Source organism: Gossypium hirsutum, chromosome A09 (genome assembly GCF_007990345.1).
Source record: "Gossypium hirsutum isolate 1008001.06 chromosome A09, Gossypium_hirsutum_v2.1, whole genome shotgun sequence".
Taxonomy (NCBI): Eukaryota; Viridiplantae; Streptophyta; class Magnoliopsida; order Malvales; family Malvaceae; genus Gossypium; species Gossypium hirsutum.
In genome coordinates, this window is record NC_053432.1 from 70,293,591 (window position 1) to 70,365,679 (window position 72,089).

At 33.2% G+C, this 72,089-nt stretch overlaps 4 protein-coding genes and 1 long non-coding RNA gene across 6 annotated transcripts; 2 read left to right on the forward strand and 3 right to left on the reverse strand.

Annotated features, from left to right (window-relative positions):
• The first annotated feature begins 1,076 nt into the window (after positions 1-1,076).
• On the forward strand, positions 1,077-2,072 carry LOC107889426 (uncharacterized). Its single transcript, XR_001681746.2, has 2 exons — positions 1,077-1,469; positions 1,738-2,072. It is a non-coding gene; the product is annotated as an uncharacterized lncRNA (long non-coding RNA).
• Positions 2,073-13,407: 11,335 nt separating this feature from the next.
• Positions 13,408-15,912, forward strand: LOC107890320 (protein IQ-DOMAIN 14). The gene is made up of 6 exons (XM_041076573.1): positions 13,408-13,634; positions 13,792-13,886; positions 13,962-14,249; positions 14,384-14,614; positions 14,786-14,923; positions 15,073-15,912. Exons 2-6 carry the CDS (start codon positions 13,812-13,814, stop codon positions 15,568-15,570), a joined length of 1,230 nt encoding a protein of 409 aa, XP_040932507.1. The 5' UTR covers positions 13,408-13,634; positions 13,792-13,811; the 3' UTR covers positions 15,571-15,912.
• An 11,730-nt stretch (positions 15,913-27,642) lies between these two features.
• Positions 27,643-29,094, reverse strand: LOC107889425 (glucan endo-1,3-beta-glucosidase, acidic). Its single transcript, XM_016813839.2, has 2 exons — positions 28,937-29,094; positions 27,643-28,800 (listed from the first exon to the last, which is right to left on the reverse strand). The coding sequence occupies exons 1-2, from the start codon at positions 29,025-29,027 to the stop codon at positions 27,848-27,850; spliced, it is 1,044 nt and encodes a 347-aa protein (XP_016669328.1). The 5' UTR covers positions 29,028-29,094; the 3' UTR covers positions 27,643-27,847.
• A 13,767-nt stretch (positions 29,095-42,861) lies between these two features.
• LOC121206034 (uncharacterized) lies at positions 42,862-50,524 on the reverse strand. The gene is made up of 4 exons (XM_041076201.1): positions 50,073-50,524; positions 49,359-49,987; positions 48,887-49,277; positions 42,862-43,018 (listed from the first exon to the last, which is right to left on the reverse strand). Exons 1-4 carry the CDS (start codon positions 50,522-50,524, stop codon positions 42,862-42,864), a joined length of 1,629 nt encoding a protein of 542 aa, XP_040932135.1.
• Positions 50,525-65,201: 14,677 nt separating this feature from the next.
• On the reverse strand, positions 65,202-66,894 carry LOC107889424 (glucan endo-1,3-beta-glucosidase). Of its 2 annotated transcripts, XM_016813838.2 has the most exons (3): positions 66,574-66,894; positions 66,435-66,500; positions 65,202-66,275 (listed from the first exon to the last, which is right to left on the reverse strand). In XM_016813838.2, exons 2-3 carry the CDS (start codon positions 66,487-66,489, stop codon positions 65,323-65,325), a joined length of 1,008 nt encoding a protein of 335 aa, XP_016669327.1. In that variant the 5' UTR covers positions 66,490-66,500; positions 66,574-66,894; the 3' UTR covers positions 65,202-65,322. The 2 variants fall into 2 exon arrangements, with proteins under 2 accessions (XP_016669327.1, XP_016669326.1); XM_016813837.2 differs by having other exon boundaries at positions 66,435-66,574.
• Between the last annotated feature and the right edge of the window lie 5,195 nt (positions 66,895-72,089).

Here is a 72,089-nt window from a genome sequence, read left to right on the forward strand (position 1 = left end):
TAGAAATTAGAAGCAAATGTGATATAAGATAATTTTAAAATAATGATGAATTGATGAACACATAATATACATAATATATGAATTGATGAATTTGAAATAATTTGCATAAAAAACTAGGGATATATATATAATCATTAAAATATATGTTATAGAATGAAGACATTTGAATCAAATAATATGCAAAATATTTTTTAAAAAATAAAACATTTATTTAAAGTTGACAATATACATACAATAAAAGATAATTTAAATAATACATAAAATATGAAACGATAGCAAGGGTATAAAATATGAAATTAAATATATATACGTAAATAGATTTTAGAAGCAATTATATGTAAAAATAACATGGAATTAAATATGTATATGGGATCAAGTTAATTTTACCATGAATTATATATGTACAAATATATAAAAACATTTGAGCAAAATATTACATAAAATATTAAAATAATTTGATATAAAAAAGAACTTTAAAATAATGATATTATAAAAACACAGTAAAGTTATTAAAATTGCTCAACACATATATAAAAAATATTAAGTGAATTGTAAAATAATAAGTATTACAAATAGAAAACTCAATTAAAGTAATATATGTACAAATGTATATAAAAACATTTAAACAAAATATTATATAAAGTGTTAAAATAATACGGTATAAAAACTTTACAATAGTGGTTTTAAATAACAAATTAATATCATCAAAGTAGCTCAAAGTGTCAAAATAAGTAAACAAGAATTAAAAAAAAAATTGAACATTAAGTGGATCTTTAAAAATAATAACGAATTATACAAAAAAAATCAATCAAAACAAAAATGAAATGAAAGGGATAATTTATAAATAACATAAACTTTTGAAATTAAAATAGGGACCAACGTGCAACATTTGAAAATGTACAGGGACCAAAGCTGGAAATATTCCAGGTCTCAAAACACTGCGTTGAGGCGTGGACCAAATTGACAACATGCACAAATTATAGGGATAAATTTTAAAAAATCAATGTAAAGCAAATAATGTACAATTGAACAACAACACGAAAGGGAGGACTAAACGCACAATTAACCCTCAAGTACCAAGTGCGCGGATCTCAACCTTGCACGGGTCGGGTCATCGGGTTTGTGGCTCCCAGACAGTGCAGTTTCAAAGCCATTGAGATTGGCTCAAAACGACGTCGCTCCATACACTTTAAAAGATAAAAATAAAACCCTAAATGAAGCACATACTCCATTTCCGTCCTTTTCTAAAGAAATCAGAGTAAAAGAAAACCTAAAGCCTATCACCGCTATTTGGCTGACCCCAAAAACTCGAGCAGATCAATCACCACCATTGCAATTGGTGGATATCGACATGCGCGTATCTCGTCTGGAGCCTTGGCTCAAGGATTGCCAATTTCAGACCTAGAAATCTCATCTCGAACTTCCATTTCGGCGAAGGAGATAAGGATTCTGATGGCCTATTCGTGAAGGTAAACACTCCCCTTCTTTTATTTTCTTATATTCAAACCACATGCAAACTCAAAGAAGAAAAACGCATAAATAATAAGATCGAGAATCACCTTTTCAATAATTTTCAATTTGATTTTGTTGTATTCAATATGCATCCCCTTTTAAAAGTACAAACGATGGCTTTTTATAGCCAGATTTACAGAATAAATAAAAGGAAAAAAATAAAAAATCTATTTTCTTGCTGTCATTTGCTGGCTTTTTTTTCTGTTATTGGTGCTATTCTCGCAGGTTCTATGGAGAAACGGCCGTACGGAGGAAGCCGCTCGTGGAGGTCGTGCGTGGGAAACCCCTCGTGAAAGCCCAATTGCAGTACTAGCATGTTTTAGAAATATCTAAGTTTCTGGTATTTTCAAGCTGTTGGGCCTTTTTTGGGTCATTTTGGGTCTCGGGTTTAGACCATTGTAATTAGGTCTAGGTTTTGGGCTGGGATTTGTGTTGTTTGTTAATTGGGTTAGTCTTAGTAACTGGGCTGGGTGGTTTGGGTTTAATGGTTAGGTTGGGTTTTATTATTTGTAGAAGGACTTGGACATTTAATTTACTTAGTTCATGGTTTTATTTTTTTATTATTTTTTTGTTTTTGGTTTTGGTATCGGCCCGGGCGAAATGGGCATATTACAATGTGCAATGCACTCATATACTTTGGTGTGTTTTGTATGGATGCACCGTTGGTAAAATTGGCGTGTTTAGTTGAATATGATTTTGTATATCTAGCTTATATCCACCAACAATTTACTAAGGGGCTATTATCAAAAATTAATTTGAACATGAATCTAAGTTGTTAATAAAAGAGATAAAAAAATTGTTATAGATATGTACGTAATATGTAATTTCCATGAGTCATTTATAAACTAAGTGAGATTGTTTATTAATTTTATGATATTACTAAGGGGTTTAATGTTTTAATTTATGAGATTTATATATGAATTGGGAAGTGGTAAATTATGAGAATTCAATTGAGTACTTATCAAGTATTTTGTATGCTTAGCACATTTGTTGTTTTTTTATGCGTAAGTTGAAGATTGAATTGAGAAGATAGTAATCATTTTGCTGCAATTTCCAGATCATAACACATCACTTAAGCGCTAGCAAGTTAATTTGCCGCAATTTAGTGTGACAAATTAAGCCCTTTTCATTACTTAAAAAGCTTGTATTCAAGTAATTTTATGTCATTTATGTTTATTTCTAGAATTATTTAGTTTTAATTTAGATTGAACAAATTGAGTTTTTAGTGTTGCTTTATGACCTTTAAGGCCGATCCAGGCCTAAGGAAGAACTAATTAGATGACTGAGTGCGTAGAACGATATTTTAGGTCGAGCAGTCGGTGGGCTATCCCGGATGTCGTAACATTTAGAGGGGGTGTTGCGAAAATGAACTTCGAACCAAGAGGGGGAAATACAACCACCGATGTCAACAACAAACTTCGAACCAATAGGGGGGAGCATTCGACGTGCAATGTAGAGACAACAGCTATAGGTGTTGCGACACTGGTCCGACAAGGCCCAAAATTAATGCAAGGTGTTTTTATCCGTACAATCATATTTAAGTAGTTAATTAGTCTATAATTGATCTAATTAAGTCATTCTACACAACTACTATATATATCAGCTCAAAACAATAGATTAGGGGACTTTTCGATAGATTTCTTTATACAAATTTCAGTTTTGCTTCCAGTAAATTAGGGTTTTTGCTTTTATGTTTTCTTAGCCGGAAGATTTCTATTCTGAAGTTGAGACGATTGCAAGCGGAGAATGTTTCAAATTTGTGCTGTTAAATTGATTCATCAATGAACATTCTCTTTCCCTATTCTTTTATTTATATCTCTTTTCTTAATTTCATTAATTGAATGTTTGTATAAATATTGAAATATAACTTCTGCTTTATACATATGTGGCATGAATCGATTGTTTAACCGATTAATTGATTAAGTAAATAATTATCTAAAATTGGGTATTTATTTAAGTTTTCTAAAGAACTTAGTATACTAGGATTGACGACCCTAGTAAAATATTGAGACAGGGGAGACTGAAAGAATATCCTATTGGGTAAGCCTTTAGTAGACTTGTGCTAAATGGTGAGACCGAAAGGGTCAGTGTGCCTAGGTGAGACCGAAAGGGTATATTAGGAAGTAACTCTTAGCGAAAATGAGACCGAAAGGAAATTCCTAGTTAAGAGTGGTAAATAACTCAATTAAGGGCAGTTGTCGGCTTAGTTAATAATTAGTAATTCAATAGATTCTAGGCTATATAGCTCGCATCGTTGAAACTAAGAATAGGAAATTCGACAGTTTAACCTAGGTTTAGTCTAATCTAATTTGTTTTATTACTATCTTAATTTAAAATTCGCACTACTAAATTGTGGCTCGACTAGATTAGTAATTATTTTCAGGTAATTAATTTAGTAATAATCTTCTCTAATATAACAATCCCTTGGGTATAATCCTTGAAATACTTTCCAAGTGTTTTGTTGTAAACAAAATCTATATTACAATTTGACTTGTTTGCTTGCATATACCTCACTTCAATTCTTTATCTAAATTGCATAACTAAAAGCCCTGACACACATACGTCAAGGTGCAATCAAGTTGTTGACATCGTTGTTGGGACTTAATTTGTCATTGTAGTATAATGATGAATGCCTGTTATGCGGGCGACCCGGGTGTAATCCTTGGCAAACAATTCGAGAGAGAGAGATAGATTTATTTTTGTGAACATCATAAAAGGCACAGTAGATTAATGTACATAAATGATGGTATTGGAATGCTTTATGTTCCAAGTGCATGCATTGCTCTTTCCGCAACCTTTATTTTAGTTTTGGTTTACATGATCGTAATAGCTGCATTATGAGCATTTTAAAGTTATAATATTTTGGTCTTTTCTCCTAAATTGTTGTATATCATTCCACAAAACCAATATAATAATTATGACACTCCATCAAGGGATTTTTTAATTATGAAAAATATATTTTGTTAGTTAATTATTTATACTATTATAATGCGTTTTGGTTAAATGTGGTAAAACCAAAATTTGTTTATAGCAAACTTATCAATTAAGGACAAATATGACATTTACTAAAAAAGACTATCTATTTCATCCATACAAATAAATAATTAACCATATTCACTTATAATATATATGTTCAATTTTAATTATTTTTCACTCTGAATGTGATGAATTTTAGTATTTATTAATCATATCCTATTTGTCTTATAATGTTGTATATTCAAAAGAGTTTTAAATATGATTGATTGATCCATGTTGATGCCATGATTTCTTTCTTGGACTGCTTTGTTTGATAATTTAGAAAAAGAGATGAATGATTGCGATGGGTTAGCCTTTGACTGCTCACTTCTACCTTATTTTTATGCCACATTCAATATCTAAATGTTAAACTAAACTAGTTATGAAATGAGAATGGTAATCATGTCTACCAATGTTTGATCCAAATCTAAAGTTTAAGCCAAGTGTTGGCAATATTTGAACAGCTCAAAAGCTACTTTTTTCCATGTGTATAATTACGACAAAACCACCATTAGCTGCTGAATTAGGCATAACAAGTTTTTCAACTTTTTGATGGTCATTCTACTACTCCCGTGCTTCAATGCTTTTTCTTTTCTAGGATTACTTTGGTATTTTATGTAAATGCAAGAATTATTGACGATTTTTCTCTCTCATTGATTCAGAAAAGTGGTCAAAGTTGAGTTGTCAGGCAGCCTTGTTTGACTTCAACCCACTGCAATTTCACTTGGGGAAGTGAGGGGGCATGAAACATAACCAGGGTTTGGTACAATGTTGTGTACATCCTAAACACTCGCTTCCACTACCCTTCCCATCTAACCTTAATTTCACTACAAAATAAACTTCACACCATCATTATCAAAAACAAAACCAAATATCTGCTTCCATAACCTTAGAAATGTCTATTGTTAAAAATTTAAGTGTCTCATCACTTGTCAATCCATGATTTATATGAGAAAATTTCACCCCAAAAATTCACAAGACATAGATTAATTAAATTATATTTTTAAAAATAAAAATAAGCATTATTTAATAGATTTGTAACAGAAAAATTAATTAATTGTCATCATTTTTTTAGTTAAGGATATATATAAGTAAAAACTTTACAAATTAGTAAATACTTACAAATTTTTAAAATGCACAAATATTTAATTTATTTGTAAAAATAGAAGCTTAGCTTAAAAAGAATTATTGCTATGTTAAGAATAAAGATAAAATAAAAAAAATAGTCGAAATTTTGAATTATTTCTTTTTGATACACAATATTTGTTAGTGCGGAATTTCAGTGAGAAAAATCTCGAACACACGGATGAGACACGAGTAACAAATCAAACAAAAAAAAACTATGCAATAGAACAAGGCTCTAAGGCGCGTATCAATACACAATATTTTAGGTTCCATTCACCTTCACTTCTACTCGGTGTGCAAATGAGTTTCAAGCAAATGAACCTTAATGATACAATGAAGCCCAGTGACTATTTCAGTTTTGTACTGACGGAAATAGTACACTAAGCACTGAGCAAAATATAAAAAAAAATCAATTTCTATAAAAAAATATGCAACAATTCTTTATAGAATAATCTAATGATAGTAGAAGATGAAGCAATGATAAAAAAAAATTGAGAAGTTTTTGGTATGTTTTCCGAATGAATCTCATTTTCTTATGTCTCTTCGTAGAGACATAACTTTCAATAAGTGTCTTTTCTAAATAATCAGTCTTTAAAAGAGACATAATTATTCAACTAATACACCATAACTTTTCAAGTAATATTGCTTGAATAATTATAATTCTTTGTCAAAAATCAAGTCATATAACTCTTGATTAATAATCAAAAGATATAACTTTTGACTAATTACATCCTTTTATTTATAGTTATTAGAATATTATAAATATTTAAAAATGTTTCAACAATATTATAGGTAGGGGATAGGGATAACACAGTTCAAATCCATGTCAAATAAGCGTCTGACAAAAACTTTGACCATCATTCCATACAAGTCAAAATATTAAATTATTATATTTCTCTTATAACATAGATCTCATTATATTAACTTCTAACCTGGAAAAGCTGACTAAACAATATGTTGAAGGGGTAAAGGACTTATGTTGGAATATTTACTTACATCAATATTAAATTTATTTATTTTAGATAATTTCTACTTTTTATCCTTATAATAATGATAATAATACTCATCCTTATACACAAACATCCAGTCTCCATATCACATCTTAATGGAGTCATACCTCTATAACCACCCTATATACAATAGGCCATCGTTCTAGTGAGACCTATGTTAAAACTCTCCCTCCATTAGAAAAGCCTTTTTCACCACAAGAAGAAAAGGCCTAAGAGGCCTACCAAAACTCTACCGAATCACTGGCAAGAAACCCTTTAAGCTCATAAGAACCCCTGAAATCATCATTCCTAGTGGCTCTCTGCACATTTCATGGTGTGAACCAACCTTGTTCTAGTGGCTCTTTGTACCCCTTATGGTGTGGACCGTCGTAGATACCCACTTCTAACTTTTGTGCTGTAAAAATTGATGCCGTTTGTGGAAATTAAGAAAAGGTCATGTCTTTTCCTAAGTGAGAATCCATAACTCAATCCCCTCAAGCTTTTTTTTTTATCCTTTTTTCTATTTTAGGGTCTTCTAAGTTTTTTCAATATTTGAGTTTAGGAGCTTTCAACTTTGAGGGAAGGGGGAGCAAATATGTTTCCATCAAATATGTCAATAGAAGTACTCCTTCCACCCTCAAGTAGCGATCAAAAAGGGGCCAACAGGGAGCTTACTCTAGCAAACCAAGGGGGCTTTGCTAGCACATCAAGGGGGAGCCTTATTTGTACACGAGAGGACCTTTTGCTAGTACCGCAAGGGGGTTCTTTGCCCATACACTAAAAGGCCCTTTGTCAGCACACCAAGGGAGTCTTTTGTTGGAAAAACATTTAGAAAATATGTGAGAATTGACATTGTGGAATTTTAAAAATATTAGTGTTTCGATATTTCGGGAGATAGTCTATATCACAAACGACCTTGGGAAGGTGTCTGAATTTTTCAATAAACTCGAATTGAAGTTCAACTTCTTCAAGCTTTCAACCCATTGATCTTATCTATTATTCCTGAGCTCTCAATTGCTATAGAAGTGAGCTCTAACTCAAAATACGGAACACTATATAAACAGAGATTCTTAGGGGTGGAAATCAAACTCTTTTATGGAGACCCCAAAACCAAAGAATCAACTTTTATATTTGAATTGTAATCGCTAGACGATTTTAATTATAGTTATTCTTAATCTAGAATCCAAACTCATGAAAAATAGAATTTATTTGCGTACTAAAAGTGTAATAGGCCCAATTTACCTGGCCCGCAACAAACCCAGAAAAATAAGTTAAAAACCAAAATAAAAAAATACAAATAAAAGATCCAAATTTAAAGGTCCAATGTCCATTTACAAATTTTTTTGGCCTGAACCAAACTAAACTCAAACATTAAAATCAAACCCCAACTTAATCCCAGGCCCAACAAAACCCATTACACCCAAAATGGACCTAACCAAGGCCCAATACCCGAGTGAAAGAAATCAAGCCCGATAGGCCCGAATTTTTTCCAATTTTTGGAAACCCTAGGGTTTCCTATCGGTTCTGCACCGCAGCTGTAGTCACCAGTAGCCCCAACGAGCGTCCCTCTATCCACGCCCACGAACGGTTTTTCCACGCCATGCACATCTGCAACAGAAAACAACCACAAGCAGCAATTGACAGCAGATTACAGCAAATTACAGCAAGGAAAATTTGTATTATTTTATTTTATCCTTATTTTTCGGTTATAAAACCGAATGAAGATGGATGTAAAGGGGATCTTTTTTTTCCTCCTTTTTATGAAGAGAATAGCAGAGAAATACACACAGATACTAAAAAATCAATTTGAAATTAGTTTTAAGGTGATTTTAGATCATGTTCTTCCTTGATTTTCGTTTCATTTCATCATTCTTTATCTATTGCATGAAAATAAATCTATAAGGAGAAAATGAGACTTATTTATTGTTGAAGGAGGCTTCGAAATCCTTATTTGCTTCGTCGTAATCGAAGTTAAGGCGAAGATTTTGAAGCCTGTGAGCAAGGCTCTCGGATTTGTGGTCGAACAGGACCAGACTTGGCCTTTGCTTGATGGCCATCAGCCGAACATGGAGGCAAAGCGGTAGGGGAAAGGTGCCTTAGGTTCGGCCGAGTAAATGGGGAATAGGTCTTAGGTTTTTTTTTTTTTTTTAAATTTGCTTTTAAGTGGCTGAATATTGGATTTTAGGTTTTTAGGTTTGATTTTGTGCAGAATTCAAAACGGTGCAATGTAAATGGGGAGAGATCCGCGCGCGCAAACCTGATCCATAGGCTGGATTAGCGCTTTGGCGCTTCAAATGATTAATTTGTGCGGATAGTCCTTTGCCTTCGCGCTAACTTTTTAATTAGTCCTTATTCACATTTTATTTGTTTTAAATTTCTCCTTAGAATTTACGTGGCATTTCAGTTTAGCCCGCACCTAAATGCTGTACTTTGAGATCTGGAATATTTTCGGTTTTGATCCCTACGCATTTGTGCGCATTGCGCTTTAGTCTTTTGAAATTTCAATGGTTTAATTTATTAATTATCTCTTTCATTTTAACTTTATTTTAATTGAGTTTTGTTATTTTTGTATAATTCATTTTTTTTTAAAAAATCCACTTAGCATTCATTTTTAATTCTTGTTTATTTATTTTTATATTTTTAGCTACTTTGATAATCTTATTTTGTTTTTTAAACTCATTATTTAAAGTTTTTTTATATCAGATTATTTTAACATTCTGTACAATATTTCTTTAAATATTGTGTATATTTGTACATATATTATTTTAATGGAATTTTTATTTAAAATATTCGTTGTTTTAAGATTCATCTAATGTTTTTATATAAAATTATTTAGGGATTTTATTTTTGTATTTATAAAATTATTATTATGGAATGTTTCTTTATATTATACTATTCTTATGTTTTATATTATGGTATGTTTTTATGTATACTAGTACGTATATAATTTATAGATTAATTTAATTATATATATTATTAATCTCATGCTATTTTTAAAAATAATTATTCCTAAATTTATTTATGTACACATGTTTTGTGAATCTATTATGGGTATTATATCTTATCATGTATTTTTATTATTCTTTCATATTTTATATATTATTTAAGTTATCATGCACATTGTCAATTTTTAAAATGAATTTGTGTTTAAAATATTTTGCATATAATTTGATTCAAACTTTAATTCTATAATATCTATTTCAATAGATATATATCTTTAGTTTTTATGCAAATTTGTCAACTCATATATTATATATATTATGTGTTCATTAATTCATCATTATTTTGAAATTGTCTTATACCGCATTGACTTCTAAATTCCATTTTATTTTGTACATGTTTTGTGGATCGTTTTATATTGTGCCATATTTATTGTTGATGTATATCATTTAGTCATTGTTTTATTCATTATATTAATTGTTCTCCATCCATGATTAAGAATTTGGGTTACATTTTACTTAGAATAGTTGTACATAATTATTGGATTTATTAATTGTGGTTTATTGTACTATATTATTTCATGTTCATTAATCCTTTTCTATACAAATGTTTCATTATGATGCATGAAGTATTCCATCTATTTTAAAACAAGTAAATGTGTTTTGAGCGAATTTCCAATTTTCCTTCTTATTCAAAAATTCTGAAATAAGGCAATATCCGATGTTTGGGAATTCAGGAAATTGTGCCCTACCGTGTTGGGTATGATTTTTCGGTGAACTAAATATTTGGATATCCTTTTATAATTTTAGTGTACGAGTTTTTGAAAGTCAAAAATCAATCGTATTTTTGAAGGTATAAAAGATCGTATCCAATCGTGCTGGGTATGATACTGCATATCTTTGAAACAAGAGAATTTTGACAGTTAACTTGAACTATTCACACATTTTAAAGAATCATGCTTTGAAAGATCCTTCTTTAAAATCTTTGATATAAGGATAGCATTGAATCAATTTGGTACCAATTTTTGGACGTAATGAGGGTGCTCACCCTTCCTCATGCGTAACCGACTCCCGAACCCATTTTTTTAGATTTTACAGGAACCAAAATGGTTTTAAGTGAAACAAAATATTTTAGTAGGTGACCCAATCACACCTAAGCGAAGAGATTGGTGGTGACTCCATTTGATTTTAAAAAGTCGATCCCCGTTTTTTTTCCCTAAAATAAAAAATGGTTTCGACAGAAAGAATTACTCAAATAAACATTCGCTAAATTTTTTCAATTTTCTCTAGTAAATTGGTGTGTATAATTTCCAAATACTTTGGGGTATTATAGATGGAGATTTGCAAAACCAAATACTTTGGGGTATTATAGATGGAGATTTGCAAAAGTTTTATTCTCATTCAGAGTATGTAATTAATTAAATTGGGGGAGTTCAAGTCCAATATTTAGAACTTTCCACACCATATGGTTGGCGGGTTCAAGGGGAGAAATACTCTCCCATGCTGCGACAAACATGCCCTAGTTGGCTAGTTGGGTTGCTCCATGATCGATCCAATTTTATGAGCTTACATCTTTTTATTTAAATAAAAAAAATCAAAACTCATATATTTAATTAACTCAATAATTAAATGTTTCTCCAAAACGTAATTATTATAAATAAATAATTTAATTAATTTTAATTGAATAATTTACACAACTTAATTCTAATTCTGTTAAAATCATGACAACTCTATTGTTTTAGAATTTATGTGTAAACTTACTTAAATATCCAAATAAAATTAAAATATAATGACTACATGATTTAATTTTCACTTTGAATTAAATTATTTAATTTATCCATCCAATTAAATAATAATACAAAGAAATTAAGTTAATTGTAAGTCATCTCTTGCATTCTCGAGAAAGTGAATTAACCACTGGTAGTAATTCACGTAACCTATTTCTCATTCATTCAAAGTTTTTATTATGCACATCGAAAAGAGTTATATTAAGCTAGCAAAAGGATCGATCAAAATATATAATTGGGTTTAGAAATTTTGTAATTAGGTTTCATCTCTTTGTTTATTAATTACAAAATTATTTAGTTATGGAGTCAATCTACTAAAAGTACCTAATTGATCTCCTTACTATATACCATTACGAAAGCTATATATATATAGCTTTTGTGCAATGACTTTTCCATACGTGTGCTACCATCATAGAATATCCATGATCCCTTTCAGTTAAATATGTTCACGTAATCCGGTCAATTTTATCTGATGGTTACAATTGTATCTTCCATGATGAAAATGATCATTACTCATACTAGTAAATGATTAATCATTTGTCCTAAACAATTTACCCGAGGTCAAGTCCATTTGCATGATCCATACAATTTCAATAAGGGGATACTATTTACATTTGTTGTCGAGCAATGATTCCACTATTGTAATGAAGTAAAGTCATGCGCAAATCATGTATCCAATATGCCAACTTTCGGCCCACTACCTTGAGAGCACAAGTGTTCAATATATCAAAACACATAAGTCATACACACATGGTTATTCACTTACTCATGATTTAGGTAAGTCATACTATGAACATCATAAGTGAAAAAAATCCATAAATGGATCTAAGATAAATTGAACTTGAATATTGTTTGATGTATTGTCAGTCTAAAGAATCACATCTATGTTTATGTTTTTAGGAGTCAAATTAACTTTGACAACTATGACAAGTTATCTCCCCAATTGGAATTATAAATGATATCATAATCTTAACATGAACCAAACTCAATCTGATTCCAAGGACAACAAACAATTTAAATTACCTACAACTATAAGTTTTCATCATGCATTATAGTCTGACCATATAACGTAACTTAATATTAGTTAAATTTTAAGTAACCAACGAGCTAATATTTGTTTATTCATTTTGCTTTATATGCAAAAGCACCATTGAGAACAATCACACAAAAATAATCATGTGGTAATTTTTATATATTCAATCAATTTAAAAATTACAAGTAAACTATGATGAAATCACTACCCTAAGAAAACAAATCCTAACACCATTGCCAGTACATAAGGGCCTTTCTTGGAAAAATTCGGTTTAGAAAGCGTTTATGTTGCATAGAGAAAATTTATGTTTTATTTTCTAAAACTAAGTTGTTGTGTAATTTATAGGAATAGACTCTTTACCAAATCCGTATATGTGTTTTGGAATAGACAGTCTAGGTTGTTTCTCAACTTTCTATCAACATAGTCTTCTTTGCTATTCTTGAACTCTCAATCTATTTAAAATATGGGCTCTAAATTTTAGAACTGACAATCACAATGAAAATTTTATTGATGTTTTAGTGGGAAGGTTAATATCTCTCTATGGGCTAGAAGACCAAAAGCAAACTCTCTCAAAAATAGAATTTATTTGTGGAATAAATCACACTGAAATCGAAAATAGAATTTATTTGTGAAATAAATCACACTGAAATCGACGCTTTGTATCGTCTACTTTGACCTAGTCTTTTGAGACTTAGTGTTACCCATGCATTACACGAGATAAGAAATTAGTTGAAAATGATAGAGTTATACTTTAAATCTTATTATGTCGATTTTTATTTTTATTTTTATATAAAAGATATAAAATGATAAAAAAAATTCTATTTATTTTTAAAAATAAAAATTAAATTGTGGTTTAGTTTGGTTTGGTTTGGTTTACTCGTTAGAACTAATATTAGTAGAGATTATAGTTTTGAGAGAGTAACTTATATTCACCGTAAAGTGGATGCCTTAAATTCTAGTACTAATTAATGCAAAAACATAAACTTTCTTTCTCAAGTCCACTCATTCTCCGTAGCTTTTGTCATGGCCAGACAGCACGTGGTTCATCTTTGTTGAAAAAACAAGGCAATTTATATATATTTAAACCTTCAAATTCATTCGTAGGGTTAAAGAGCATTGACCCACTCGGATCATCATCATCATCATCATTCACCAAAAATATAAATGGCATGCTGCTGATGGGTGTACTTGGATTTTATTCAGCCATTTCAATGTCATGAAACAAGGAATTCAGGTCTGTTCTTGCGTCTTCTTTCTAAATGCTGATGACATGGGGAAGTAGGATTCTTTACAGACTTTGAATCATACAAATTGTCAACTCAGCTGCAATTTTTCACAATATTGAGATATTCTATCCTTTTGTTCTCATACCATCTTTCCTAATTGATTAGAAATTTTCCATCAACTTTCAATGGGAAAGAAAAGGTGCTGGTTTAGTTGGGTGAAGAAGATATTCGCTTCTGATGCAAAACCAAAACCGGAAAAGGTTCATTTTTAACTCTTTTTTTTTTGTTGAGAATAATAGCTTTTGGTTTATCAAAAGTTTGATTGTACTTTGCAGAAATCAAGGAGGTGGAAATGGATTTTTAGAAGACTGAAACTAAAGCAACACCACCTTGCACTTCCTGCACCTCAAAAATCATTGTGTGAAGCAAGGGAAGAGCAAAGAAATCATGCTTTAAACGTAGCCATTGCAACAGCTGCCGCAGCGGAGGCCGCAATTGCTGCCGCCCAAGCAGCGGCTGAGGTTGTGCGTCTCACAGTTGCCTCTAACCCTTCTCATCATTTCACTACAATCGACAGAAACTTGGCTGCTCTTAAAATCCAAACTGCTTATCGGGCACACCTGGTGAGCATGCATACCTTTCAAATGTTTGCTCTTTTTATCATCTAAGCAGCCTGCTTCCTTGATGCTTGGATTTACCAAATTTATACATGTTGTTCAATTTGGAATTATATGAATTTCAAGTCACTGTGGAATAGGCAAGGAAAGCACTGAGGGCATTGAAGGGAGTAGTGAAACTCCAAGCTATTGTTCGAGGCCGAGCTGTGAGGCGTCAGGCATTGATTAACCGGAAGTGGTTACAGTCTGGTACAAATATGAACCCAAAGGTGAAGGAGAAGAGTACTTCTCCAACTAAAGTAATCTGTCAAGACAGCAGGAGAAAACAGAGTCTCATGAACAAAGATGAATTGCAGGACAAAGACATTAAAGTATGTTTGATAATTCAACTCAAACTATTTATTTTACTATCCTTGTAAATGCATTTGAGGGAACAAATGAGCCAGAATGATCAATCATTTGCTGTAGACTTAATGTGTATATTGTATGAACTCTGTTTTCTTAATTGGTGACCTTTGTTCAATAACTAAACATGTTGTCAGGGGCAGTATGCATGCAATAGTGAAAAGAGTTGGAATGACAGTGTACTTTCTAAACAAGACATTGAAGTCAATTTTTTAAGAAGCCAGGAGGCAATGGCCAAAAGAGAGCGTATGAAGAAATACTCCTACTCCCATCGGGTAATTTCATCTCATATATTTGGTGATTTTCAAGGAAATAAACAAATTCCAACTGTCGCCATTTTAATGACCTATTCCCAAATAGAGTGCAAACTTTTGTGTATGTTTCCTGTTTTTGTTCATAGTTAACTGACTCATTTTCCCTTCAGGAGAGGCTAAATACTCGTATGCTTGATGAATTGGTGCACGTCAAAGAAGCTAAAGCTGAGGCAAATGAAAGGGAAAGAGTGATGATTTCGAAACTGGATGTGCCTTCAAATTTGAGTACATGGGAAGTAAATGGTCCACCTCATGTTAGACATAGAAAATTGAAAAAGCAGCAAGATACACTAAATGGAATGAATCCGCTCTTTTCATTTCCAAGAAGATCATTTAGTCGTACGCAGCAGAGTGCAGCCGGAGATGAAGGTTCCATCCCCAATTCGCCAGTTTTTCCTAGTTATATGGGAGCAACAGAATGTGCAAAAGCAAAGGCAAGGTCAAGGAGCACGCCAAGGCAACGGGTAGGATTTTGGGATAGTTGCTTTGATAATAGTGGGGCATACAAGGGTGGACTTTCTTTGTGGTCCACTTATGAGCGTGCGCCATTCAGCATCGATGAGAGTTGTTGTCTTCCTATGAATCCACACATTGGTTATATGACGTAACATTTGTAAAATGAAAATCAGGATGCTGGTCTCAATAGGTGCAATGCGTCTTTACCAGTTATAAAATGGCATAAATTCGAGAATTACAACAGCCTCATATTAGAAGGAAGGTTTTTCTGTATTTGACAAGGTATATATAATTTGTTTGTTTGCTCTATTTTTATTTTTTGTGGAAAATGGGTTGTTTTGGAAGGAGTTTTGTGCCGACTAATGTGCAGTGAAAGATTTGGCTTGTATCAAAGAGGGGAAACTTCACATGTACTCATATCTATAAAAATGTTCAATCATTTTATTTTCTTGAAGATGAGAATGTTATTTCTCTGCTTCTGCTTCTGCTTCAGCATGAAGCAGCTTTGTTGTCATTTGGGGAGCCTCTCTGCAAGTTTATGATGGTAATTTGCAATGTTTAATAATATAATATAATGTCCCTTTGATTTATTATGTGATAATCAGTTTTTGCTAAAGGTTGCGTAGCAGAACACAAAATTTTTGGAAATGTTCGGATGTGATTTTTCGAAAAGGACTGACATGAATCGATATATCTTTTTCTTCAAAATATATAAATAATATTATATCATCTACTTTTCATAATATATAATATTTCTTAATTTAGATTTAGATTTAGATTTAATGTGTTTAAGCATGGAATTAATAAATTGTAATAGGGGGAGCATTCAGCATGCATTGTCCCAACACCAGCTATAGGGTGTTGCAACACCGGTCCGACGAGACCCAAAATTAATGCAAGGGTGTTTTTGTTTGTACAATAATAATTAACTTGTTAATCAATCTGTAATTGATCTAATTAGGTCATACTACATAACTACTATATAAATCAGCTCAGAACAATAGATTAGGGACTATTCGACAGATTTCTTTACACAAATTTCAGTTTAGCTTTCAATAAATTAGGGGACTAATTAAAACTAAATATTTTCAGTTTAGTGTTGCTTTATTTCTTTACACATAATTTTAGTAAAGTTGTCCACTTAAGTAGCAGTTACTAAATTATTTACATTTTGGTCTACAATGTTCCAAATTAAAATCCGCTTGTTGTTTTTGAAACTAAACTCAATGAACTTTTTACCATAAAAATTTCAAAATTTTCACTTAAGTCAATTAAAACAATAAATTGTTTTAATTTTCCCCTATTATGCTGCTAGGCACCTTTGAACCTTCTTCACTAAAAATTAATTATCTTTGAGTAGAGAACTCGTATAATGATTCCTTTTGTTTTCCTTAAAAATAGACTCATTAATATTTTAAGAATATAAATTTCATCTCCTATTTTCTTTTACAGTTTTTAATAATTTTTCAAATTCAAAACAGGGGAATCGAAAATCATTCTGACCTTGTCTTAGAAAAATTCATATATCTCATATTCCACAATTCCATTTGTAATGGGCCAATTTAGCCTGGGCCCGTATAAACACAAAACCAAAAAAATTATTATAATAAAAATATTATAACAGTCCATTAAATGTTCATTTACAGACTTTGACCCAATTACTAACCTAATACCCAAATTAATACCCTAGCCCAAACCTATTACAAGCCCAAATCTAGACCCAAAGGTTCAAGGCCCAAACGGCCCAAAATTCCTTAGCAACAGGAACCCTAGGGTTCTCTCCCTCTCGCCGCAGCCAAGCCCCAGCCCTCGCACCGTACGACGCCCCAGCTATCTCCATACGCCAGCGCACGGCCTTTGTACGCGCTCCACACTCACCGTACCTGCACACCAAACGCAAGAAGACAACAAACGCGAGAAAATGGCAGAAAAATTGTATTTTTTTTATTTCTTCTCTCGGCTATGAAGCCTAAAGAGAACCACCTATATATTTTGGGGACGCACAAAAAAACTGAATACAAAGAAAAGGTAATCAAAACTTTGAAAGGTGATTTTCGGGTGCTTCATTTTATCTTCTTTTTGAATCTGTTCTTTTCCTCCTGGTTTTTGCATGTATTCTTGAGCATAAGAAAATAAAATGAAAAGAACAGTTCACCTTTGCGAATGGGCCATCGAAATCCTTATCCGCTTTGTCGAAATCAAAGCGTGGGATAGGATTTCTGGGGCTGGAATCGGCAATCTTTGAGCTAGGGTTCTAGGCGAGGGTTGCGCGTGTCGTTCTCCACCAATCGCAATGGTGGTGGTTGGACTGCGCAGGTTCTTGAGTAGGCCGAACGGCGATGATAGACTTTAGGTTTTCTTTTTACTTTGATTTTTGGAAAAGAAGAAAATGGGATGTGTTTCATTTAGGGTTTTATTCTGGCATTTGAAAGTGTATAAAGCGATGCCGTTTTAAGCCAAGTTCAATGGCTTCAAAACGGTGCTGTTTAAGCAGCCCTGACCCGATGACCCGGTTCGTGTTCGGATGAGATCCGCGAGTTTGGCTTTAGAGGGTTAATTGTGCACTAAGTCCTTCCCCTTTCGCGCCGCGTTTAAATAAGCTCATATTTGTGTTTCTTTTGTTTTTAATTTTTTCCCTATAATTTACACTTGTTTGCAAATGGATTCGCACCTGAGCACTGCGTTTTGGGAGGTGGATTATTTCCAGTTTGAGTCCCTACGCATTTGCGCGCACCGCATATTGGTCCTTTTTATTGTCATTATTTTATTTTCAAATTATCCCTCTTATTTTAATTCAATTTTAATTTAGTCTTCTATTAGTATAGCCTATTATTTTACAATGTATTTAATGTGTGAACATGTGTTAGTTTATTTTACTATTTTGTACAATATTCTTTATTTCTATATATATTTGTATATGCATAACTTTATTTTGTTTAATAAAATCATCATTTTAATTTTTTTTTTGCATTAAGCTATTTTAATACTTTTATATATCCTCTTGTATAAATATCAATAGATATATTAATACATCTATTGCTTTTATAGATTTTTCTATTTAAAATACTCCTTACCTTATGATTCACTAAGTATTTCTCTTTATATATATACGAAATACGAAACTATTTTAGGAACTTCAGTTTTGTATTTATAAAATTATTATTTTGGAATGTTTCTTTATATTATATTATTTTATGTTTTATATATTATCTCATTTAAATGTTTTTATATAATAGTACGTATATAATTTATAGATTAACTCAATTTTTTATATATTATTAATCTCATGCTATTTTTACAATAAATCTATTTATATATGCATGTTTTGTAAATCTATTACGTGTATTATAGCTTACCATGTATTTTTATTATTCTTTCATATTATGTATGTTATTTAAGTTATCATGTACATTGTCAATTTAAATGGATTTGTGTTTAAAATTTAAAATATTTAACATATAATTCGATTCAAACTTTTATTCTATAATATCTATTTCAATAATTATATATCTCTAGTTTTTATTCAAACTTGTCAACTTATATATTATGTGTTCATTAATTCATCATTATTTTGGAAAATGTCTTATACCACATTGACTTCTAAATTCCATTTTGTTTTGCACATGTTTTGTTGATTGTTTTATATTATGTCATATATATTATCATTGCATATTATTCAGTTTATTGATATGTCAATTATTCTCCATACGTGATTGAAATTAGGCTATAATTTTTAGATTAATTATATTTAATTGCTTATTTTGCTAGTTGATTAATATCATCATTCATCAAGTATTGTATCGTGTGTATATTATCCCATATCATTGTTTTCCACTTGGTTTACGAAAGGTGGTTTTATAAGGTCCAAATCTTTAAGATTAATTTCGTTTTATTTCAAGTCGCATTAACGCGTTTTAAGCTATTTTTATAATTATTCATTTAAAAATTCTTTAAGACGAAGGCAATATTTGATGTTTGGCAATTCAGGAATCGTGCCCTATCGTGATGGGTTGCGATTTCTCGTTTGTTCAAAACAATCGAATATTCCTTTGGAATTTCACTCATGTCTTTAAAAAATTTCTTCAAAATGAAGGTAATGTTCAATGTTTGGCAATTCGGGGAATCGTGCCCTGTAGCACCCCTAAACCCGACCCAGACGTTATGGCCGGATCCGACATGCCACATCGAAGCGTTCAAAACATTTTATATTGTTGTTCCAGAAAAACCTACTTAGTGTTTTAAAAGATAATTTCATTATAGATTAAAGTGAATGGAAGCTGTGCACCAGGTAGGAAACCGGAAAAGAAGAGGTGAGTCTATCGGACTACTTAAGTACCAAGCTCCCTTCGGATCCAATCCTAGACATGCACATCGCCATTGCCACACCTTAACGTCATGTATATTTCTAGGAAACCGATTTGATTAAGTCATTTTTAGGAAAAGTGATTAATTTTAGAAAATACTTTCATTGCGGAAGCTTTGCTTGTTGCCGTGTTATTTTGAAATCAATTATTGTTTTTTTTTGAAAACGCGCCTTAAAGCTATCCAATTTCAATAGCTAAAATAAGTAATACATATCTTAGTAATACATATTAAAATCATCAAAAATAATTAAGCGACCTTATTACATTTAAAAACCCAAACCTCAACGTAAATAATAGGATGTCCAGTTCACTAGAAGAAAACCAAACTTTCAGAACGGGTGGCCACTCCGAATTCCCTCACAGCTCCTAGCCCACTATGGTTGGGGATTTCCTGCGTGGATGAAAATAAAAGGGGTGAGTTTGGGGAAACTCAGTGTGTAAGGAAAACCTATTCAAAGCCCAAGTCAGCTCAAGCCCATTGGGCCTAAGCCCATTCAGGTAACAGTGATACTGGGCCAGAGCCCTTTTCAGATTACAATAAGCTGGGCCTTAGCCCCTTATTCAGATAACAGTATGGCCCATAGGCCCATTTCAAAATACATTCAACATCAATAAACATATGCAAGCCCATTTGGGGAGACTATTCAACCCACCAACCACTACACTCCACCCATACCAGCCATACACTCCATGTGGGGAATAGCTCAACCCACCCAGCCCAACACTCCACAGTTGCAGCCTTGCTGCTCAGTTAACAGTAAATTGAGGCAAAGCCTCCAGTATGTGGACAAGCCACTTTCAGTACTTCCTCCGTCAATATCCCAATCCCATGCATCAGATAATAACAACATGGCATGCAGTAAATAACAACAGTCAAACATGCATTTAGGTCAATTTAACCCTAGGGGTATTTCGGTAATTTATCTACTAGGGGTAAAATTGTAAATTTTCTACTTTTAAAGGTATTTCAGTAATTTATCTATTTTAGGGTTTTTCATGCATATTCCTACTTTTCACGTACTAACAGAATCACGTACCGAGGGTTCTTACCGAATTGGGCCCGTTGGCCCATCATTCCAATTTTGGCCCATTAAGCCCAAAAATATCGAGGGCACAGAAATCATGCACTTTACAGTCCAAATTTTGCAGCTTACCAAAAACATTAATCGATTTACCTCACGAGCATTCGCACACTCGCAAATCTACAAAATACCGATTTTTAGCATTTCGGCTTTTCGACTTTTGCCGATCCAGACTAAGAAAGAGGGTGTTAGTTACACACCTGTTTGCGACGATATGCTGACGAGATCCACACACAAACTGCCTACAATTAGATTACTAACACGTTAATCTAACTATTCAAATATGAACTACGTATTAACCCCTTACAATATTCGGCTAACCATACCTAACAGATCATAGTAAGCTTATAAGAAATCAATAAGCAACTCATTAACAATTTTTTTGTCAATGTTTACCACATAATCAAAATTCCACTGCAAGCTGTCTTCCTGAGCAACAGTCACTAAATCATTTATAACTGGAGCTACGAAACTCCAAATCAAGTGCCGTTAATTTTCCCTGAAAATAGACTCATATATCATCTATCCATAAAATTTTAAAAATTTTTGGTTTAGCCAATCAATACCATATTTTTCTCAAACTTTCCCATGTTTCACTGTTTGACTAATCTGACCACTCTTCATTACGAATCAAATTTCTCATTTTACAGACTTTAAAATATGTTCTCGTTTATTCCATTTGAAACTAGACTCATTAAGCTTTAATTACATAATTTATGCAGCTTCTAACTCATCTCCCACAATTTATGGTGATTTTCCAAAGTCACGTTACTGCTGCTGCCCCAAGCAGATTTATTACCAAATCACTCTTTCACACATAACTTGCATGCATGTTATTTAAACATGTATATCACCAATCAATCATCACATATCTATGATTTTACTTAAGTATAATCTCCATTTCATCATTTTAAAGCACAACATGTTAGCCGATTTTTCCCTTTAGCATCTAAGGCACATGCATGTTCATTTGTTTGGCTCAACTTCACCTATCTTCCATTTTTCATCAAAAGAACATGAAACAACAACCATTTCCTTCATTTTAATTCATGGCCAAATGCTCACAACACAACCAAAAACCAAAATATGCTTCAAGAGTTAAGGTAGAATCAAGAAGATCTCATGAACATCAAGATAGAAGCAAACTACCATGAACTTACCTTCAATTTTCTTCCCTAAGTGACCGAGCATTCAAGAGCTTTCTCCTCTCCTTTCTCTTCTCTAACTTTAGGCTATGATGAACAAAGATGGACAAAACTTTGTTCTTTTCACCCCTTTTTCTTTTAATAAAATTTCATATTTCATCCATTTAATTCTTTAATACAAAAGACATGAAATTCCCATCATGGAACATTTACCTAAACCATTATCATGGAACATTTACCTAACCCATTATCATGGAATATTTACCTAATCCATTGTCATGGAACATTTACCTAACCCATTATCATTTTGTATCAATTTGTACCATAAATTATGGATATCAAGTGCTCATATTGTCTACAACAACATGATGGCTAGCCACTTCATGTAAAATGGGAGGTTTGTCATGCAAATCCTCCTATTTTGCACTCCTATTTATTTGGCCACTTCAATTTAGCCTATAGCATTTTCAAACATTTTCACATAGGTTTTATTTCATAATTTCACCCCCTTTTTCTTATGGAACAAAAATTAACTAAAATTGTCGGGTTTTATCTTAAGCTTGGGCCTTCTAGAGGCCCACTAACATAATTAAACCTATGCCAACATTCACAGAATTCCCGAAAATTGGGGCGTTACATGCCCTATCGTGCTGGGTTGCGATTTCCTGTTTGTTCAAAATAATCAAATATTCCTTTGGAATTTCACTCATGTCTTTAAAAATTCTTCAAAACGGAGGTAATGTTCAATGTTTGGCAATTCAGGGAATCATGCCCTATCGTGCTGGGTTGCGATCTCCTGTTTGTTCAAAATAATCGAATATTCTTTTAGAATTTCACTCATGTTCTCTAAATTCTAAAATAAGGCAATGTCCGATGTCTAGAAATTCGAGGAGTCGTGCCCTACTGTGCTGGGTTTCGATTTTTTCATTGGACTAAATAATTGGGCATCCTTTTGCGGTTTTCAACATATAAACTTTTGGAAGTTGAAATTTATCGTGTTTTCGAGGGTATAAAGGATCGTGTCCTATCGTGCTGGATGTGATGCTGTCTTCCTTTGAAACAAGAGAATTTTGACGACCAACTTGGGCTATTCAAATGTTTATAAAAGGAACCACATTTCAAAAAACATTTTTAAATCTTAGACATAAGGACGGTATTTAATCGATTTGGTACCAATTTTGGGCGTAGTGAGGGTGCTAATCCTTCCTCGTGCTTAACCGACTCCCGAACCCGTTTTCTCATATTTTCGTAAGACCAAAATCGTTGTTTTAGTAAAAAGAAATATTTTATTAAAATAACCAAATTTCTAGATAATCCGATCACACCTAAACAAAAAGATTGGTGGCGACTCCTCATTTTCATTTTTCAAAAAGTCGATTCCTATTTTTAAAAATCAAATTATTAGATGGTTTCAACACCATTACTTGACACTGTTTCTTTTATGAAAAACTAAACTCGATAAGCTTTAATTTCATATTTAATTCAACTTCTAATTTTTTTCCTACAATTTTTGTTGAATTTTTAAAATTAAACCATTGCTGCTGTCCATAACTATTTTAATGAATATACTCACTTATTATGTTATATCACTCATACCAATACTTAAACATCTGTTTTACTTATCAACTGTTATATTGTTAATCAAGATCACTTAATTATTTACATCATCACATTTAAATTATTATTCAATTTAATCCTTTAATCTCGCATATCATGAACATATAGTTTTATCATAACTATTCATACACAAATTATATCACTCACTATGAAATTACAATTTATAATATACTTTCCATGTAACGCCCCTAACCTGCATCCATCACCGGAATAGAGTTAAGGAGCATTACCGAAGTTACCGATTTATTTATCAGATATTTTATTTCATTTAACGTTCATATTTGGAACCAATTAAAATCAAACATATTGTCCCTTAAACGTACTTATTTTTTTTTCTCGACGTGTTTTACTTGAATTTATTACTCGTCTCAATATACTTAATTTCCTTGTATTAACATATCAAAGATAATCACATTTTTACATGTCATGATAAATATCATTCTCTTGCCATTTCTTCATAAACATAAATTAGGTAATTCATTATATCGATATTTCATGCATTTAAAATATACAATTCAAGTTACACTAACTTACCTCGTTATTTGTTCATGTTTATAATTTCATTAATCCGGTATCTTATCTTTTCCACGTTCAATTCTCGTATTCGAGTCATCCGGATGTCATTTTCATTTATTTCATGTTCTAATACATTCAATTAATGCTCTAAACAAAATTACCATTTTACCCCTAAACTTTTAATTAATGACGACTTCATCCTTAGGCTCAAAAAAATAAAATTCTTGCAATTTAATCCTTATTTCCAGCCATTATCCTCATACAAATTGATAACAACCCATTAATTCTATAAAATATCAGAATTTTCCATAATTTCAACACTTTTCAATTTAATCCTTAAAACATGTTTTTTTTCCCGATCTTGAACTAAATTGATAATTTCATTCAATTTTGCACTTTCAAATAATAAAATAATCCATTTCATGCAAATTGGTCATTTCTAATATTTTTACAAAATTGCCCGTAAAATTTTACTTTTATTCAATTTAGTCCCTGAGCCTAAAACATGCAAATTAACCATACTAGCTGAATATTCATACATATTTTCCTCTTCCTCCTCTCCATTCCACATCCTTTATGTATATAACATGCTATAAGTAACATTATCAATAATTTCACTATTTACTTATATGTATATTCAAAACTATCCATTTGCATCATAGTTACTAAATTATTTATATCTTGAGCTGCAGAACTCGAAATTAAGATCCGCTAATTTTATATGAAACTAGACTTATGTATATTATTACTATAAAATTTTCATAATTTTTTGTTTAGCCAATAAGTACAGTTTATTCTTTAAATTCACCCTTGTTCTGCTGTCTTATAGTTCCAACCCTTCTTTACTAAAAATTAATTATCTCATTGTACAGGATTCAGATGATGTTCTTGTTTGTTTCTATTGAAAATAGACTCATTCAGTATTTTAAACATATAAATTTAAGAAACTAATTATTTTTATCCAATTTTTGATGATTTTACAAAGTAAAAACAGGGGAACCAGAAATCATTCTGATCTTGTCTCACTAAATTTATTATATCTCACAATTCACGATTCCATTGCTTACACCGTTTCTTCTATAAGAAACTAGACTCAATAATATTTAATTTCATATTTTTTTCATCCTATAACTAGATCTCCACAATTTATGGTGATTTTTCAAAATTAACCTACTGCTGCTGTCCAAAACTATTTTAGTGCAAGATGTTTATTTAACATGTTTATAACACCCTTATTTTCTTTCTCTACACTATTTCTCATTACTTTCTCTTATTTTCTCTTCACTAACATATTCAGAATATAAGACCATATATAAGAAAACTCTACATTAACATCAATTCCATGCTTTTTCAATAATATTAATCTTAAAAATGTATTGAAATCTTGATGTTCTTACCTTGTTCCATTGATTTCAATCTTTAACTTAATTTTCTCTCTCCTCCAGCTACTATTTATTGAATCTAACTTAATATTCTAGCTCCCCATAGTCTCCTTGTGATCTTTCTCTCTTGATGGCTATGGAAATTCTTTTGATTTCTAGGTGAAAATAGTAGATTTTTGATGAAAGGACCAAATTGTAAAGAAAGTAAAACTTTCTTTCTTTCTCTATTCGTCTCACGTTAGTTTGCATGGGAAAGATAATGGATGGTGTGTGTGTGTTGTTCCCCCCCCCCCACACACAAATATATATAGACTAAATAAAATAATAAAATATCTTATTAAAATATTAAATAAATAATAATTATTTAATTAAATAACTATAAAATATCACCAATGTCATCATTACTTTCTAGATTTATCTCTCTTCCAATTGACCATTTTTCCCTTTGTGATCTTTTAAAATTTCATTCTTGAGTCATCACTTAATTTGGTAAAATTACAATTTAGTCCCTCATAATTCTTCACCTATTCAATTTGGTCCTTATTCATCAATTTTCCTTGGTTTCTAGATCATTCCACCCTTAAAATATTTTCACTATTAGTCCTTCAACTTTTCATATTTATACTTATCCTTCAAATTTTGAGTATTTACTCTTGAGCCACAAAACTTTTCTCACTTTTACAATTTAATCCTTTCTTGAATCAATATGTCATAATATACTTCCCAGTGACATAACTCAATTTTCCTCTTCTTGTCACTTTATTTCCTTATTTTATTATATTAAGGATAATATCTTACTGTAAAAATTTTCAGGGTGTTACATTCCATCTCTACTAATTAAATAAAATTCACATATTTAGCACTCAAATTATGATATATCAATGAAATTAAAATGAATACTTACCTCTTTTTGCAAGAACTTCACCTCTTTTTGCTTCTCTTCTATTTCTTTCTCACTTTCATCACCCTCATGCCTTTTCTTTCAACTTTCATCACTTCTAATTTCTCATTTCTTGCTTCTAAGATGGTCATCTAACTCTCTAGTATCTATAAAAGACTTCTACTTTTGGGAGGCTATGGAAATTTTCAAGGAATTTAAGAAAAAAGTGAGGTTTTATGGTAAGGAAACAAATTGTAAAGAAATGAAAATACCCTTGCACATATATATTAGTGACGTTGGTAGCATGAAGACTTTTCTTCATGTTTACATACAAATATTTTACAATAAAATATGACAATTTAATACAAAATATCTTATAATAAAATAATAATAATAAAATATTCAAGCAATCATATTTCAACACTTTTTTTTATTTAATTATCACACCATATAACTATCTATTTTGAGTAATGACCATTTTAACTTCCGTGTTTCTTCCAAATTTCATCATTGAATCACTTTTCACTTTTGGTAAAATTGTGGTTTAGTCCCTCATATTTTTTTTACTTTTTCAACTTAGTGTTGCACATCAATTTCAAGTATAAGAAGCTGGGTTATTTTTTCTTTTGGTCCTTCAATTTTTCTTATGTTTATACTTCGGTCCCCCAAATTTCAAATAATTATACTTGAATCTCAATCTTTTTACATCTTTACGATTTAATCATTACTTTAATTTAGTATACCACAACATACTTCTCAAAATTTTGCATGTCCTTAGGGATTGTACAATTGCTAAAGAGGTTTTGTAGTACTTTGTACAAAGGAATTACCAATCATAATTCTTCTCAGAAGATCTCTCACAATTAGTTAAGATAAATTTAGAGAATTCAGGCTGGAGGTCGAGGAATGGGGTTCCTTAGTCTACTCTATTTGGTTTATTAGCATAGTGCATATGGAAAAATAGAAATCTTTTTGTCTATCAGGGTTTATTTTGGATTTTTTTAGAAATTATTAAGACATTAGTAAATTGGACGACCCAATATAGCACTGCACAGGATCAGATTAGCTAGCACAACTTAGATTATGTGCATTTATTAGGAAATTATTGGAATAATAGGATAGTTAATTGTTAGCTTTAGGGAGTTAGTTTAGTTAGGTTTATTTCACCAAAAATAACAAATTTATTACTGTTTTTATAGTAGAACGATTTTAATGATGTTACACCATACATATGCAAGTAATCTAAATAGGAGATAATCTTATTATTTTGAATACTTTAACATATGGGACTGATTTTCATCATCTTATTTTGAATAGTATTTTGAAATTGATAGATGCATTGTTTACCCTCCCTTCCTAGGAAGAAGTGATACGCTCTTATTGGCAAAGTAGAATAGCTAGCATGGTTGGAATGCCCTTCATCTATAGATTCTGTGCAGCTATTTAGTTAAAATTGATTTGGTATTTAGGCTGCCTATTTGGAAGAAAAAGTCCCCAGTGTTTTTCGATTTCTTCGCCCGGTTTCGTATTCTCATCAAACATGGCAAAAATATACGTTTCTATAGGCTTTCCAGGCTTCTTAGGCGTCCCTTTTTTCACGTGGTCGATCAAGTTCTGGTTATAGGTTCTTGCATTTTCGATACTTGTTGCTGCCCTTTTCCTACCTCCAGCGGTAGGCCATCCACTCTCCGATATCACAATCTCCAACGAACCCCCACCAGCCTTCTCCAGGGCGGAGTAAACTGCATCCAATATGGCATCGAACAGGTTACTGTACCGCAAGGGGGGATCCTCCACTACAGGGTTTGGAGCAGTGAAGAGTGCGTATGGTAGATCGATAACGTTATTGTCATCGTAGCTGAAATAGGGGTACAAGATGACAAGCAATGGGGCTTGGTTGTTAGCCAAGAAGCCAATGATGGGGTCCAGAACCTCTCGGGAGTCAGCCTTGAATGACCCTTTGGATGGAGGGGAAGATTCTGCAAGGGTGATGGTGTCGATGGCGGTTGAAACTTTGATTTGGCTAGTAAGCCCAGCAGCAACGATTGCATTGTGAATGTTTTGCATGGCAGGGAATAGAGATCGTGCCTTGGGATCCGAAGGTTGAACTTCATTCCCAACAGCGATGTACCGGAACTTAACGTCGCCGTAGTTTTTGACGTTGTTCTGGACCCAGGTGTTTGCTTCGGCTTGACTGCCGGCGATACGTGGAAGATCGTCGTTGGAGAGGCCTAACATTACCTCAATGTCGGAGCCTTTGAGAGCTTGGAGAGCAGGTTGGTTTGGCTCGTAGAGTCGCATTCTTCTTATGTTTCTCTGCTTGAAAAGAGATACAACGTCTGGTTTTGATGGTAAGTCGTTGCCCATCATTCCATAGCAAACACCTATTTGGGCACCTGCGTTAAAATAATAGCTATAGTTAATGAAGGGTATTGTAAACGTAGACCGACAATGAAATTAAAGTGGTAAATGCAGCACTTCTAATAACAGATGTTCCTATCAGAAGTGGTAATAATGAGGGAGAGAGAGTACTAGAGGGATGGAAAAATGCCAATAGCAGGCCAAAGAGCAGCATTGCTGAAGCCATAAAACCAAAGTTGGAAGCTAAAATGGATTTAGCCATGGGAGATATGGAGAAATTAAGGAGACAAAAAAGAGGAAATTTTGATCGATTGATTGATGAGAGGCTTAATCTGTAGTGCATTATATAGGCAGCTAAATGTCCCCAAATCAATTACTCCGTGGAAAAACTATGTCATCCAAAACAAAAGAAGGGTTGAAAAATCCAAGTTCCAGCAGACCCTTTAAAAAGTCTTGGGCCGTTCATTCACCTAGTTCCTTTCCTACGTTAAACAACCGGTTTTCGACTCCGATGAAATTTTATTACCTGTAACAAAATTAGAAAATACCATGCATGCATAAGATAAATATCCCAACATAACCTTCGACATGGAAAAGAAACACATCCAAACCTGATACAATATTACCACAGTGGATTAATTGCCTTTGAACCCTCCATTCATTTTAGCATGTAGATTTTTTTTTTATTTTTTGGTCTAAAAGAACACGTCTGTAGTTAAAAGGTTTTGCTTAGTTTACAGAAAATGACACCAATGTTTTTTAAAATAATTTAAGCAATAGAAATTCCTTCCTTACTACTCTTCTAATTATTGGTACAACAATTTCAACACATAGCATAATGACTTATTTCACCTTCCAACTTAATTTTTTTTTATTTTAGCTATTTATTTAATTTTTTACTTTTTTAGATTTTAAACTTACAAGTTTTTTTAAATTATCTCAAAATAAATGAAAAAAATATTTTTTTTAAATTTGCTAATATGGCATATACACGGATGACACCTTTGTATTTAACAATTTTTTTAAAAAAATTTTAAAAATTCAAAAATTTGAAAAAAAATATTTAAAAAATAAAAATCATTAAAATTATTTAAAATATATAAAAATAAATTTTTAATTTTTAATTTTTTTAAAAAATTAAATGTTAGTATGTCATCCACGCAATAATTTATATGTATATCACGTCAATAAAGTTAATTGGCATTAATTTTTCATTCATTTTAAAGTGATTTAATAAAAAAGTACAAATTCAAGAAAAAAACAAAATTAAATGAAGAGTAGGGATAAAAAATAATTATACCATTATTTTAAAATGGAGATATTGGAAATGGTGGCAACTTGTTAGTATTATTGTGAAGCTACATAACATGGAGAAATATTATTTTTTTCTTTTGAGCGAACGGGAAATCATTTCAAAGTAGTAAGAAAAAATGTAACTTAATTTGGTCTTATCCTAATGGTTGTCACTCCTGTACATCTAATTTCTAGAATTATGCATAAAATTCTACATAATTACGTGATCTAGAGGAATATGCCTAAGTAATTAATTTGATATTAAATTAAATAATAAGCTAAAAAATAACACTACAAATTCATAGAAGTTAAAATATTATTTGTCATATGTGAGTTTTATATTAATTATTTTTGTTACTTTAGTATTATTATATCAGAATAATTTACATAAGGCTCGATAAGTTCTAAAATTAAATTAATAAAAAAAAATTTAATATCAAATTTAAGTACTAGATTAATTATCAAATTAAAAAATGTTAGATTTAGATACTTAATGAAAAAAAGATCAAATTCAAGTGCTAAATATTATAGCCTTATATTTAGATTATTTTTATTAGATAAATAATAAAAAGATGGTTTTAACAAATATGTGATGGTGATAGACAAAATTTTCTCATTCAGATTCCTTTTATTGTATTTATTTCTACTCAACTATAGAAAAAAAAACGAATGGTGAAAGGTCAGTTTCATAAAGTTTGGCAACAAAAAATCGTGGTCATAAATATTGGTCGATTATATGGTAAATAGATATTGGTTGATTAATTAAGCCTTCTACATCAGCTTTTCATGGCAAAAACCCATATCACTATTTAAAATATTATTAAATATTTATATTCATATTTAGGTATAATATATAATTTCATCCTTGAACTTGTTCACTTTTATCTAGTTGCTCTCTTTTTTTTTTTTGGTCCTAGTTGGCCCTAAACTTATATTTCATCAATTAAATTGGTGCCTCCACTAATACCATTATTTTTTATTGACATGACATTACTAGCCAATCCGATGGTGTCATGTTGTGGCCTCTCAATATGTTATGTGACAAACATAAATTTTAATTTAAATATATAAATTATGATTGTCACGTGACGTTCTGAGAAGATGTCATATGGCACCACCACATTAGCTAGAAATACCACATTGACACAACTAATAGTATTAGTGCAAAGATATCAACTTAATTGATAGAATACAAATTTATATTTACTTACATTTCCTACTTTCATATTAAAAACTAAACTCAGGAAAATAATTGATTCTATTAACTAAAAAAAAAGAGAGAGAACTAAAAAAGAGTGGTATCTGAGTTTAACAATTATTGTTAGTTTAGAAGGCATTTTCTTATAATTTATGAGAGTTATTATAAGGTTTATATTAATAACATTGCATAGATATTATTAGGCTTAATGCATAATTTCATATATATATATAAATGTTATGAAGTTGATGTTGAAATTTCACATTTCATTTTTTAACTTTTCATTCTTTATTTTCTTGTAACCCCTTTCTTATTCATGTATTAAAAAATGAAAAGTTTAATCACCCTATATATAAGAGTATATTACTTGCAAAGATGATAGAAATAAAAGAAAAATGCAATAAAAATCCCTCTTATTCTATCTATTATTCTTGTGTTCTTTACATTATTATTACTATTCTATAACAGTATCTGAATTTGACACTATTTTTTTTAATGTGATGTCTATGTTATTGTTTTGGTCCAATATGGTACTTGTATCAAGGGCTAATGTAGGAGGGTTGGCAGGGCCCGACCTCCTAAATTTTGTAAATTTTAGTTTAGCCTTTTAAGTGTTAATTTTTTTTATTTTGACCTTATAATTAACGCTTAAAATATGATAAATTTATGTTTGGCCCTTCAAAGTTTTCTAAATTTATTTTAATTTGATTTCTTTTATACAATTTATTTTTTATGATAAATGGTAACATTTTTATTTAATTTTGTAAACTAATACAAAGTAGTATCTAAATATAAATTTGGTAAAATAATTAATCCTTAAATAATCACAATATTTGATACAAATTTAACACTTTATTTTTTCTTTTTCTAAATAATCACAATATTTGATACAAATTTAACACTTTATTTTTTCGGTCTCAGATAGGTACTCGAATTGTTCGTACTATCGTCTACTAAGACTAGTACGAAGCCTCGGTCGTAGCCCATCACAGGCTCACGAGTTCAATTCGAGGGATTACATTTACTTATGCCTATGCGAAGGGACAGGTTAACTCACGAAAGCATAAGTCGTATGTAACCCGGAAGTATTCACTAGCCTGTGCGGAGGGACGAGTTAACTCACAAAGGCATAGCGTTTACTTCCACTTAAGCGGACGGAACCCGGGTAGAGAGCTCATGTTATGCAAAAATGCAAGTGCACGGTGTGTGGAGAGAAACTCACAAACCTTTACTTTTTATTTAAAAACTAAACTACAAACTTAGAGCTAAAAAACAACAAGACAAAACAAGTTAGAAGAATATTTACGACATGATGCAAATACATGACTTTTCAAAAACAAAATTTAAGGATCACGACTAAATATTAATTTGAACAAGGAATTTTGAAAATTTTGACAACACGCGTTTAATTCTGACTCGACTCTCAAAAAAAAGAGGTCCCCAGTAGAGTCGCCAGCTATTGCGATGTAAAAAATTCTCTTTCGTCGCTAGTTGAGGCGATTATTTGAAAATTTGAAAATGGAATTTCGGTTTTAAAAAGAAAAGGAGTTGCCACCGATCTTTTTTCCTAGGTGTGATCAGACACCTAATAAATCATCTTTTGTTTTTTGAAAGAAAATTTATTTTTGAACAAAAATGAAGGCCGAATTTGGGTCTACGCGAAAATCTAGAGGAAAATAGGGTTCGGGAGTCGGTTACGCACGAGGAAGGTATTAGCACCCTCGCGACGCCCAAAATTGGTATCTTGTTAAACACGCATTGTCTTAATTCTCAAAAATACAAGTTTAGTTTAATATTTAATCGCGATCCGATTGAAATACGAGAATTTGAAATTTTTGGTTTTTTAGAAGGACGTCTCGTTTTCAACACGAGCCAATGATATCCACCCAACATAGCGATGAAATCAACGACTTAGTGTTGAAATCGGTACATTACCTTATTTATTGAAATTAATTAAAAACATAAAATGATAATATCATTAACAATAGGAGTTTGTAAATAATGTAAACGATGATACAATTAATGAAAAACTATAAAAATACAATATTAGAACAAAAATAACAATAACATTCACAATAAAGAAAATAATAATAAAAAATGTTCTAATAATATAATAAGAGAAATAATGTATTTGTAATAATAGTAGAAAATACTAATATGAACATAAAAAATACACATGTATATATATGTTAATAATGATGATAATAATAATAGTAATAGAAAATAAAAAAAATATAATAATAGCAATAGCAATAAAAATAAAAATAATAGTCATAATAATAATAGAAATAATAGTAAAAATAAAGAATACATTAATAATAAAATCAGGAATAATAATAATAACAACAATAGTATAAAAAATAATAATAATAATAATAATAATAATAATAATAATAATAATAATAATAATATGTAAAGAATGTAAAAACAAAATGTAAGCAATTCAATTTTAAATGTGTATAAAAATAAAGAAATGATAACCACTAGATAAATAGGTAAATATGTAATAATAATAATAATAATTACAATAGTGAAACATGCGGATGACAGAATGAATAACAATACAAATTTAAAATAAAAAATAAACATATAAAGAAATAAACAAATGAATGGATATACGAATAAACAAGTAAAATAAAACATAACAATCTATAAAGGTTGAAATTAAATGAATAAAGGGTTAAATTGAAATTTGAAATGAAATTTAGAGCCTAGATTATAATAAAAATAAAAAATCAGGACCGAATCGAAATTAAATGAGGTTAAAGGGGATAAATCGTGAAAAATAAAAAAAGGGCTAACATTGAACGCGCGAACAAAGTGGAAGGACCAAGGGAAAAATATCCCTGCCTTTCAAAACGCTGCACCTCATGCAGGATTAAAATGAAATAAAAATGAAATCATCGGGCCAAATTAAAAATAAAGAAAAGTGAATTGTGGTGTAATTAAAAGGAGGAAGGACCAAACGGGTAAATAACCCCTTTTGCAGAAACACGCAGATCCCATGATTAAGGGTCGGGTCGATCCGCTTTATGCAAAATGACGCCGTTTTGGTGCCTGGAACCAGGATCCAAAACGACGTCGTATGGCTCCATTATAAATGCCCAAATTTTAACAGAAAAAAAAGTTCCTTTAGCTTTTAAAAAAAATTGAAATCCTCCTCTCTTTTTCTCTGCTAGGATTTTGAACCCTAGCCTTTGTGCCGCCGTCGTTGGTCATGTAACACCCCCACGCCTGAAACCGTCACCGGAGTCAAGCTTGAGGTGTTACTAAACTTATCTTACCTTTTAAACAACTCTAAACCACTTATTTTAATTTTTGGAATAAACTGTTTTTCTACGTCATGGTTGCTTAAAAATTTATTTCTCGAGTTTCAAAACTAAAAATTAAGATCCGTAAATTTTTCCTGAAACTAGACTCACATATCTATCTACTAATTTTTTTCTAGAATTTTTGACTTGGCCAATTAGTACAGTTTATTAGTTAAAGTTTCCCCTGTTTCAAAACTCAACTACACTGACCTCTTCTTACTACGAGCCATGTTTCTTCCTGTAAAAAATTCATATGACTAAGCCGTTTGTTTCTCTAAAAACTAGATTCAACAATGATTCTAACCATATAAATTACACCTTCTAATTAGTTTTTTACAATTTATGGTGAATTTCCAAAGTTGAAATAGGGGATCTAGAAATCGCTCTGACCCTGTTTCACTAAAACTCAGATATCTCATAAAATATAATACCTTTACCTGTTTTGCTTATTCCATAAGAAAATATACATAATAAGATTTAATTTCATATATTATTCATCTTCAAAATATGTTTCTACAATTTTTAGCGATTTTTCAAAATTACGTCATTTCTGTTACTTGAATCTGTTTTTAGGTTACTTTCACATTTTTCATAATTTTCATGTGATAATCATCAATCAATCATACATATTAATAAATATGTATATCATAAGCTATTTTATTAGCTAATCACTAGCAAGTATTTACACATCATTCATTGTTCATATTATACCAAAAGTAGCTAAGTTTCTATACATGCCATACCCAAAACAAAACGTCTAGTTATACCGAGTTATTTCTTTGATAGTGTGATCGGCCTCCGACGTTTCCTTCGATCCCCGAGTGACTAGATAAGTACTATGAGAAGAAGAAAATAAAGAGATTAAGCACTAGGCTTAGTAAGCTTACAAGTAAATAAATCACAACATTCAACATAATGGATAATTATGCATAATATCATCTAACATCATAAATTTCTTTACTTCTCAATTTCTATCTTCTTCTTTATTCCCTTACCTTCTTTCTTAACTGACCTTTCCTTTTTCATAAGTATAATCTACTTTTCCTTTGCTGTTAATTCACTGTAATTTAACTCGTATCCTGACCCGTTGAACCACTCAGAATACTAAGGATACTAGGGTCGTTCCTGTCTATCAATATCCTGCCAATGCCATGTCTTTGACATGGACTTACATGAATTATTCCTGTCTCTAATGCCATATATAATATGAACTTACATGGCTCAATCCTGTCTCCAAAGCCATATTTCTAATATGGACTTACATGGCTCATTTCTGTTCTGTCCTGTCAACCCTAATATCCTAACATTCCTAGGGTTCAACCGGGGCTTTCTAACACTTTTCCTCTGTCACTCCACCTTAAATTCGACTTTACATATTTTCATAACATAAGTATATAAATGCTGGAAATTGACAATAATAATGTAAAATAAAAGAATATTGCATTTATTTACTGTAACTTACCTTGATACAAAATGTGACTAAACTTTACAATTTAGTCCTTTACTTTTTCTTTTCCCTGATCTACTCCCGAATTTCGTTCTTCTTGATCTATAATAGCAAATTTAACTTATTTAATTTCACATTTATTAAAACATTCCTTGACCCAAACTTTTGCAAAATTATATTTTTACCCCTAAACTTTCACATATTTACACTTTTGCCCCAAGGCTCGTAAATTAAACTTCATCCTATTTTCTTATGTTTTATGACATGCTGATCATTTTTCCCTTCTATGGCAATATCAAAATCACACTCTAACATATACTTATGACTATTGGTATTTTTTTTCCAATTTAAGCCCTTTTACTCGTTTTCACTTAAAACCGAGTAGCATAAGTTGTTTAACATAATTTAAAACCTCATATTCTATCATAAAACACCAAAATACACAAATTTCATCCATGGGTATTTTTCCAAATATGAACCCTAGGCTGAATTATTGCTAGAATAAGCTTAATCAAGTTACCGGGACTCCAAAAACGTAAAGATCATTAAAAATGGGGCTTGGAATCACTTACTATGAAGCTTGAAAGTTGAAGAAACCCCAGCTATGGAGGAGAGCAAAAATCGGCAGAAACTAATTGAGAAGATGACCATTTTTGTGTTATTTTTCCCTATTTAATTCATTTAATATCCAAATGACCAAATTACCCCTCCTTACTAAACTTTCAAAAATTCCTTCCATATCCTAATTTTTGTCCATGAACTTAAAATTGGTCAAATTGTTATTTAAACCCTCCTAATTAATATTCCAAAGTAATTTCATACTAAAAACTTTTAGAATGAAAGTTTTTCAAATTATTCAATTTAGTCCCTAACCTCAACTTAAGCACTTTATGCATGGAATTTCATCACGAAATTTTCACACAATCATGCAATCATACCATGAACCTTAAAATAATAATAAAATAAATTTTTCTACCTCGAATTTGTGGTTTCACAACCACTATTCTGTTTAGGCCCTATTTTGGGATGTTACAAGTCCACCACCGTATATGGTGGCCGACGTTCCTAAAGTCACCTTTTCAGCCGATTCGGCCTTCCTTATCTCATTTTAAAACCCAAAACTCTAAAAATCTATTAAAAATAAAATAGAAAAAACAATAACCCCTCGGTTTCTTTCTTCAATCTTAAGAAAAGGTAATGTTTTTCTTCTCTTTTCTTTTAAAAATATCTATGTATTTGTATATGTTATGTTATATCCAAACATATATGTAAAAAAAAGATATACCTCTGTAGAGAAAAAATAGTATTTTGATTTGCTTTTCTGTTTCAATTGATGTGTGTGTTTGTAACAAAACCGAACCCCCCTTTTTACATTTGTTTCTATTCAGCTTTATAGCAGATTTTGTTACACTGTTCAAACACTGTCTATTTCCTATTTTTGTGCTGCTGTTGCATGTTCTTTTTGTCTTGCACGTGGTGGTTGAACGGTGGAGCAGAGGCAGTGCAAGTGGAGGCAGAGGGCAGGTGGCTGAATGCCCTAGGTGCGGCTGAAGCTAGGTTTTTTTTGTTTTCTTTAGGTTTGGGTTAATTGGGCTAGGGTTTAGGTCTAGTTGGGCTAAGTCTGTTGGGTTTGGGTTTTGGGTTTTCATGGATTTAGGGATTTAGGTTTTGGGTTGTAATGGGTTTAGGGATTTGGGTTTTGGGTTGTAATGGGTTTAGGGATAAATTGGGCCTCTACAGATGCCTCTCTTTGCTCATTGTCATGTAACGAGAATGGAGCAAAGACTTAAAAAAGGGCAATTTTGCTCGGTCTTGCTAAGTCTTGACTTTCTGGTGCTTCTCTTTCTTAGGTAGCCTCGTTCAGCCCACTGTATCTTGTTGCTTTGATCTGCTTCATGCAACTTCAGAGGTATAGGACTTATTGCTTTAATCTGCTCGCTTCTTCAGGGGTATGAGGTTCATAGCTTCGATCTGCTTCACCACTCCACTGCAACTTCAGGGTTCCACTACAACTTCATAGAGATCAGACCTATAATTTCAACCTGCTTCACTGCAACTTCTGGGAAGCAAAATCTGTATATTCGATTAGCTCAAATCTTTATTCTTTATAAAAAACAGACATCGAAAATAGCTCGACATACAGACTGACATTCAACTTACCTCTCAGATTATGAGTTAATTTTTGAAAAAAAGGTAAAAAATTGAAAATATCTCAGTGTGTGACCTGAGGCTCAACTCACCTCTCGCAATATGAGTTGATTTTTTTGAAAAACAGAGACTAAAAGACTCAACTCACTTCTCGCAATATGAGTCGATTTATGGCGAATAGAAACTAAAAATACCTCAGCGTGTGACCCAAGGCTCAACTTACCTCTCATAATATGAGTTGATTTTTTTGAAGCATAAATTGAAGATACCTCAGCGTGTGACCCGAGGGTCAACTCACCTTTCGCAATATGAGTTGATTTTCTTGAAAAGAAGAAATTAAAAAATAGAAATTGAAAATATCTCGGCATGTGGCCCGAAGGTCAACTCACCTCTCGCAATATGAGTTGATAGAAACTAAAAATATCTCAGCGTGTAACCCGAGGCTCAACTCACCTCTCGTAATATGAGTTGATAGAAACTAAAAATACCTCAGAGTGTGATCCGGGGCTCAACTCACCTCTCACTATATGAGTTGATTTTTTTTGAAAAACAGAAATAAAAATATCAGGATACCAAAACATATCATTTGGTGGAACTTCAAGTGTCTTTTTCCTTGATCCAGTATAAATATCTTCAAAACCTCTCGCTCTGCTAGAGTACATGTATACGTCATGCATGATGTTATCATGATATGCACATGCTTGTCTTAAATGCCTCTATGCCTACATGATTATGCTATGCGCCTTGGATTTTTTTGTCACATATCTCTTTTCGTCACGATTTTTGTGATGATCTGCATTCATTGCTTCAATTCTTGACTTTCTCTTCAGGCTTTGTACCTATTCTCTAGCTTTACGAGTAATCTGTATTTCTCAGATATCACTCTTTTGCCCCCTGTTGAACTTTGTCCTTGCTTTGAGGCATCGTACTTATCGAATTCTCATCCAGGTAATGCTCAACCTTTCTTTTGTTTAGAGTATGTCATTTTACTATTTATTATTCAAATAAATCATACAATGAGATGCATGAAAATGGTCAGGTAGGTACAAAAAAGATACTTCTCATTTATTTATTTCGAAGGTAACAAACAAAAAGGTTAACCGAGGATAGTAAAAAAAAGTGTCATAAAGAAAGGGGATCACATTCAGTAAATACAAATGCTCTAGATATTCAACGTATGATCCCTTCCACGTTACTTAATCAAGAATCTTTTCGAGCATGGCTTCTTACGTAGAAGATTTCAAGCTTTCAGAGATGCTTCAAATACTATAGCCTTATTGTTTGACCCACTATTCAAATCGCCTTGCTCTTTAAGCCCAGGTTTACTTCATTAGGACGCCCTCTCAGGTTTTCATCCTAATCTTTTTTTGTTCATCAAGACGCCCTTTTCGGGTTTTCGCCTTGATCTTTTATTTTAGGCATAATATTTCTTTACAGCATCTGAGTTCACTGGATTCGGTAACTCTTTCCCATCCATCTCAGTGAGAATCAAAGCCCCACCTGAGAAAGCCTCCTTTATGACATATGGTCCTTCCCAATTTGGTACCCATTTTCCTCGGAAGTCTTTTTGTATTGGGAGAATTTTTCTCAGCACGAGTTCTCCTTCGTGGAATTCTATTGGCCGTACTTTCTTGTCATAGGCCGCAATCATTCTTTTCTGGTACATTTGTCCATGACAGATTGCCTTCAAACATTTTTCTTCGATAAGGTTTAACTGGTCATATCGAGCTCGAACCCACTCTGCTTCCTCTAGTTTCGACTCCATTAAGACTTGTAGAGAGGGGATCTCAACTTCGATGGGTAGCATAGCTTCCATTCCATAGACCAGAGAGAAAGGAGTTGCTCTCGTTGATGTCCACACAGATGTACGATATGCATACAAAGTGAATGGTAGCTTCTCGTGCCAGTCTTTATATGTCTCGGTCATTTTCCCAATAATTTTCTTAATATTCTTGTTGGCCGCTTCAACTGCTCCATTCATTTTCGGGCGATAGGGTGAGGAGTTATGATGCCTCATTTGAAATTGTTCACACACTTCCTTCATTATCTTGTTGTTCAAATTCAAGGCGTTATCTGAAATGATTCTTTCAGGCAAACCATATCGACAAATGATTTTCTTTTTTAAGAACCTTCAAATTGCAGTCTTTGTTACATTAGCAAATGAAGCGGCTTCTATCCATTTTGTGAAGTAATATATCACTACAAAAATAAATCGGTGTCCATTAGAAGCTTTTGGGGAAATTGGCCCTATAACATCCATGCCCCACATAGAAAAAGGCTACGGAGAAATCATGACATGAAAGGGCGAAGGGGCTACATGAATTTTATCACCATAAATTTGACATTTGTGGCATTTTCATGCAAAACTAATGCAATCACTTTCCATCATTAGCCAGTAATAACCGAGTCTCATAATCTTCCTGGCCATAGTGAAACCATTGGCATGTGTCCCACAAATTCCCTCATGGACATCTTCAAGTATTTTTCTGGCTTCAGCAGCATCTACGCATCTCAAGAGCACTTGATCTTTTCCTTTTTTGTACAGAATGTCCCCATGAAGAACAAATCCTACTGCCATTCTTCTGATTGTTCTTTTATCATTCTCATTTGCTTGTTCGGGGTACTTTTGATTCTTGACATATTCTAAGATATCATGGAACCATGGTCGTCCATCTAGCTCTTTCTCAATGCTGAAACAATGTGCAGGGACTTCATATATGCTTATTTGAAGAGGCATTATTTATGTTTCTCTGTTTGCTTTGAACATTGAAGCCAAAGTGGCCAGGGCATCAGCAATTGGTTTTCTTCTCGTGGGAAGTAATTAAAAGTTATTTCTTTGAATTCTTTAATCAGTCCTGCCACTAAATCGCTGTATTTGACTAATTTCGAATCGCTCACTTCTCAATCTCCACGGATTTGGTATATCACCAACGCTGGGTTCTCGTACACCTCTAAGATTTCGACGTTTCATTCAATAGCTGCATGAAGTCCTATGATATAGGCCTCATATTCCGCTATGTTATTGGTACAAAAGAAATTCAGCCTGGTAGTGAACGGGTAATGGTTCCCTTCTAGTGATACTAAGACTACTCCAATCCTATGCCCCAATGTATTTGATGCACCATCAAAGCTCATCTTCCATGATTTCTCTTTAGATGACTCACATTCTTTTCCTATAATGCACATCAAGTCTTCATCTGGGAAATTAAATGTCAATGGCTCGTATTCCTCCGTTGTTCGAGTTGCTAAAAAGTCAGCTATTACACTCCCTTTTATCAACTTTTGGCTCACATAGATGATGTCGTATTTTGATAGTAGGATCTGCCATCCTGCCATTCTTCCTGAGAGTGTAGGTGATTCCATCATGTACTTTATTGGGTCCAGCTTTAAAATTAACCATGTCGTATGATACAACATTTATTGCCTGAGTCTCCGAACTACCCAAACCAAATGGCAACAGAATTTTTCAATTGACGAGTACTTTGCCTCATACTCTGTGAACTTTTTGCTGAGATAGTAAATCGCCTTTTCTCTTTTCCTTGACTCATCATGTTACCTCAGTACGCAACCCATTGAATTTTTGAACACAGTCAGATACAATATTAACGGTCTTCCTGGAGTTGGCGGTACTAGTACCGGGGGACTAGACAAATACTATTTTATCTTGTTAAAAGCCACTTGGCACTCATCGTTCCATTCTCCTGGATTATGTTTTCGAAGGAGTCGAAAAATTGGGTCACACTGGTTGGTAAGTTGAGCAATGAACCGAGCGATGTAGTTTAACCTCCTTAAAAATCCTCTGACTTCTTTTTGCGTGCGCGGAGGTGGTAGTTCTTGTATGGCTTTTATCTTATCTGGATCAACTTCAATACCTCTCTCGCTGACGATGAAGCCTAGCAATTTTCCCGAGGTAGCCCCAAACGTACACTTGGCTGGATTAAGCTTCAGCTGGAACTTTCTCAGTCTTTCGAACAACTTCCTAAGGTTCCCAACATGCTCTCTTTGCCTCTTGGATTTGGCGATCATATCATCGATGTAGACTTATATTTCTTTGTGCATCATGTCATGAAACAACATCACCATGGCCCTCTGATATGTTGCCACAGCATTCTTTAATCCGAACGGCATCACCTTATAACAGAATGTTCCCCACATCGTTATGAAAGTAGTTTTCTCCATATCCTTAGGAGCCATGTTTATCTGATTATAACCCGATAATCCATCCATGAATGAAAACAATGAATGTTTGGCTGTGTTATCCACCAATGTATCGATGTGTGCAAGGGAAAATTATCTTTAGGACTTGCTCGATTCAGATCGTGATAATCCACACACATTCGTACCTTGCCGTCTTTCTTCAGTACTGGTACTATGTTAGCTACCTATTCTGGGTACTTGGAGACTTGTAGAAAGCCAGCACTTCTTTTTTTATCTTTAACAGCATTTGATGTCTCATTCGTCTTAGCTTCTGTTGAATAGGTTTGCATTCTAGTTTCAGTGGGAGTCTATGGACCACTACATCCTCATCCAATCCTGGTAAGTCCTGATACGACCATGCAAATACATCTTTGTACTCATGAACCAAAGTGATCAAATCATGTTTGGTGTTATCTGAAATAGAGCTCCCAATCTTCACTTCTTACCTCTTTTTTTCATTTCCCAAGTTTACTATCTCAACAGATTCTTGATGAGGTAGAATCTATTTATCTTCTTGTTCTACTATTCTTAGTAAGTCAGGAGACAAGACATAGTCTTCAACATTTTCCTCAGCTTCGAACTCTCCTAAACAAATAGCTTTCTCGAAATGAATTTCAAGATTTGTAACGGATTTGTTCATATCGTTGATATCTGAGCACCTGAAAGTTGAATGGAAAAGAAAACTAGAGAGGAGCATCAAAGTACTGAGACCAACAGGCATAATGGCATGATGTGAGATATGCAATGACAGGCTGTGAGAAGAGGGAAAAAGTATGAAGTTAATGAGAATGAAAAGATCAAGACAAAATGCATCTCCATTAATGTTCATTTAAATGATAAAGAGCAAATCATAAGCTCTTACAAAATAATCTCTACTATTACTTAGGGGCACACAAAAAGAAGAGTGTTAACATTGAGCATTACTTTGGAGAAGACTTAGAAACTACAAGGAGATCCACTGTAACGCCCCTTACCCGAGACCGTTGCCGGAGTCGAGCACAAGGCACTACTAAACTTATTTGAGCACTTAACCAAATTTAGATAATTTATATCATACTTTTCAGACAAGCTGTCCAACTGCGTCATAGTTGCTAAATAATTCATATCTCGAGTTATAAAACTCGAAACCAAAATCCCTAAATTTTTCCCGAATTTATACTCATATATCTACTTACCAATTTTTTTTATAATTTTTGGTTGGTCCAATTAGTACATTTTATTAGTTAAATCCTCCCCTGTTTCAGGGTTTGGCTACTTTGACCCCTATGCACTACGAACCAAATTTCTCTCTGTAAAAAATTCAAATAACCATGCCGTTTGTTTCTCTTAAAAATAGACCCAATGAGGAATCCATACATATACAGTATGACTCATAATTATTTTTTTTCAATTTTTAATGATTTTCTAAAATCAGAACAGGGGAACTCGAAGTCATTCAGACTCTGTCTCACCACAATTTATATATCTCATAACATAAAATCCAATTGCATGCACCGTTTCCTCTATATGAAACTAGACTCATTAGGCTTTAATCTCATTTTTTCCCAACCCTTAACTCAATTTCCACAATTTATGGTGAATTTTCAAAGTCAAACTACTGCTACTTACCAAAAACTGTTTTAGTACAAATATTGTTAACTAGTTCATAACATCTTTACTTCAATTCATTCAAGCTCTATACATGCCATATAAATCTTTAAACATAAAACAAAAACTACCAGAATTGATCTGAATAGTGTGCCCTGTTGTGTTGATCCGATCTACCCACTTCACTTCAAGTCAATCTACATAAAAATATTAAACACACACAAGTAAGCTTATTGAAGCTTAGTAAGCTCATAGGCATATAAACACAAATCATATCAAATATCGTACACAATCATATATCTATTAGTTTAACTATTTCATCCTCCAAATCACAATTTCATTAATAACTCATTGGAATAATTTCCATATGGCTACTCACAATTTAACTCCCTTAGGCCCATTTCTCATTTACTTCATTGTCAAATTAAGGAACAATAAGGGAATTGAGTGCTTCATTATCACATTGCCATAGTAAACTATGGACTTTCACATTGTTACGCATCACACACCGAAGCCATAGCCTTGCCATGGTCTTACACGGTTCACATATCATACCGAAGCCATATCCCGGAATCACATTATCACATTATACCGATGCCATAGCCCAGCTATGGTCTTATACGGAGTCACATTATCACATTGCACCGATGCCATAGCCCAGCTACGGTCTTAAATGGGCACACTTATCACATATTTTTCGTCAATTCATCAGGGTCACAGAATAGAAGCACTCAAATCCATTGTTCCTACTAATTTGTACTTTTAGTTACACATTATTCATTAGTTAATGCAAATTGATAGTATTCATCAACAATAAAATACTTTAACAATCATAAGATTTTCATATCAAAACATTGAACTTTGCCATATGAACTTACCTGGACTAATTTGCAAAAGTCGTAGAAATTCAGGAACTATTCTTGAATTTTCTCCTTTCCACGATTCAGTTCGTTTTCTTGATCTATAATTATAAAATCATTCCTTCATTAGCATCCATTTAAATTCTATTTCATTTCACAATTTATGCTGTTTAAATTTCGAAATTGCACTTTTACCCCAAAATTTACAATTTTCACAATTTAGTCCCTGCTCAATTCACCCATCAATTGAACTAATTTTTCTCAATTAACACTTTATTTTATCATTATAAACTATTTTAAAACCTTTTATATTCTTAATTTCAACAGAAACCTTCAATTCACAACTTTTTCACAATTAGGTCCTAAATATCATTTCCTATCAAAATCACTTAATAAAACCACCTTAATATGAAATTAGAATTTAAATTTCATAATAATTCATCATAAAATTCCCTTATCCATCCAGGGTAACTTCCAATTTCACCCATAAAATCAAAACTAATGAATTCTACAAGTGGACCTAATTGTAAAAGTCATAAAAACATAAAAATTATCAAGAAAAGTAAGAATTAAACTCACATGATGTAAAAATATGAAAACCAGCTTTCTCCAGACCTTCTATGGCGTTTTGGCTGAGAAAATATGAAGAAATGTCTAGATTTTTCAATTACATCATTATTTAACTATTAACTTTTATGCTATTTCCAATTTTGCCCCTTGTTCACATTGTTTTCTTGCTTATTTCATACCCAAACCGTCCAGCCATTAACCTTTGGGTCTAATTGCTCTTTAAATCCATCTTTTTAAATACTTAAGCTATTTACTCACAATTTAACAAATTTTGTGCTATTTTCAATTTAGTCCTTTTTAATTAATTAGCCATCCAAACGTTAAAATTTTCTAACGAAACTTTAATACTAACTCAATGACACTCCATAAATATTTATAAAAATATTTATAGCTCGATTTTCAACTTTGAGGTCTCGATACCTCATTTTTGACCCATTTGACCTAATAAATTCTTTTAATTCACTAATTTCACCATTTCACAAATTCTTCTAAATTCTTACTTGACTCATAAATATTAAATTACTATCTTGTTCAATCTTATTTGTCGAATTTAGTGATCTCAAATCACCATTCCCGACACCACTGAAAATTAGGTCGTTACAACTCTCCCCCCTTTAAAAATTTGGTCCTCGAAATTTGTTACCTGAAAACATATTTGGATACTGTGATCTCATTGACTCCTCTGTTTCCCAGGTTGCCTCCTCCAATCCATGTTGATGCCATAACACTTTTACTAACGGTACTCGTTTATTCCGTAGTTCTTTAACTTCCCGAGCTAATATTTTCACTGGTTCCTCCGAATAAGTCATATCTGATTGTAGCTCTATCTCAGTATGAGGAATCACATGTGAAGGGTCTGATCTATATCGTCTCAACATAGATACATGAAATACATTATGGATCTTCTCAAGTTCTGGAGGCAAGGCCAATCTATAAGCTACCGGACCGATCCTCTCAATGATTTCGTATGGTCCAATAAATCGTGGACTAAGCTTTCCTTTTCTACCAAACCGTAAAACTTTCTTCCACGGAGAAACTTTCAAGAACACACGATCACCCATATTGAACTCTATATCTCTTCTTTTCAAATCTGCATACGACTTTTGACGATCGGAAGCAGCTTTAAAACTTTCCCGAATAATCTGAACTTTCTCTTCAGTTTCCCGAATTAAATCCACTCTGACTAATTTCGATTCACTTAATTCTGACCAATACAACGGGGTTCTGCACTTCCTTCCATACAGAGCTTCAAACGGTGCCATTTTGATACTAGCTTGATAACTATTATTATAAGCAAATTCAGCTAAAGGTAAGTACCTTTCCCAGCTGCCACTGAACTCGAGTATACAACACCTTAACATATCTTCCAAAATCTGAATCACTCGTTCTGATTGTCCATCTGTCTGAGGGTGAAAAGCTGTACTAAATTTTAACTTAGTACCTAAAGCTTCCTGCAGTTTATTCCAAAATCTCGAAGTAAACCTCGGATCTCGATCAAAAATAATTGATGTCGGCACCCCATGTAATCTCACAATTTCTGACACATATAATTCCGCTAACTTATCAAGTGAAAAATCTGTTCTGACCGGAATAAAATACGCTGATTTAGTGAATCTATCTACTATCACCCAAATCGAATCTTTTTTCTTCGGAGTCACTGGCAATCCAGATACAAAATCCATCGTCACATGTTCCCACTTCCATTCTGGAATCATTACGGGTTGTAACAAACCTGTAGGCACTTGATGTTCAGCTTTTACCTGTTGACAGATTAAACATTTTGCCACAAATTCACAAATTTCCCGTTTCATACCAGGCCACCAATACATTTTTTTCAAATCACAATACATCTTCGTACTACCCGGATGAATCGAGTACATACTACTATGAGCCTCTGATAAGATATCCTTCTTCAATTCTAGATTATTCGGGACACAAATTCTATTACGATGGTATAACATACCACTATTATCAATAGAGTAATCTAAGTTCAAATTATCTCGAACCATTTGTCGTTTCAACACCAACTTCGGATCTTCATCTTGCAATTCCCGAATTCGTTGAAAGAATACTGGCTTTGTCTTTAATTCAGCTAATATAGAACCATTTTCATTAACAGACAAATGAGCATTTAACGCCCGAAGAGCAAATAATGATGATTTCCGACTAAGTGCATCTGCCACTACATTTGCCTTACCTGGATGATAATCAATGATAAGATCGTAATCTTTCAACAGCTCTAACCATCGCCACTGTCTCAAATTCAGCTATTTCTGCGACATTAAATATTTCAAACTTTTATGGTCTGTATACAGATAACATTTCTCTCCATATAGGTAGTATCTCCAAATTTTTAAAGCAAATACTATGGCAGCTAATTCAAGATCATGTGTAGGGTAGTTCCTCTCATGTGGTTTCAACTGTCGAGAAGCATATGCTACAACTTTTCCTGACTGCATCAATACACAACCTAAACCATTCAGAGACGCATCACTATATACTACATATGGCACACCTGATTCAGGCTGAGTTAACACCGGAGCCTCTGTCAACATTTTCTTTAATTGATCAAAACTTTGTTGGCACTCATCAGACCATACAAACTCAACATTCTTCTGTAATAATTTAGTTATCGGTGAAGCAATCAGTGAAAAATCTTTCACAAATCGACGATAGTAACCAGCTAATCCAAGGAAACTTCGCACTTCCGTAACATTCTTTGGAGTTTTCCAATTAATCACTGCTGACACCTTACTCGGATCTACCCGTATACCATCAACTGGCACAATGTGACCCAAGAATCCCACTTCATGAAGCCAAAATTCACATTTACTAAATTTTGCATATAACTGTTTTTCCCTTAATATCTGTAGTACAATTCTCAAGTTCTGAGCATGCTCGGATTCTGTCTTTGAATAGATCAGTATATCGTCAATAAACACAACCACAAATCTATCCAGGTAAGACAGGAAAATTTGATTCATTAAATCCATAAAAGCAGCAGGAGCATTTGTCAAACCGAATGGCATAACTAAGAACTCATAATGACCATACCGAGTTCTAAAAGCTGTTTTCGGTACATCACATTCCTTTACCTTTAACTGATAATACCCAGATCTGAGATCTATTTTTGAAAACACTGTAGCATCCTTAAGCTGATCGAATAAATCATCAATACGAGGCAAAGGATATTTATTTTTAATTGTTACCTTATTCAGCTGCCTGTAATCTATGCACAGCCTCAATGAACCATCCTTCTTTTTCACAAATAAGACAGGTGCACCCCATGGTGACATACTCGGTCTGATAAACCCTTTGTCTAACAGTTCTTGCAACTACGCTTTTAACTCTCTTAATTCTGATAGAGCCATTCTATACGGTGTCACTGATATGGGAGCTGTTCCTGGAAGCACATCTATCACGAACTCAACTTCTCTATCGGGTGGTAAACCTGGTAATTCTTCAGGAAATACATCCATGAATTCATTTACAACAGATAGTTGCTCTAACTTTGATTTAGAACTTCGAGTATCAAGAATATAGGCTAAATTAGCCTCATTTCCTTTACGCAACAATTTCTGAGCAGACATAAAGGAAATCATTCTAACCATGTCATCCAAATTCCCAGACTCAACCAAAACAATATCTCCTGTTTGACATTTCAAGCTAATTCGTTTTTCTCGACAATTCACTACCGTGTCATGTTTCATTAACCAGTCCATGCCCAAGATAATATCAAATTCACGAAAGGGTAGCAGCATCAAATCAGCGGGGAAATCACAGCCCTTAACTTTCAGTGGACAGTTATGACATATTAAATTAACTACCACACTTTGACCTAACGGATTTGTAACTTGTACATCATAATCAGTAGGCTCAACAAATAAGTTCTTTTCAGATGCTAACATAGTGCAAATATATGAATGAGTAGACCCAGGGTCTATTAAAGCATACACAGGAACATCATAAAGATAGAAAGTACTAGCAATTACATCTGGAGCTGTTGCTTCTTCTCTCGCTCGAATGGCATAAGTACGAGCAGGAGCCCTAACTTCTGATCGGCTAGCAGTATCTTTCATACCCGAACGAGTAGCCCCTGTAGCACTGCTCTGACCAGATCGTCTTCCTTTTTGAGGAAGAATTTTCTGTTTCTCCCTCTGTTCCACTTCTTCTACTTGTAATTGGGGACAATCACGAATAAAGTGATCAGTGGCCCCACATTTATAACAAGCCCCTAACTTACTTCTACATTCACCGGGGTGACTTCTTCCACAATGTTGACACTTAGGCCTTTGGGTATTTTGTACACTACCCACACTAACAGCAGGTCTGTCAGATGCTTTGTAATCAGATTGTCTTGGCCTACTTTTTCCTGATCTTTCCGGTACTGAAGTGGCTCGACTGAATTCCTTTTTAGATTTCTTCACTGGTAAAGCCGAAAATGACTTAGATGCACTTCTTTTGAAAGATTCTTTACTTCTTCTATCTCGTTGCATCTTTTTATTATATACTTCTTCAAGCTTCTGAGCACGATCTGATAGAACAACAAATTCTCGTATCTCAATGCCCCCTATCATCATTTTAATCTCATCATTAAGCCCTTCTTCAAATCTGATACACATTTCTTCTTCTGTGGGTATTATCTCGAGCATATTTGCTCAGATAAACAAATTCTCTTTCATATTCAGCTACTGACTTGTTTCCCTGTCGCAAGTCGAGAAATTCTCTTTTCTTCTTATCCAGATATCTTCTTCTGACATATTTCTTCTTAAATTCATTTTGAAAAAATTCCCAAGTGATCTTCTCAGCCGGTACAACAGCTTCTATTGTTTCCCACCAGTTATAAGCTTCTTCTTTCAATAATGACACGGCGCATATTAAGTAATCATCTGGTGAGCACCCCATTTGCTTAAAAACCCTCATTATACTTTGTAACCAATATTCAGCTTTAACGGGGTCATCATCTGTTCTTCCCCGAAATTCTTCAGCCCCATGTTTTCTGAGCTTTTCAAATGGAGAACGTGTGCCAGATTCAGTTGTCGGGGGAGGTGGAGGAGCAACCGAGGGTACTACAGATGTTGAGATAGGGGGAGGAGGTTGTGTAGTCTGATTTTTTTCTCGCACATTCTCATTATACCACTGATTCATGAATCCATAAATCATATTTTTGAGTTCTTGTTCTCGCATCAATGAAATCGGAGCTTCACTACTTGTTCCTTGTTCAGAGGTTTGTACTTTGCTATTAACTTCTTCTTACTCAGTTTGTTCTGGTCTATCTGACATCTTTTCAAATCGAAGATAATCTATAATAAAAACAAGGATTAGATCGGATCATACACAACACACTATCACAGATTTATATGGCATGTAATTCTAGACACTTTTCACATCATACATATTCCGAGAATCGGCTAAACCGAAGCTCTGATACCAATAAATGTAACGTCCCTTACCCGAGACCGTTGCCGGAGTTGAGCACAAGGCACTACTAAACTTATTTGAGCACTTAACCAAATTTAGATAATTTATATCATACTTTTCAGACAAGCTGTCCAACTGCGTCATAGTTGCTAAATAATTCATATCTCGAGTTATAAAACTCGAAACCCAAATCCGTAAATTTTCCCTGAATTTATACTCATATATCTACTTACCAAGTTTTTTTATTATTTTTGGTTGGTCCAATTAGTACATTTTATTAGTTAAATCCTCCCCTATTTCAGGGTTTGGCTACTTTGACCCCTGTGCACTACGAACCAAATTTCTCTCTGTAAAAAATTCAAATAACCATGTCGTTTGTTTCTCTTAAAAATAGACCCAATGAGGAATCCATACATATACAGTATGTCTCATAATTCTTTTTTTTCAATTTTTAATGATTTTATAAAATCAGAACAGGGGAACTCGAAGTCATTCAGACTCTGTCTCACCACAATTTAAATATCTCATAACATAAAATCCAATTGCATGCACCGTTTCCTCTATATGAAACTATACTCATTAGGATTTAATCTCATTTTTTTCCCAACCCTTAACTCAATTTCCACAATTTATGGTGAATTTTCAAAGTCAAACTACTGCTACTTACCAAAAACTGTTTTAGTACAAATATTGTTAACTAGTTCATAACATCTTTACTTCAATTCATTCAAGCTCTATACATGCCATATAAATCTTTAAACATAAAACAAAAACTACCAGAATTGATCTGAATAGTGTGCCCTGTTGTGTTGACCTGATCTACCCACTTCACTTCAAGTCAATCTACATAAAAATATTAAACACACACAAGTAAGCTTATTGAAGCTTAGTAAGCTCATAGGCATATAAACACAAATCATATCAAATATCGTACACAATCATATATCTATTAGTTTAACTATTTCATCCTCCAAATCACAATTTCATTAATAACTCATTGGAATAATTTCCATATGGCTACTCACAATTTAACTCCCTTAGGCCCATTTCTCATTTACTTCATTGTCAAATTAAGGAACAATAAGGGAATTGAGTGCTTCATTATCACATTGCCATAGTAAACTATGGACTTTCACATTGTTACGCATCACACACAGAAGCCATAGCCTTGCCATGGTCTTACACAGTTTACATATCATACCGAAGCCATATCCCGGAATCACATTATCACATTATACCGATGCCATAGCCCAGCTATGGTCTTATACGGAGTCACATTATCACATTGCACCGATGCCATAGCCCAGCTACGGTCTTAAACGGGCACACTTATCACATATTTTTCGTCAATTCATCAGGGTCACAGAATAGAAGCACTCAAATCCATTGTTCCTACGAATTTGTACTTTTAGTTACACATTATTCATTAGTTAATGCAAATTGATAGTATTCATCAACAATAAAATACTTTAACAATCATAAGATTTTCATATCAAAACATTGAACTTTGCCATATGAACTTACCTGGACTAATTTGCAAAAGTCGTAAAAATTCAGGGACTATTCTTGAATTTTCTCCTTTCCACGATTCAGTTCGTTTTCTTGATCTATAATTATAAAATCATTCCTTCATTAGCATCCATTTAAATTCTATTTCACTTCACAATTTATGCTATTTAAATTTCAAAATTACACTTTTACCCCAAAATTTACAGTTTTCACAATTTAGTCCCTGCTCAATTCACCCATCAATTGAACTAATTTTTCTCAATTAACACTTTATTTTATCATTATAAACTATTTCAAAACCTTTTATATTCTTAATTTCAACAGAAACCTTCAATTCACAACTTTTTCACAATTAGGTCCTAAATATCATTTCCTATCAAAATCACTTAATAAAACCACCTTAATATGAAATTAGAACATAAATTTCATAATAATTCATCATAAAATTCCCTTATCCATCCAGGGTAACTTCGAATTTCACCAATAAAATCAAAAACTAATGAATTCTACAAGTGGATCTAATTATAAAAGTCATAAAAACATAAAAATTATCAAGAAAAGTAAGAATTAAACTCACATGATATAAAAATATGAAAAACCAGCTTTCTCCAGACCTTCTATGGCGTTTTGGCTGAGAAAATATGAAGAAATGTCTAGATTTTTCAATTAAATCATTATTTAACTATTAACTTTTATGCTATTTCCAATTTTGCCCCTTGTTCACATTGTTTTCTTGCTTATTTCATACCCAAACCGTCCAGCCATTAACCTTTGGGTCTAATTGCTCTTTAAATCCATCTTTTTAAATACTTAAGCTATTTACTCACAATTTAACAAATTTTGCGCTATTTTCAATTTAGTCCTTTTTAATTAATTAGTCATCCAAACGTTAAAATTTTCTAACGAAACTTTAATACTAACTCAATGGCACTCCATAAATATTTATAAAAATATTTATAGCTTGATTTTCAACTTTGAGGTCTCGATACCTCATTTTTGACCCGTTTGACCTAATAAATTCTTTTAATTCACTAATTTCACCATTTCACAAATTCTTCTAAATTCTTACTTGACTCATAAATATTAAATTACTATCTTGTTCAATCTTATTTGTCGAATTTAGTGATCTCAAATCACCATTCCCGATACCACTGAAAATTAGGTCGTTACATCCACAACAGTCCAATTGTTCAAAATGAATCCAGGAGGACAAGGGCGTATCATTGAAACATCTTTAATTGCATCATTTCCTTTGTCAATGACATTTATACTGACATTCTGAAGACCCCTTTCAATTAATAACAGCGTGCTTCGTGGATTCTCTTGCCCAGGGTATATCATTCATGCAGATGTAAATGTTTTTGACAAAGGAGGGTACGTTACGGGTTTCCATTTTAATTCTCAGCCTAAGGCTCTTGCAATTCGTCTTTCTCAATCTTTTCGCAACTATTTTCTTCTTTGTCGCATATCCGGTTCGAACCCTAAACCGTATTGAGCCTTGTGGGGTACTGATTTTAGCACTCTAATTATCCCTTGCTGATATCTCCCCAACCCTTTCTTCTCTCGGGCTCCCTTTTCCACAGTCAGCTTAATTCCCATCTTGGTATTTCTTGACAGCTTAGGCATGGGAATTTTATTTCCTTCAGCAACGAACGTAGCATTGAAGAATTCAAAGGAACAGAAGGAACATTCTACTGGATCTTTGCTTACTTCGAGGTATGGTGTATCAGCAGAGATAGATGCGACAATGTCTTCCTCACCCACGACAGTGACCAAAAGACCATCCATGATAAACTTCACTTTTTGATGGAGAGATGAAGGAACTGCCCCAGCAGAATTGATCCAAGGCCTTCCTAAAAGGCAATTATATGAAGGCGTGATGTCCATGACCTGAAACTCGATGTCATATATATAGGGGCCCACTTTTAGAAGAATTTCAATTTTTCTCATGACTTCTCGTATTGTCCCATCGAATGCTCTTACTGTAGAGTGACAAGGCCTCAGATAAGATATATCCATTGGAATTCTAGAAAGCGTGGCCAAAGGCATGACATTGAGTGCTGACTCGTTATCAATGAGCACATTTGGTATTATATAACCCTTGCAACGGTTTGTGATATGCAATGTTTTTACAGAGCCCCTACCATTTGGCGGTATTTCATCATCTCAGAAAGAAATGAAACTATATGCGTTCAGGTTATTCACCCACCTATCAAGTTTTTCGACAGATATATTGCTTGCCACGTAAGCTTGATTTAACACTTTCAGCAAAGCATTCCAATGTGGTTCTGAATTCAACAGTAAAGATAATACCGAAATTCGTGCCTGTTGTTTGCTTAACTATTCCACAACGTTATATTCACTATGCTTGATGAACTTCAAGAATTCATATGCTTCTTCTTCATCCACATGCCTTTTAACTTCTTGTTCGGATGGAGTCTCAAGTTTGACCTCAGCCTCATGCATCAGTGCCTTTCCTTTCTGCTTTGAGCCATTAGTCTTCTTTATTGGTTCGACCACTTTAGAATAACACCTCCCGCTGCGGTGAAGTGTCCTACTTCGCCAACATTTTCGGTCATGACCTGGGATTTTTCACCTTTAGGTATGATAATGTTGACATCATATTTCCATAGTACTGACTTGTTGTCTTTGTAAGGGAAAGGAGATGGTACTTCAATTATCATCTTTGGTTTCACTTGTTCCTTTTTTGTATCGTAATAAATCACCAATGGTCGATCGGCACTATAAGGGAGACCTGATACTTGATTATCAAAAGCGCATACTTCTTCTTCATCGACCTTTTTCATTTTGTTAAAGATCTCGACTTCCTTGTTTTCCATCATTTCTTGAAGTAGTTTTCTGAATCCTTCACAAGACTGGATGTCATGCCCTTCGATCCCATGAAAATCACAAAAACACTGACTTTTTATATTTCCTTCTTTGAAAAATCTGTTGAGGTGACAGAACAGCCCCTTTTCAACCATTACCTCCCAAATCTTTCGCAGCGGCGTTTTTATTTCAAAAACACAACTTTTGGCACGCCACCTATCTTTTTTTTTCACCGTGCTCACGTTCCCTTCAGTGTGGTTAGTGAGCGGATTTCCAGTCGTATTGCTAGCACCATCAAATTGTAAAATGCCTGCATTGATAAGACCTTGAACCCTCCTTTTAAAGGCTAGACAATTTTCTGTAGAATGCCCCTAGTTTCCGGCGTGGTACATGCAACTAGCATTAGGATCGTACCATTTTGGGTATGAAGGGTTCAGTGGTGCCATATAATGTAGGGATATTAATTTTTTTCCAACAGTTTTGGGTACAGCTCTTCGTATGTCATGGGAATTGGGGTGAACTGGGGTTTTTCAAGATTGGATCTTGTCGGTCTTTGTTCATTTTTGGGTTGACTTTGAGCAGACATGGTATTTGTTGGGAACATGGCAAATGGTCATTGGTTATCTGTGGCGTAGACGGGGTAAGGAGTAGGTGCTTAATAGTAAGGGCTTTGGGGAGGATAATAAAAGTTTGGAGGTGGGCGATATCGAGGTTGTGGCTGGACTGGGTAAGGATTAGAAGTGTGGTGGCTCTCAATTCCCACCATATGGGCTTCTGCCTCTTTTTTCTTTACAAGTGCTGTCCTTTTCGAGCTTTCGAAACCTTCCATCCTTTCACTCTTGATGGCATTTTCCATAAGTTCCCCGGATATTACAATATTTGCGAAATCTTTCGTGGCGCTTCTTACCAACTTATCATAAAACGGTACTTTCAAAGTGTTGATGAAGAGGACCGTTATTTTAGTTTTAATTAATAAGGGTTCTACTTGGGCCGAGATATCCCTCCATCTTTGCGTGTATTGCCTAAAAGTCTCCATTGGCTTCTTTTCCATCATCTGCAAAGTTAGTCAATTAGGCACCATGTCGGATACATACTTGTATTGTTCGTAAAATACTGATGCCAAATCTTTCCATGATCGGATCCTTTCTCTACTAAGTTGATTATACCATTGAAGGGCCGATTCGACCAAGCTGTCCTGGAAACAGTGTATTAACAATTTATCTTCATTCACGTAACCAGTCATCTTCCGGCAAAACATGACAAGATGCGCCTTTGGACATTTCGTTCCATCATATTTTTCAAAATCTGGCACTTTAAATTTTAGAGGCAGAACCAGATCGGGCACCAAACTAAGCTCTTTGGCACTTAGTGCAGAGAAGGTTTCAGCACCTTCTATTACCTTGAGCCTTTCTTCCAAGCTCCTATACTTATCCTGGGCATCATGATCATCCATTTTCAATCTGGCTATTTCTACCAGATCATTCAAATCTGGAACATTGGGATCAGCAGGATTAGCTCCTTAGTTTGATACGAATGTACCTTGCCCTAGATAAGCAGGTGGTACAAGTCGTTTCTTGAGGCTTGCAGGTTCCCCTTAAGGATATCCTCTTTGCGTTGCATGGGCTTGAGGTGGAGTGAATCCTGGGGGATAGAGTGGATCCTGATCATAATTATCTCTCGACTAAGGCTCCATAATGACAGGGCTTTGCATAGGTCCATTTCCTTTGACCAAAGCTGTCATCATCTCCATCATTTTGGCCATCTAACCTCTTTGCTCGAACGATTCCTCTCGAGATCTTAACATCATATCTCTTGCTTCCTGTTGTGACTTGGTCAACTGCTCTTGCAATTCTCTTTGGGTCCTTTCCATCCTTTCAATTCTCTCATTAAACTCGGCTTCTACAATTCTAGCTTTTCGGCGCGTCCTATAAGAATGTCGTGATTCCAGACTTGGAGTGTTGCAACTGCGGATTATACAGTTTTAGCCTCAGTGAATAATTATGGTGATATGTACATGCAATGAATGAATGAATGAATGACAAATGAATGTTAGTCATGAATGAATGTGCAAGAATTTGGTGTAGATTCCAATATGGCCCCTACTTAGGCCTTTCATTAATCAAAAGAGTCTATTACAAAACGTTTCACTATCTTTGATTCAACAGTTACATAAATTTTCTAGCCACATCGCCTTGTTTCTTCACTCGTTCTAAGAATTCTGATATGCTTGATCTTTGACTCAGAGGGAATTGGTAACTGAGAGCTTCGGCCTCATCTGATGATTACACGACTTGCATAGCCGCCTTGCGAATTTCATTGATCAAAAAGTCGAGTTGCATTTCTTTTTCTTAGAGAGCTCTTTCGTAGGCGTGAGTGTCTCTGTCGTACTGACTATTCTTTTTTTCAGGGCTTTTAGAAGATTATCTAACTGTTGTTGTTGAGCTTGCAGTGTATTTTCTCAATCTCGTATTTTCCTTCTTAGTTCTTGACGTTTAGACTGACTGGTCACAAATTCTACAGACACGGTTTCATACTCAACATTCTTCTTCCTTAACTCTATCATAGCACCCGCAGTTTTTTCCTCTTCTTTCTTTGTTTTCCCTTTCCAGAATTCCATCCCACCTTTGATGTTGCTTAATTTTTCCTTCCATTCTGCCGATGATTTGCCCAACCTACTATTTTTTATAATACTTCTTAATTTCTTATTTTCTAAATGAAGATCCATTAAATTGTTTCTTACGATCTCAACCTCTCTTTGAGCTTTCTCGGTTTTAGATTTTTCAATTTGAACATCGATCTTCAGCTGGTAGTTTTCCTCTTGAAGAGAATTGATATCTCGTAACAGCTTAGCTTTTTCACGTTCAAATTCATGTCTTGCTACTTCCAGCTCAGATGGCATTTCTTCTGAGAAGGGATTTTGGAAAGTGTAACTCATCGGTGAAATTTGTTGACTATTCACTCGTCGTTTTCTCCATAAGTCATAATCCTGAGTGATAGTATCAGCATAAAGGGCTAATTCCATTAGTTGAATTTCCTTCCAAGACTTTGCAGTATCTCGGACTCTTTTCATGTAGCCTTCACCCGTAAAGGCAAACTCTGATTGTGCCAATCCTCCGGTAGCGAATATGAACTGTCGTGAAGCAAACTGCCTTTGAATCATTAATGGAGTGTATCCAATTCCTCCCATAATCCTAGTAAAGGCACGCAATCTTGGCTTCCACATTTGTATAATAGAGCTGAATGACGGATCTATGGTGCTCTCCAGGTTATATCTTCGGTGCGAAGGTTCTGAAAAATTGAAACCCAATGTTGTTCAGTAACATTCTTTGGCCACTCTTTCTCAAGGTAAGCTTTCAATAGGGCGAATGTTTTTGAAAACATGTGGAAAGGTGTGCGCTCCACTTTCCAGAAATGGCTTAGAATCCAGACATTAAGTAACTGCGCGCATCCGATAAAATGTCCTTCCCCTTTCCTCCTACAACAACTTAAAGATCTAAAAGTCTCGACCAAGATAGTCGGGACGGGGTTGATCCTTTGCTTTAATCTTTCGAAGAAATCCACTACCACAACTTCTACATGCCCGAAAACCTTTAGGAAGACAATTAATCCATAAATGGCCAAAGCAAACAGATTCATCCTCTTCACAATATCTGGATGGTTTTTAACTAAGTCTCGTAGAGAAAACCACAAAACACAACTAACTTCGTTCTTTTTCTTTATTTGTTTTTTAGCCCACATATCAGTCATTCCCGTCAACCTCACTAACTTTTTCTTGAAGGTCATTAGTTTGGGCTCTTTCACATATATCTTGCTGAATTGCACATTGTCAATGCGAAGCAATGTAGCATACTCTTCTATGGTCGGAGTCATATCTTCCTGATTGAAAGTGAAACACTGGTAAGCTGGATCCCAGAATCGAACCAAGGCTTGAATCAGTTGTTCGTCTATGTTGACGGCGATCAAGTGAGCTATATCCCCGTACTTTTCAGTGAAGATGCCTCTAGTGTCTGAATCTCACTGTTTCCAAATCTGAGTCAAATCCTCGAAGTTATTCTGGCGAGCATTTGAAGTTACTTGCTCATGAAGATTGGAGATACATCCTTCCGTTAAACTGTCCCCTTTCAGTTTCTGAGTTTTCAAATACTAGTCTCGAACCACGACATTTTTCTCGGTTACTTGCGTAATTGACTCCTCTATCAGAAACCCGTTTTTGGCAACCAATCTAATCAACACCTTCCTAATCAAGATGCCTATGATGCATGATGAAACATAAAAATAAAAATAAATAACCTTGGTTAGTAATCACAATAAATATGAACAGAGAAAAAACTGTGTAGAATTTAACAAATTAAGTTACCCGGTCCAATAGACCCGATTCCTTTGCAAAGTATAAATGTAAAAGAAATGAAAGGTGAGAGGTGTTTCTCCCGTGTACTTATTTCGGTGACTATTAACGGATAGAGGTTCGGCATGGCTCTAAATAGGTGGCTCGTATGGTTCACTATATGCGGTTTCAGTTTTAGATAGGTACTCGAATTGTTCGTACTATCGTCTACTAAGACTAGTACAAAGCCTCGGTCGTAGCCCATCACAGGCTCATGAGTTCAATTCGAGGGATTACATTTACTTATGCCTATGCGGAGGGACAGGTTAACTCACGAAAGCATAAGTCATATGTAACCCGGAAGTATTCACTAACCTGTGCGGAGGGACGAGTTAACTCACAGAGGCATAGCGTTTACTTCCACTTAAGCTGACAGAACCCGGGTAGAGAGCTCATGTTATGCAAAAATGCAAGTGCACGGTGTGTGGGGAGAAACTCACAAACCTTTACGTTTTATTTAAAAACTAAACTAAAAAACTAAAACCATACAAACTTAGAGCTGAAAAACAACAAGACAAAACAAGTTAGAAGAATATTTACGACATGATGCAGATACATGACTTTTCAAAAACAAAATTTAAGGATCACGACTAAATATTAATTTGAACAAGGAATTTTGAAAATTTTGAAAATTATGACAACAGGCGTTTAATTCAAGACTCGACTCTCAAAAAAAAGAAGTCCCTAGTGGAGTCGCCAGCTGTTGCGACGTAAAAAATTCTCTTTGGTCGCTAGTTGAGGTGATTATTTGAAAATTTGAAAATGGAATTTCGGTTTTAAAAAGAAAAAGAGTTGCCACCGATCTTTTTTCCTATGTGTGATCGGACACCTACTAAATCCTCTTTTTTTTGAAAGAAAATTTATTTTTGAACAAAAATGAAGGCCGAATTTGGGTCTACAGAAAAATCCAGAGGAAAATAGGGTTCGGGAGTCTGTTACGCACGAGAAAGGTATTAGCACCCTCGCGACGCCCAAAATTGGTATCTTGTTAAACACGCATTGTCTTAATTCTCAAAAATACAAGTTTAATTTAATATTTAATCGCGATCTGATTGAAATACGAGAATTTGAAATTTTTGGTTTTTTAGAAGGACGTCTCGTTTTCAACACGAGCCAATGATATCCACCCAACATAGCGATGAAATCAATGACTTAGTGTTGAAATCGGTACATTACCTTATTTATTGAAATTAATTAAAAACATAAAAGGATAATATCATTTACAATAGGAGTTTGTAAATAATGCAAACGATGATACAATTAATGAAAAACTATAAAAATACAATATTAGAACAAAAATAACAATAACATTCACAATAAAGAAAATAATAATAATAAATGTTCTAATAATATAATAAGAGAAATAATATATTTGTAATAATAGTAGAAAATACTAATATGTAATAATAGTAATAATAATTACAATAGTGAAACATGCGGATGACAAAATGAATAACAATACAAATTTAAAATAAAAAATAAATATATAAAGAAATAAACAAATGAATGGATATACGAATAAACAAGTAAAATAAAACATAACAATCTATAAAGGTTGAAATTAAATGAATAAAGGGTTAAATTGAATTTGAAATGAAATTTAGAGCCTAGATTATAATAAAAATAACAAATAAGGACCGAATCAAAATTAAATGAGGTTAAAGGGGATAAATCGTGAAAAATAAAAAAAGGGCTAACATTGAACGCGCGAACAAAGTGGAAGGACCAAGGGGAAAATATCCCTGCCTTTCAAAACGCTGCACCTCATGCAGGATTAAAATGAAATAAAAATGAAATTATCGGGCCAAATTAAAAATAAAGAAAAGTGAACTGTGGTGTAATTAAAAGGCGGAAGGACCAAATGGGTAAATAACCCCTTTTACAGAAACTTACGGATCCCATGATTAAGGGTCGGGTCGATCCGCTTTATACAAAACAACGCCGTTTTGGTGCCTGGAACTAGGACCCAAAACGACGTCGTATGGCTCCATTATAAATGCCCAAATTTTAATAGGAAAAAAAAACATTCCTTTAGCTTTAAAAAAAAATTGAAATCCTCCCCTCTTTTTCTCTGCTAGGGTTTTGAACCCTAACCTTTGCGCCGCCGTCGTCGGTCCGCCACCATATATGGTGGCCAGCATTCGTAAAGTCACCTTTTCGGCCGATTCAGCCTTTCCTATCTCGTTTTAAAACCCAAAACTCTAAAAACCTATTAAAAATAAAATAGAAAAAAACAATAACCCCTCGGTTTCTTTCTCCAATCTCAAGAAAGGTAATGTTTTTTGTGTCTTTTCTTTTAAAAATATTTATGTATTTGTATATGTTATGTTATATCCAAACATATATGTAAAAAAAAAGATATACCTCTGTAGAGAAAAAATAGTATTTTGATTTGCTTTTCTGTTTCAATTGATGTGTGTGTTTGTAACAAAACCGAACCCCCCTTTTACATTGGTTTCTATTCAGCTTTATAGCCGATTTTGTTACACTGTTCAAACACTGTCTATTTCCTATTTTTGTGCTGCTGTTGCGTGTTCTTTTTGTCTTGCAGGTGTTGGTTGAACGGTGGAGCAGAGGCAGTGCAAGTGGAGGCAGAGGGCAGGTGGCCGAATGCCCTAGGTGCGGCTGAAGCTAGGTTTTTTTTTTGTTTTCTTTAGGTTTGGGTTAATTGGGCTAGGGTTTAGGTCTAGTTGGGCTAAGTCTGTTGGGTTTGGGTATTGGGTTTTCATGGATTTAGGGATTTGGGTTTTGGGTTGTAATGGGTTTAGGGATAAATTGGGCCTCTACAGTTATTTAGTAATTAAATTAATAGTTTTAGTAATGGAATGACCTAATTGATATAACCTCAATAATTTGAGAATGTAATTAGAATGACTTAAAGTTTAGAGACCAATTTAAAATGAGGGTTATGGTTTGGGGATGTTTGGTGTTATTCACTCAACAAATAAACAGATATGTGTCATTATAATAAACTATGAAGCCAAAATTTTATTTTAGGAGATAAAATTGTATTATAAAAGGGACCAAAATATATTTTTATTATTGTATTAAGTTCTTGTATCGGAATTTTTAAAGGGATTAAACTAAAATTTTCTCATCTTAGAGGGTCAAAGTGCAAGTTTATCTTTATATTGATTTATAATTTTAGAATTTTAAAGAGGCTAAATTGAAATGTTACTAGGAGGGGAAGCCCTTGTCAATTCCTTTGGCGCTTTTCTTGATAATAATAATTTTTAGAGTTAATTGTAGTAAACATCCTCAAACTATGACCCTCATTTTAAATTGGTTTTTAAATTTTAAAATGTTCTAATTATAGCCCTAAACTATTGATGTTATATCAATTAGATCATTTTGTTATTAAAACATAAAATGACACGTCAAATCTTATTTAGTTAAACATAAAATGAAGCTTTTAAATAAGTAAAACCTCAAAACTAAGATTTATAAGACGTCTATTTTACAATATTCAATTTTCTTAATTTTTTTATTTTAAATTATGTCGCATAAGATCTAACATATAATTTAATAGTTAAGTTAATGATTTTAATAACGAAATAACTTAATTGATACAACCTACCACGACACCACTTCTAAAAAAGAAGACCACCTCTTATAAATACCTTTTAGGGTGATCAGAAAAGGATCTTCTTCCACATTAGCAACCCTGAGCACTTACTCTCTACAATCAATCTTCCTAACCCTCACAACAATCTACCTCCTCCCTATTTCTTTCTCCTTTGCACCATCATCCTCTTTCCTTGTTTCCTCTCTTATTGAAACTTGCATCAACAAATCTCGAAAGATTTAGAGATGTAATTAGAACGAGGGTTATAAGGATATTTAGTACAATAAACTTTAGTTTTATTTTCGTATATAATTTAATGGAATTATTAGTGAACGAAGGTATGAGTAAATAGAGGGTCGTAAAAGTGAGTGTTGATTAGGACTAGAAGTTGAATAGAGCAAATATGATGACTCAGTCCATGTGCTTTTAACTGAAATAGAATTCCGTATAGAAAGAGAATTGTCTGTTGGGATCCATTATGAGGAAAGGAGAATTTTGAGGCATTTTTTATAAATGAACTAAGTCACAGTCAACCAATAACTGATTTTGTCTTCTACCATCATTCATGCTTTGGACAAACATAGGCTGCTTGCTTGACTTCGTTACAAGTAGAAGCGCAAATTATGGCTTGACTTTGTTATACGTTTATCTCTACTCATGGATGTTAAAAAGATTGCCACTAGTTCAATATTTATAATTTTCTAATACGCTTACATCACTCTAAAATTAAATATACTATATTTGACGTAAATTAAAAAAAATTAATTATTCAATAAATATTAATATATAATATTTCAGATCAAATAATAGAGATATTGGATAGTGTAGGAAATTAACCTGTGTATGCAACAAACAAGTAAATAAAGTAAATTAAAAAGATCAAACACGCAAACTTTAAGTGAAAAAATTCCTCAAAAGAGGATAAAAATACTAGATTTCACTATAATAAAGGAAAGTACAAAAGATGGAGAGAATCAAGGGGAAACTCAAGCCCTAAAAACAACACCCTTCAAAATAAAGAGTAGAATTCTCTCAATCTAAAATTTGCTGATATGTAAAACTTAGAGTAGTTAAGGCTTATTTATAGGCTGAAATTCAAAGCATATATAACTAGAATATCTCTAGGTTAAACAGAGTTTAAGTGGGAAACTAGAAACAGAGTTTAATTAGGAGAGAAGAAAATCAAAAAACTTAGGTGTACATTGCCATGTCGTCGAGACGAAATCTCTCTTCTCGTCGTGACGTCTGCAGCTCATTGGGACGAAGAACACTTCCTCGTTGCAACGTCGCATATTGTTTGATCGAAAATGCGAGGCATAACTTTATAAATCTCCACCTTAACTCGTATTTGACTTTCTCCCTTACCAAGCCCTATTATGGGTCTAGTTTAATCTTCGTAAAATACTCACCAAATTTGAGCATTGAAACTGAAAGATTGTTTGTCAACATGTTTTATCGAGATTGTATCTTATGTCAATTTTATGAATCTGAACATCCCCTTAAATAATCTACTCTCAAACAAATGTTAAAAAATTAACATTCAATTCAATTCAACTCAATCTATATGTTATAGAGTTTTTTTTAGTAAAGTTTACATTAAAAAATTAATTTCAAACTCTTTTTGAGTTTTCTTTAGATACATAAGTGACTATATTAAAATATATATATTCTTTAATTGTTTTTAATGGTCATTGATATTAATTTAGTGATAATAAGTATGTTATTATAATTTTGATTTTCTATTATTCTCATGCAATTCATTATATTAAAATTTTATTAATTATTATTTTTACTATATATTATATTTAAATAAAATTTGAATAAATTTAATACATCATTAGGTATATTTGTATATTATAATTGAATAAGCCATTACTTATAGATGTTTTTTTATGATTGAATTCTTTATTTAAAAAATTACTTTCATTCTCCTTTTTATTATTAACTTGCAGGTAAAAAGTTAGGAGTATTACTGCAAACATTGTGAAAGGTAGAGAAAATTGTTAGGGGTTTTGAATTTTTTTCATCAAATGCAAACTTTATTCAATCTATTTTTTTCATTTTATTTTAAAAATAATAATATTCTTAATATTAGGCTAAACTTATGGATTAATATCATCCGATGTAAGTTATGTTTAATCATTTTGAGTAGCTTACATGCTCTTATTCTGGCAAATTACATCAGGGAAAGGTTTGGCAGAAATGGTAATCCAGGTTCTGCACCTCTTCATGTATAATTTAGTTAAAATTGATAGGGTATTTAGGCTGCTTATTAGGAAAAAAGAGTCCCCAGTGCCTTTCAATTTCCTTCCCCTGTTTAATATTTTCATCAAACATGGCAAAAATATAAGTTTCAATAGGTCTTCCAGGCCTCTTTGGAGTCCCTCCTTTCACATGCTGAATCAAGTTCTGGTTATAAGTTCTGGCGTTATCAATATTGGTTGCCCCCCTTGCCCCACCTCCCGCACTAGGCCATCCGCTCTCCGACACCACAACCTCCAAGGAACCCCCACCAGCCTTCTCCAGTGCTGCGTAAATAGCATCCAATATGGCATCGAAAAGGTTACGGTATAGCAAAGGAGGATCTGAGACAACAGGGCTTTGTGATCTGAACACAGCATAATCCAGACTGATAACTGAGTTGGCATCGTAGCTAAAATATGGGTACACATTAGCAAGCAGTGGGGCACGATTGTTCACCAGGAAACGAATGATTGGATCGAGAAGTGGGCGGTATTGAGGCCTAAAAGACCCTTTTGAAGGAGGGTAAGATTCTCCCAGTGCACCTGTGTCGATCGCTGTGGAAACTATGATTTGATTACCAAGTCCAGCTGCAACAATTGCATTGCGAATGTTCTGCATGGCCGGAACGAGAAATTGAGCTGCCGGATCGGAAGGTTGGACTTCGTTTCCAACAGCAATGTAGCGGAACTTAACGTTGCCAAAGTTTCTAACATTGTTCTGGACCCAGATGTTTGCATTGGCTTGGCTAGCCGCGATACGTTGAAGATCGGAATTCGGAACGCCGAGCATCAGCTCAATGTCGGTTCCTCTGAGAGCTTGGAGACTAGGTTGGTCTGGCGCGTAGAGTCGCATTCTTCTAATGTTTCTCTGGTTGAAGAGGGATATAACTTCGGGCCTTGATGGTAAGTTGTTGCCGAGCTGTCCATAGCAAACACCTATTTGAGCACCTGCATGCAGCACATGTAACAACAAAAGCTTAAAAATAAGAATGATTTCTACCGTTATGGTTAACTACGTAAAAGGACCTTAGATATCTTTGCCTCTAAAGTTAAGTCGGATTGGACCCCAAAAGAGAGAAAGCTAAAGAAATGAGAGAGAGAGAGTACTTGTGGTATATAGGGATACCATAAACAGCCCAAAAAGCAGCATTCTTGAAGCCATAAACCCAAAGTCTGCAGGTAAATAAGATTTAGCCATTATAGAAAGCAAATTAAAAAACGAAAAAGAAGTGAAGAGAGGTGGAACCTGTACTGCGAGTAACCCTACATAAATGGCATTGTATAGACAGGAAATTAAATAATTAACGCTCCCTATATTTCCACCACTAGCACTTCCACTTGTTCAATGGGAAATTATGTGACGCAAATAAAAGTTATCCACAAAGACCAGCTTGATTCCATCATTCAACTAGACCACCATCTCTTGATAACCTTTCAAAAGTATTGCCTTCTTGATTGCCTACTTCAATCGTGCACTTAGCCTTAGTGTTACATTAGATTGCTCCTACTCTTGTTATTTAACTTTGCCCTCTACTTCTCGTTAAAAACAAATTCCCATGGTATCACCTATATAAAATATAAAGTTTCCCATTCGTAAGTTAATTCATCCAACTGCCCATGTACCTTCTTCCCTTACTAATCTTCATAATCACTTCTTTCACTAGTCCCATTTTAAAGTTATTTCTTTTTGAGCCTTTTCATAAAAAAAATTAAACTAGTTTACAACATGTCTACCATATGGGTAAAAAAGAATTATGTACCAAATATGTTTATAAAAATTTGATTTAAAAAGATAAATGAGGTTTTGGCTGTAATAATAATGTTAAGATATTAAAGACTTTAATAGGCACATTTTGACCAGGCTTACACAAAAACCAAAAAAATAAAATAAATCAAAATAAAAAAACTAAAATTAAAGTCCAAAAACAGTCCTCATACAAATTGTAACATTTTTACAGATAAACTCAGCCCAATTACTAAATAAACCCCTAACCCAAATCACCAACCCAATATCCGAATAAATTAATAACCCAATAGGCCCAATCCCAAAACTAGCCCGAATGGCCCAAAATTTCTGTTCCAGAAACTGAAACCCTAGCCAAACAGTGCCGCAGCTCCCACGAACGTCCCCTCGCGCCGCAAGCAACCAGCAGTGGCCTTCACAACAGCCTCCAACCAGCCGATTTCAAAGCAGGCTCATAGGGCCCAAACAGTGAAGCTTCTGGAAGCCTTCGCGCCATTGCCCACGAGCAGTTTCTCCACGCACAACTATACCTGCAGCAAGCCCACAAGCCACAGCAACAGAGAAATAACAGAAAAGAAAAATCGTTCTGTAATTATTATTATTATTTTTTTCACTTGGCTATAAAAGGCCGAATGTAATCTGCAAAAGGGGATTGGATACGAAATCAAAAAAGGATTCAAAAAGTTAGAAGGTGATTTTATTCTTTGATTTGTTATTTCTTTTATTTTTGGCTATTTCTTTTATTTTAGTTTGTTTTTGATGTGTCGAACCCATTTTCTTCATCGAAGTCGAAGTTTAAAGGGGATTTCGGGAATAAAAGGGGGAGGCCTTGAGATTTAGCACTAATCTGAGCAAATCGGACCTCCACTCACTACTATTCACCGATTACAATGGCGCTTTAGTGGTTGGACGGAGAGTTACTTTCGTTTCATCCAAAAAAAAAGAAGAAAAGGATAAGGAGACTCACCTAATTGTTTGGTAGGACGTCGGGGTTCTCCTTCGTTAAAACCAAATCCAATCGGGATCGAGGCTCTCTTTTTGATTCATTGGGGTTGTAATAGGCCCAATTCGCCGGGCCCATTATAAACCAAATAAATAAATAAATAACAATAAATCGCCCAAAATAAACAAATGTCCATTTACAAGTTATAATAATAGCCTAGTTATTAAACTAAACTAAACCAGACCCAAATTAAAACATAACCCAAGTAAACCCAAAAGGCCCAAATGCAAAAATGGCCCAATAGCTTGAATGACCCAAATGCCGATTTCAGAAGGGGAAACCCTAGTATTCTGATCAGCGCCGCAGCAATGGTTTTTGCCCCTAGCCGTCCAATTTCAAAGCAGGCCCAAAACAACGAAGTTTCTGGAACACGTCAGAATAGCAGCGGATCAGGCTCCCACGAGCGATGCCCACACACGGCTTGCGTGGCCTTCTCCTCCGTACAGTAGTCCCACGCTCCCGTAGAACCTGCGAGAACAAAAAGAATAACAGAAATGATAGCTAGAAAATACGATTTTCATTTTTTTCCCTTTTATTTATTTTGCAAATTCGGCTATAAAAGCCATTAATGTAATTTGTAAAAAATTGACGCATGCACACTAAACGCATACTGAATAGAAAAGTTCAAAAACAATTTCAAAAGGTGATATTTTTCCCTTTTTTTCCTTTTAATTCTCTGTTCTTTTTACCTATGTCCATCGATCTCTTTATCATTTACATCTTAAAAGCAGAAGCAAAAGAAAAGAATGATCTTACCTTGCGAATAGGCCGATGGTTCTCTTTTACTTCGTTGAAATCAAAGTCTGAAGAGAACCTCAAGGCTAAGAATCGACTCATCGAGGCCTTGAAACTACTAACCGCCGTCATGGTGGTGGATCAATGTTAAGGCTAAGAGGGGTATAGGGTTTGCTAGTGGAGAAGAAATAAGGCTAGGGTTTGGGTTCAGCCGAATATGTTGATTTAAGCCTTTATATAGGACTACAAACGGCACCGTTTTAAGCCTTGCCCAATGGCTCTGAAAACGATGTCGTATTGTTCACACCCGACCCAATCCGATCTTCTACACTGGGCTCCGCGTGTTTCTGCGAAGAGGGGTAATTCGCGTGAGGCCCTCCTTTTTTACGCGAGCACTCAATTGAGCCTTATTAGTTTTGCCTTATTTTTTAATTTGGCTCTTTAATTCGTGCGTGTTTTCATTTTAGTCCGTGATGCAGTGCTGCGTTTCGGGCTCAGGGATATTTTCAATTCTAGTCCCCATACATTTACGCGCATTGCACATTGATCTTATTTACGATTATTTTATTTGTAAATTACCCTTCTTATTTTGGATTCAATCTTAATTTGGTCTTTCATTCGTATAACCTGCTAATTTAAAATACATTTAATATTTTTATATGTGTTAATCCATTTTAATGATTTTGTTTGTTTTCATTTGTACAATTATTTTGAGGTTTCTTTTATCTTATTATTTTTACATTTTGCACAATATTTTTTAAAAATATTTTATACATATTAGTAATCACATTATTCTCACTGAGTTTTCAATTTATAATACCTATTATTTTGAGGTTCACAACATTTTTGTATGTGAGTTGAGCCATCTTAATAACTTTATTTTGTTTTATAAAATCATCATTTTGAAATTCTTTTTACATTAAGCTATTTTAATACTTTTATATAACCTTTTGTTTAAATATTTTTAGATTTTTCTATTTAAAATACTTCTTGCTTTATGATTCACCTAGCATTTTTTTTTATGTATATATGAAACTATTTTAGGAACTTCATCGTTATGTTTATAAAATTATTATTTTGGAATGCTTCTTTATATTATATTATTCTTATGTCTTATATAGAATCTCATTTAAATGTTTTTATGTATAATGGTACGTATATAATTTATAGATTAACTTAATTTTATATATATTATTAATCTCATGCTATTTTTACAAATAATTATTCCTAGATCAATTTATATATGTATGTTTTGTGAATCTATTATGTGTATTATATCTTATCATGTATTTTTATTATTCTTTCATATTTTATATATTATTTAAGTTATCATGTATATTGTCAATCTTTTAAATGAATTGATGTTTAAAATATTTTGCATATAATTTGATTCAAACTTTTATTATATAATATCTATTTCAATAATTATGTATCCCTAGTTTTTATGCAAATTTGACAACTTATATATTATATATATTATGTGTTCATTAATTCATCATTATTTTGAAAATGTCTTATACCATAATGACTTCTAATTTCCATTTTATTTTGTACATGTTTTGTGGATCGTTTTATATTGTGCCATATTTATTGTTGATGTATATTATTTAGTTATTGTTTTATTTATTATATCAATTGTTCTCCATCCATGATTAAGAATTTGGTTACATTTTACTTAGAATAATTGTACTTAATTGTTGGATTTATTAATTGTGGTTTATTGTACTTTATGTGTGCATATTCTTTCATGTTTGTTAATCCTTTTCTATACAAATGTTTCGTTACAATACATTAAGTATTCCATCTATTTTAAAACAAATAAATGTGTTTTGAGCTAATTTCCAATTTTCCTTATTATTCAAAAATTTTGAAATAAGGCAATATTCAATATGTGGGAATTCGAGAAATCGTACCCTACCGTGCTGGGTATGATTTTTCGGTGAACTAAATATTTGGATATCCTTTTATAATTTTAGTGTACGAGTTTTTGAAGGTCAAAAATCAATCGTATTTTTGAAGGTATAAAAGATCGTGTCTAATCGTGCTGGATATGATGCTGCATATCTTTGAAACAAGAGAATTTTGACAGCTAACTTGAACTATTCAAACATTTTAAAAAGAACCATACTTCGAAAGATCCTTTTTAAAACCTTTGATATAAGGATAGCATTGAATCAATTTGGTACCAATTTTTGGGCGTAATGAGGGTGCTAACCCTTCCTCATGCGTAACCGACTCCCGAACCTATTTTTTTTTATTTTACGTGAACCAAAATTATTTTAAGTGGAACAAAACGTTTTAGTAGGTGGTCCAATCACACCTAAACAAAGAGATTGGTTTACATTTTAATTTATCCTTATTTACATTTTATTTTGTTTCAATTTTTTCCCTAGAATTTGCGCGTCTTTGCAATTAGGTACACGCCTAAACACCATTTTTGGGTTCTGGATTATTTTCAGTTTTGATCTCTGTACGTTCACGCGTATTGTGCTTTAGTCATTATTTCAATTTCAATAGCTTTTTTCATTTATGAATTATCCCTTTAGTTTGATTTTATTTCAATTAAGTTTTTTCATTTCAATTTGTATAATTCATTATTTTTTATATTCATTTAGCATTCATCTCTTAATTTTTTTTTATACATTTTAAATTACTTAGATAAATTACTTTGTTTCTATTATAAAAGTATTATTTTAAAATCACCTCTTATATATCATATTGTTTTAAAATTTTGTACAATATTTAATTTAAATTACCTATGTATTAATATATATTTATATAATTTATATTAAAATTAGTTTTATTCTATAAACATTATTAATTCTTTGTTATTTTATGTATATAGTTTCTTTTAAATCTATTTATATAGTTTATTAAATTTATTATGTATATAGTTTATTTTTTAAAAACGTATTTTATCATATTTTTGTTATTTAAAATTCTTTGATGGACTATTATCCCATTATATATAATTTATGTTTTTTTATTATTATGTGTATATTATTAATTTTAAATAGGCATGTTTTGTTTTTAAGATATTTTGTACATTATTTACTGAAGGCTTCTTCTTTCATAATAGCTATTTGAATAATCGTTCATATATTATTAGTTTTTTTTTTTACCATCAAATTCTAGCATGTGTTATTTATTCATCAACTCATCAATTCATATATTATGTATATTATGTGTTCGTCAATTCGTTATTATTTTAAAATTGTCTTATATCACATTGGCTTCTAATTTCTATTCTGTTTTGTATATTTAGTATTGATTGTTTTAT

Excerpts from the sequence above, each read along its gene's own strand:
- LOC107890320 (XM_041076573.1), top strand. The coding sequence starts at position 13,812 with ATGGGAAAGAAAAGGTGCTGGTTTAGTTGGGTGAAGAAGATATTCGCT. Across the intron at positions 14,250-14,383 it reads CTGCTTATCGGGCACACCTG|GCAAGGAAAGCACTGAGGGC; the intron begins GTGAGCATGCAT and ends ACTGTGGAATAG. Across the intron at positions 14,615-14,785 it reads TGCAGGACAAAGACATTAAA|GGGCAGTATGCATGCAATAG; the intron begins GTATGTTTGATA and ends ACATGTTGTCAG.
- LOC107889425 (XM_016813839.2), bottom strand. The coding sequence starts at position 29,027 with ATGGCTAAATCCATTTTAGCTTCCAACTTTGGTTTTATGGCTTCAGCA. Across the intron at positions 28,801-28,936 it reads GGCATTTTTCCATCCCTCTA|GTGCCCAAATAGGTGTTTGC; the intron begins GTACTCTCTCTC and ends ATTTTAACGCAG.
- LOC121206034 (XM_041076201.1), bottom strand. The coding sequence starts at position 50,524 with ATGAATCAGTGGTATAATGAGAATGTGCGAGAAAAAAATCAGACTACA. Across the intron at positions 49,988-50,072 it reads GACTTGCGACAGGGAAACAA|ATTTGAAGAAGGGCTTAATG; the intron begins GTCAGTAGCTGA and ends AATGTGTATCAG. Across the intron at positions 43,019-48,886 it reads ACTCGAAGTTCTAAATCAAA|GTGCTCAGATATCAACGATA; the intron begins GTTAGAGCAACT and ends TTCAACTTTCAG.
- LOC107889424 (XM_016813837.2), bottom strand. The coding sequence starts at position 66,525 with ATGGCTAAATCTTATTTACCTGCAGACTTTGGGTTTATGGCTTCAAGA. Across the intron at positions 66,276-66,434 it reads GGTATCCCTATATACCACAA|GTGCTCAAATAGGTGTTTGC; the intron begins GTACTCTCTCTC and ends TGCTGCATGCAG.